A 72,089-nucleotide genomic window follows, 5' to 3' on the forward strand; every position below is an offset into this window, starting at 1 on the left:
CTTATATCATGATAGAATGATAGAATAAGATGTAATTATAAAGCATACTTGAATTAGTTGAGTGTAATGACTATATATATATATATATATATATATATATATATATATATATATATTAGAAAAGAGGATTTTTCTCAATTGATCAGTAAGAATTCGTCGTGCAGTAAAAAAAATATTATATGCTATCACCATCACCTAGTACTGCTTAATACTTATAAAATTGATGCATCTTGACGAGTGATCCTTCTTCCTATTTGCTTCTTTTACCGAGCATGATAATTCTTTCTTTAAGTAGATTTCATTCTTAGTGACCAAGGAGAAGGACCAGAGGGCTACCAACAGTCACTCACGGTCGATGATGTTAGGAGAAAGTTTCACGTTTACTTTTTTACAAGCATTAAAAAAGAATATATTAATCATTAAAATATCCCATATATATATATATATATATATATATATATATATATAGAGGAATAAATACCTTTAAAAGCAAAATCTTACCTATCTAATAGATACCGAGCCGTCCCATGATGACCACATAACATAGTTATGATAATAGTTTTCAGGTATTGAATATTTACAGCGTCTAACTTGGGTTACTCCAACGCAGAGTCATGAGCAACGCATTACGTCAACTTCGACATGTGTATTATAAGAAGCTTTACATAGTTTATTATTCCAATCGACCTGCTGTAACGTCCAAATCACCCAGCTTGCGAAGGTCCGTGCCCGTTGCCCGGTCTCGATCACGGTTGCCGTGTGAGGCCATAAAGAAACCCCCGACTGTGGTGCAAATGGTCAGATTTTGACGGTGGTGATGCGTGTACTGTGTTCTCCCAAGTCCACGAACTCTTATATGGCTGTGTCTCAACCGCAGGGAGGTCGGGAGAACGCATCATTTTGGTGAGAGATGGCCGACGTCATTATCAGCTAATTGAATCAAAGTCTCACTGATTAGTGCCGAGTATTGTACTACCTACCGCTGTTGTGCCAGCTGTTGCTTGATGTATGAGTGGAGAGAGAGAGGGGTTTTCGGCTCGGCCTTCGTAGCTGGCTACAAATTAGCATTTGCGTTTGACAGGGAAAAGAAATTATGTTCTTATGTGATTACCAAATTAGCTCTCAAGTTAATCGAATACTTTCAGAAGAAAAAAAATATTATTAATTAGTATCTACTAACATGATTAGTACACCGTTAAGCAATTGCCATGTAGTCCGCCCTAATCAATCAATCATATGTCATTTTACTTTCAGTTTTTTTTCCTATAAGAAGCTACTACTGAGGAATACTAAATCGATCAATATTTAGTCTTACGTTGAGAGAAGCAGGAGAATCGATAACTCATAAATTCATCGGATTATTCTAAAAAACGTAAATACCTACCGTCTTAGATGAATAATTCCTTATAAATCCATCCGATCAATGATGATAAAATATAATTCATCATCTTTCCATAGCACTTGGATCAAAGAATCCAATTTCATATTAAGCTTTTAATGTTTTATCTTGTGATTTGAAAGCTATTTCATCATGCTATTAATTTACACTTAGAAGATAGAGTAAAGATATTATTTTGAAGATAGTCTATTTTTTTCTTTTTCCACGTCAATGTAAGTGGAAAATGAAATAAAATGGGCACAATTTAGCAACTAAAGTTCCTTCGATAAAAGACAACGGTGTCGGCTGGCGCCGCTCCTCTACGAGCCGCCGCTCCATCCCCTCGCTGGTTTTAACTGTCGGCGGGCGCTGGAGAGAGAGAAAGCTCACTGTATAAATACATTCAAACTCGATTCAGAGCGAGCAAAACTAGAAGAAGAAGAAGAAGAAGATTAACAGTAGTCGTAACAATCCAGGGATCTTTTTCCTCTCCGCTCGATCGGAAGTGGAGGAGGAACAACAACGCTCCGATTCTGGAAATCAAGCCCTCTTTCTGCAGAATCCCTGTAAAGGTTTGTCTTGGCTTTTCTTTTCGCGGAATTTGTGACGTGTGTTTATCGTCAGCGAGTTTCAATTCTGGATCTTTAAAGAATTTGTGCCCAAGAGGCGACAATCTGGTCCCGTTTGAGGAATCGGACATGGATGTGATTATTTGCTGCCTCGATTTCATCGAAAATCGCAATCTTGGAGCCTTTGGTTCCGGAGATGGATTCATTTTTCCGTCGTTTCTTTGGGAGGTGGTAGGAATTAGCTGACGAGCTTGTGATTCGAATGCGCTCGATGGATTTGTAGATTTCTGGCATGGGTTGGTGTTCTTGTTCGAGACCATTTTGGGAGCAGCGAGAAATCCTCAGATCTGAAAAAGGCGAATGCAGATTTGGTTTAAATGAGGATCTTTGTCCCTCCCTATTACGCATTAAAGAATCATAATGTGTCTCTTTGTCGAGTCTTTATTGATTAGATTTACTACTGATTGCTATTCGTCAGCATAGAATTCGTCCTAATTTGGTCGCATAGCTAGTTACTGTACTTTTATGAATGTGGATCTTGATTATCTCTTTTTGGTTGTTCTGCTTCTCCTGAATAAATATTGGGATAGGTTGTTGCAAAGTGGACATCTAGATCTACTTAGCAAAGAGATCACTCAGTTGCAGTAAAGATGGCGACAACACTTGCTTGGAGGTACACAAGCAGCAATGGTAGCAGCTATGGAGCATCAGATCTGGTAGTTAGTCTTTTGACTGTTTCTTTCCCGTTTCTGTAAATAAAATTGATTGCCTTTTCTTGGTGCCATTTGTAGAAATCCTCCTCCTCTGTAATGTCATAGAGAAAAGCAGATGCTTGAAGCTACTATTCTTTTACAGCTGATCTTTGCTAGTCATTGTTTTCTTAACAGTCTTGTTGGGAATTATAATGCTTTGTTGATATGATTATGGCTCAATGCAAACTATTTTTTTTAATATGGTTCTAGGTTAATATTGGGCAAGTTATCTCATTATCCTCAAAACAGAAAAAGAAATATAAAACTGTAAGTAGAGGGCACGATGATAAAACCATGTCAACCCCTAATTGCAGTACCAAGTGAATGGGCTGCTTGCAGAAAAGAATTCCTAATTCTTATCAAGTATATACAAACGTGATGCTAACTTTTGTTTCTTAGTATTTTTTTTGTGATTGACGATAGATTGATCTGTATATACTTTCTAAATGTGGTTGGCATCAACTGAAAATAGGCTTCACAAGGTAATAATTTTCTTCTTCAAGGTTTTTTTTATTTTTATTTTTGAGAATGAGACTTGTTGGTAACTAGAGTGTCTTTTAACATTTTGATCCATGTTAGCTCCTCCTTTTATATTGATCCTCTTTATTTGCTTTGGACATTTTTTGGCAATTGAATGTTAAATTAGCATCTTTGCAGGTTAGAGGGATATTACATAGAAACAAGGATCGTAATTTCGTACTGTATCAGAGTTTCGAGCATAGCTCAGTACGGTACGGTACAAAGTACCGAGCGGTACACTAGGGTGTACCACTCGATATATATATATATATATATATATATATATATATATATATATATATATATAAGTTAAAAAAAAAGACGACTTCCCTCTTTTTTCTGCCCGCTATGCAAAAAAGGGCGACGAGGTGACGTCGCCGCCTTGTTTCTTCTGCTCGCATGGGGAGAAGAAATGTCACCGCGACAAAGCAACATTTCTTCTCCTCGTGATATCACCGAGGCTTCTTCTCCCCACATGGATGAGGAGAAGTCGCCGACAACGCCGAGGCCACATCACCTCAAATGATGAGGAGGCAACATCTCATCTGTGGCATCTGGCAAGGGAGGGCAGCAACGGATTGGGATCGTCGAGGGAGAGCAACGTCGGATCTCCAGGTTCTCCCTTCTCTTCTCCCTCTTCTTCTCCCTCTTCTTTCTTCTCCCTCGGCTCTCCCTTGGCTAGTATCACCCGATAGCGGGCAGCGACAGTTGAAATCGATTGTAACTGACCAATTTAGGGTAGTAACAGGGCGGAAGCAGTCCCAATCGATGGTACCACCCGGTAGCAGGCAGTCCGTATACCGGTCTACTAGCGGACCGGTATGTACCGCCCGATACGGGCGGTATTATTAGAAATTAAAATCCTTGCATAGAAATGCCACAATATTAGGCTTCAAACTTTTCCTTTATACGTGACATTAGATGCCACAAATTCTATGTAGTGTGAAGTTCTTAACGTGTTTGCTTGTTGTGTCCTCTTGATTTGTTAGAAATACAATAGACTATGTCTGAAAACTGATACCCCAAGAGGATTTGATCTTAAAAAGGAAGATTATGAGAGTGCTTATTGGAGATGCACTTCAATCTCAGTGTTGAGAAAAGGTAAATGTGAATACAATCACCAAATGCCTAGTTCCAAATAATGCAAGAACAATTGCCTTTCTAATCCGAAAACCTTAGATATACTATTCACTTTGTATATTTAACTGATATTCCAGTTTAATTTAATTTACATCCACTTGCAAGGATTTGAAAAATGATAATTCACTAAACCTTCTGTGAGAGTTCCAGTGAGGATGCAATTGTTGATGTGTAGTATCATAGTAAGAGCTTGTAACTGCCCTCAAATTGAAATTGTTTGTTGGCTGACCATCTTCTTGACCATCTTTTTATTACATCATATTTGATGAATATTGAAAATTTAAAAATAAAAAGACAGATCAATCATCAGAATTTCCTAATGCTACACTTGCTGAGTATGATTGATATACATCTCACATGGAATCACAGCACAAGCCGCAATATCCCACAATACTGTGCATGAAATACCATACTAAAATTCATTTGTTAGTTGCTGTTACAATACTTCAAAACTAAATCTGTGTCAATATTCTCTGAATTTGCCTCATTCAGCAAACCATGGATTCCATATTGTTTACATCCATTAAGCTTCTTCTTTATTGTGGCATGCAATGGCATGATTGGGCATCGTGAAGACTGCCAAAATCTCATTGGTTGATGATCAGATATTGTGAGGAACTGAGGAATGAGGAATAACTGATTTTACTGAACTTATGCCAGCAAAATTTAACTCTTTTTCCAACACATTTAAAATTATTATTATGGGGAGGACCAATTAGTGATTCATTCATAAAATAGATCATTTCTGTATCTAAATAATACATGAGCTATCTATCTCTTTATGAACTACCGATGTCCATGCAGACCTAAGAAGTTTGTTTAAATGGATGTTTTGTCTCATCTGATTCAGCATCTGATTTGCATTGTTTATATTGTCACAGGATAAAAAGTTGGATTCTAAGATTCAAGAATCGGAGCCACCAACTCCATATTCAGTCACAAAGATGGGCTTGAGGTGAGTGAAATATCTTGATTTTTTGCTTCTTAAACACTCATTGCCTAATGTCAGTAGTGGTACAAGGTGCATCAAATCCTTGCATGTGTAATGGCTCAGATCTGTAAACTAGTCATAATTTGATAAAAACATTAAACTTGCAATCTTTCTACCGAAAATTCATATGCAATGTATAAATGATAGAGACACTGTTTATCTTGGCAAAACTGTTGCCATATCTTGGAGCTAACATGTTTAATGGCTGTCAGCATTCATGGTACATATAAGGTAGAGAATCCGTATGCTTTTGTTGAATGGTCAACTAATTTAAAAGTTCTCCAAAAAACACAGTTCTTTTTTTTTTTTGAATTTTTGCATCTGAACTAACTGAAAATTCATTTGCATGTACATATTTTGAAAATATTAGCAATTTTAAATGGTTGAACAATGTGAAATCTTGTTTATTTCAAGCAAATAGGAAGAAGAGCTGACCTGTGTGACCATGACACATTTATGACATTTATTAACATTTTATTATGTAAAATATATAATTTTTTTGAGAATTGTTGTGTCATTTTCCTGAACTTTTGTTACTTGATCCACTTGATTATTCAAAAGAAGCTTGGGGGTGTTAATTCCTCCTTAATATCTTGAAAATTTTGGGAGTATCTGGGTACATTTCACCTTGGTCAAAAGGAGACATATCTTGGTTAGCTATAAGAAAATGTTCTTTTCTAATACCATGGATGTATAAACATTGCAACTACAAATTTCCAATATCTCCTTAATGATCCTGCATCTGTTGTACTTTAAAAAGAACATTTTTGTCTTTTACTGTGTACTTGTGAGTAAGATCACTGTTTACAATCTGCATAATGGGTTATGGCAGTATGATTGGTTAGCATATCTCAATACATCACATAGGACATATTAGCATGTACACCTTTCCTTCTTTACTTTGGAATATATGGAGCATAAAATGAAAAAGAAAAAAAAGTAGTTACTCAGCTAGTGACAAGTAAAAATTACATAGCATGGTAGACGATAAGTTCCATTATTCTAGAAGTCTGAAATATCCTTTTTCTCTTTGTTGACAACTTGAAACTGAAGTTGTTGCTTGCAACTGCTGCCCTGCCATCAGTGCCTTATTCATACTATGCTGCTAATATGGAAGCTTAAATTGGACAGATTTTACACTTTACAGTACATGTGAAAGTAAAACTTTGTAAGAAGTAAGAACAATACGATTATTAATAAAAACATGTACACACACACACACATATATATATAAATAAATAATAAGTTACTACAGTTAGTCCTTCTAGACATCTCTAGTGACATTAGCATGAACAAGTCCACCTTTTGGAGTGCTAATGCTTTTTGACATTGTGCGAGCCAAGGTGCTTGTGCTAGCCATGTTGGCAAGATAGATACATGATGCAAGTATAACAGATGGTAATGGCAGTATAAGAGAATAACAGATGACACGAATGGACCAAACCATGAACAGCTCTGCCATAACTATGTGCCAAAACTTGGGTCAGGCACAAAATTGGGACAGTTTATTATGTCCATTGAGCACTAAGTTCAGGTTGTCTAGAAATAAACTGTTAAGACAGAAAGAAATATAGTTAAACATCCAATTGCCCATGACTAAAATCAACATACAGTTGTCCTAGGTGTATATAATCTTTTACAATCTCATCTGCCATCTGCCTGGGTTTCAGAATGTTGATGTTGTTGGGCTTGTCATTTTGCAGCCCCTGACAGACTACCCCAGAGTTTGATTCTCTCTTAGTGAGCATTGAATTAGATGTATTAAAAAGCTTGATCTTACCATGTCTGACATAGCTCAGAATTGTCATCTTAATTTTGTAGTTGTATCAATTTTAACTTACTTTAAGCTCATTATCTGCTTCCAGAGATCGTGGCAATGTGGGAGATCCAGATGGAACAATTTCAAGTGTTGCCCAGTGCATTGAACATTTGCGTCAGGTTTCTTCAACAGATCAAGAAAAAGAGAACTCTTTGAAAGAGTTACTAGATCTTGTCGTAACTCGTGATAGTGCTTTTGGGGCTGTTGGCTCTCACACACAAGCAGTTCCAGTACTTGTTGCTCTTCTCAGATCAGGATCACTGGGAGTCAAAATGCTATCTGCCTCTGTATTAGGATCTCTTTGCAAGGAGGAAGAAGTAAGAGTAAAAGTACTACTTGGTGGATGCATTCCTCCTTTGCTTGCTCTCCTTAAGTCTAGCTCAGCCGAGGGCCAAACTGCAGCTGCCAAATCTATTTATGCTGTTTCACAAGGTGGGGCAAGGGACCATGTTGGATCAAAGATTTTCTCAACTGAAGGAGTTGTTCCTGCCTTATGGGACCAACTGAGGAACAGTGCTAGAAATGGAAGCATGGTTGATGGGTTGCTTATTTCTGCATTAAAAAACTTATCCAAGAATGCAGAGGGATTTTGGTCGGCAACTATAGAATATGGTGGGGTAGATATACTCATAAAGCTGATTGTTTCTGGGCAAATAAGTACCTTGGCAAATACTTGCTGTCTTCTTGGATGTGTAATGATGGAAGATGCATCAATTTGTTCTCGAGTCTTAGCTGCAGAAGCCACCAAACAACTCCTCAAATTGCTTGGGCCTGGAAATGAAGCCTCTGTCAGAGCTGAGGCTGCAGGCACACTTAAAGCTCTTTCTGCACAGTGTAAGGAAGCCAGACGTGAGATTGCTACTTTAGGTGGGATCCCTGCTTTAATCAATGCAACTATAGCTCCATCAAAAGAATTTATGCAAGGGGAATCTGCTCAAGCATTGCAGGAAAATGCAATGTGTGCATTGGCAAATATATCTGGTGGGTTGTCGTTTGTCATTTCCAGCCTTGGTGAGAGCCTTGAATCATGTTCTTCACCTTCACAGGTTGCTGACACATTGGGTGCTTTAGCTTCAGCCTTAATGATATATGATATAAATGCTGACTCTATCAGGCCATCAGATCCTTTGGTTATTGAGAAGATACTAGTAAAGCAATTCAAACCAAAGATGGCGTTTCTTGTGCAGGAGCGTACTATTGAAGCCTTAGCCAGCTTGTATGGGAACAACATACTCTCAAGGACGCTTGAAAATCCTGATGCAAAGCGCTTGCTTGTTTGTTTAATAACTATAACAATGAACGAGGCGCAAGAGGATCTTGTTAAATCTCTGGTTATACTGTGCAACAAAGAATGCAGCCTATGGCATGCATTGCGAGGTCGTGATGGTGTTCAGTTGTTGATATCTCTTCTTGGTCTCTCTTCAGAGCAACAGCAGGAATATGCAGTTGCTTTGCTTTGCCTTCTGTCCAATGAGAATGATGAAAGCAAATGGGCCATAACCGCTGCTGGAGGCATACCACCTCTTGTTCAAATCTTGGAAACAGGATCTTCCAAAGCAAAAGAAGATTCTGCAATGATCCTTGGCAACCTCTGTAACCACAGTGAAGATATAAGAGCATGTGTTGAAAGCGCTGATGCAGTACCTGCTTTACTGTGGCTGCTAAAGAATGGAAGTGATAATGGGAAGGAAATTGCATCAAGAACTATAAACTATTTAATCCAAAAGTCAGACACTGGAACTATCAGTCAGCTGTCAGCTCTGCTAACTAGCAGTGAGCCTGAGTCTAAAGTTCATATATTGGATGCACTAAGAAGTTTGCTCTCAGTGGCACCCCTGAATGACATCTTGCGTGAAGGAAGTGCTGCAAATGATGCCATTGAGACCATGATAAAAATCCTTAGCTCTGCAAGAGAAGAGACTCAAGCTAAATCAGCATCAGCTCTTGCAGCACTCTTTCACTGCCGCAAAGACTTAAGAGAAACTCATTTTGCTTTGAAGACTCTTGTGTCTATCATGAATCTACTTAATGTTGAGTCTGAAAAATTTCTGGCAGAGGCTTCGCGCTGCCTTGCTGCTATTTTTCTTTCCATTATGCAGAACAAGGAGGTTGCTGCAGTTGCTAGAGATGCTTTGGCTCCATTAGTTATTCTTGCCAGTTCCCCAATTCTTGAAGTGGCTGAGCAGGCAACGCATGCTTTAGCTAATCTTCTTCTGGATTATGAAATTTCCACACAAGCATCTCCTGAGGAGATTATTCTCCCTATTACACATGTTATGCAAGATGGCACTATGGAAGGGAAAACTCATGCTGCAGCAGCAATCTCTCATTTTCTTCAGTGTCACTTTGTTGATCAGACATTGGCTGATATTGTAAACCGTGCTGGGACAGTTCTCACACTCATTGACACTCTAGAATCTGCAAGTATTCAAGACGCAGCTACTTCAGAAGTTCTTGATGCACTTGTGATGTTATCGAGGTCCAAAAATTCAATAGACCTTGTAAATCCTCCATGGTCAATCCTTGCTGAAAATCCCCACAAGATAGCCCCTTTAGTTTCCTGTATAGCTGAAGGAACATCCTTGTTGCAAGATAAAGCTATAGAAGTACTGTCAAGACTCTGTTATGATCAACACTCTATACTCGGTGTTCTAGTATCTGGAGCCTCTGTGTGTATGCCATCCATTGCAAGACGAGTAGTTGAGTCCAACAGTTTCAAAATTAAAGTCGGAGGAAGTGCTCTCCTTATTTGTGCTGCAGAAGCCCAGAGCCAGAAGCTGGTAGATGCCTTGCATGAAACAAGCTTATGCATGCCACTTATTCATTCCCTTGTGAAGATGCTACACTCCACAAGTTCTTCATTTGACCACAGAAATGATGAATGGCCAACTGGTATTATAATCAACAGGCATCCCAAAAGGCATCCCATTACTGGTGAAGTGGAACTCAGCACAGCTTTGATCTCCGGTAACATGATTGTCCTATGGCTACTTTCTAAACTTGCTATTCATGATAATCATACCAAAGCAATTATAATGGAGGCTGGGGCAGTTGAGATCCTCGCTGACAAAATCTCTTGTCATGGACTCCTGTCTATACAGGTAAGTCAGCAACTTGTTCTGCTGTTGCATTCCATAGTAAAGCAACTTTAAATATTTTTCTATATCTGTTAGCTGAAAATTTTTATGCTTATGATGGCTTTCAAAATTCATTATGTTTGTCCATAAAATCTATAGCCCTAGTCACTTCATAGCTTATTTGCATTTTGGAACATGAAACTGGCAGGGCGATTCTAGAGAAGATAACGGTATGTGGGTTTCTGCTTTACTCGTAGCATTGCTATTTCAAGACAGGGATATTATACGTTCAAATGCAACAATGCGCTCTATTCCAGTGCTTGCAAGTTTGTTGAGATCAGAGCAGTCTGTGAACAGATACTTTGCCGCACAGGCTTTGGCAAGTCTAGTTTCTGGTGGTAGTAGAGGAACTTTGCTTTCTGTTGCTAATTCTGGGGCAGCTAGTGGGCTTATATCTTTGCTTGGTTGTGCTGACAATAATATAGCTGATCTTCTAGAATTGGCAGAGGAGTTCTCTTTGGTGCCAAATCCACAACAAGTTGCACTGGAGAGGTTGTTCAGAGTTGATGAAATTAGGATTGGCACAACTTCACGGAAAGCAATACCTGCACTTGTTGATCTACTCAAGCCAATTCCAGATCGACCAGGTGCACCTTTTCTTGCATTAGGCCTCTTAGCACAGCTAGCAGTAGATTGCCCATCAAACAAGCTGGTAATGGTTGATTCTGGGGCCCTGGAGGCACTTAATAAGTACCTGTCGCTTGGCCCACAAGATACAACAGAAGAAGCCGCAACAGATCTACTGGGCATTCTGTTCAGCACCGCTGAAGTAAGGCATCATGAATCAGCACATAGTTCTGTTAATCAACTTATTGCAGTCTTACGTTTGGGAGGAAGAAATTCCAGGTATAGTGCAGCTAAAGCACTTGAGAGTTTGTTTTCATCAGATCATATCAGGCATGGAGAGTCAGCTCGGCAAGCTATTCAACCTCTTGTAGAGATTTTGAGTACTGGCTCTGCAAGGGAGCAACATGCTGCTATCGCTGCACTTGTTAGGCTGCTTCATGATAACCCATCAAGAGCCTTTAACATTGTGGATGTAGAACTGAGCGCTGTGGATGTTCTCCTCCGGATTCTTTCTTCAAATAGTTCACTAGAACTGAAGGGAGATGCTGCTGAGTTATGTGCTGTTCTTTTTGGAAATACAAGAATCCGATCTACTACAGTTGCTGCACGTTGTGTGGATCCTATGGTGTCTCTACTAGTAGGTGAGTTTAGTTCTGCTCAACACTCAGCAGTTCGAGCATTGGATAAGCTTTTAGATGAAGATCAGTTGGCGGAAGTAATTGCTGCACATGGAGCTGTTGTCCCACTGGTTGATCTGCTATCTGGTAAAAATTATAGCCTTCATGAGGCAGTTGCTAGTGCATTCATAAAATTAGGCAAAAACAGGCCAGATTGTAAGTTGGAATTGGTAAAGTGCGGAGTAATCGAAAGAATACTTGATATTCTTCACAAAGCTCCAGATTTTCTTTGTGTTGCATTTGCAGAACTTCTTCGAATATTGACTAACAATGCTAGCATAGTTAAGGGTCCATCAGCAGCCAAAGTTGTGGATCCACTTTTTCTTTTACTTACAAGATCTGAATTTGGTGCTGATGGACAGCATAGTACATTAAAGGTTCTTGTTAATATTTTGGAGCAATCCCAGTGTCGAGCTAATTATAATCTGACACCTCAACAGGCTATTGAACCAGTCATTGCACTACTGGATTCACCCAGTCAAGTGGTAAAACAGTTAGCTGCAGAACTTCTATCAATTCTTCTTTTGGAGGAACACCTGCAGAAGGATCCAGTCACACAGCAAGCAATTATTCCTCTCATTGAACTTCTTGGATCAGGTATATGCATCTTACAGCAGAAAGCAATAAAAGCTCTTGTTAAAATTGTCATGATCTGGTCAAACACAATTGCAAAACAAGGTGGTGTCCATGAAATATCTAAGGTCATACTGCAATCTGACACTCCCTTGCCTCATGCTATATGGGAATCTGCTGCTTCGATTCTGTCCATTATCTTGCAGTATAGCTCTGAATATTTTCTGGAGGTGCCTGTGGCTGTTCTAGTGCAACTGCTTCACTCTGGAACAGAAACTACAGTTATTGGTGCACTGAATGCCCTCCTTGTCTTGGAAAGTGATGATTCAACTAGCGCAGAAGCAATGGCTGAAAGTGGCGCAGTGGAGGCTCTGCTAGAACTTGTCAGGAGTCATCAGTGTGAGGAATCTGCAGCCAGATTATTGGAATCATTATTGAACAATGTGAAGATTAGAGACTCAAAAGCTGCTAAATCTGCCATATTACCATTATCAATGTACCTTCTAGATCCTCAAACACAGTCTCAGCAGGGGAAGTTGCTTGCAGCTCTTGCATTAGGTGATCTATTCCAGAATGAAGGTCTTGCTCGAACTACAGATGCTGTTTCAGCATGCCGGGCTCTGATAAATCTCCTTGAAGATCAACCAACTGAAGAAATGAAAGTTGTAGCCTTATGTGCCCTGCAAAACCTAGTAACTTACAGCCGGTCTAATAAGAGAGCTGTTGCAGAAGCTGGTGGTGTCCAAGTTGTGCTTGAGCTGATCAATTCCAGCAATCCAGATACTTCAGCCCAGGCAGCGATGTTTGTTAAACTTCTGTTTTCTACTCAAACTATCCAAGAATATGCTTCCAGTGAGACTGTAACAACAATTACTGGTATTGTCTTAAACCCCTTATCATTTTTTGGAAGCTTAAATCTCATGAAAAAATGGGAAGGTTCAGTAATGTCTAACTTAGCTGTTTAGTTTATTTTCATGAAGCATATAGCTGCCAAATTGTGCCCTGGTAGATCTGTGATTTTACTCAGCATGGTACATAGTTCATTCAGTATCTTGTTCTACTATCATTTTCTACTAAATCCTCGAGTTATTCTCATGGAATTTGCTGCTATATTAAGTTTGCATCTATACTCAACTAATTTTAAGAATATTCTAGATCTTGCTTGTTCATTGGTATTCGCCAGATATAAAATATTTGATTCAATAATTTTCCGAATATTCTGTTATAAAATAATCTAAGAGGTACAACTAGTTGTCGGCACCTTCTGTTGTCAGCTTTACACCTATCTGAATAACCACTAAACAGGAACTTCAATTGTACACTTATCTATCAGTTTTTCATATACATGGGCATCTTATAGTGCCTGATTCAGCAAGGAGACCAGGATGAGATGTGAGGATACATAGGAGACAAACTTATACTATGTTGTAAATGACACCTTTGCAATGATACAAAATATTGTAAGATGACTCTGCTACAATCCTAAAAAATCTAAACAATTGTTTCTCATTTTGTTGTAGTAGATTTTACTGGTTAAATATCTACAATAACATACAGATCCATACCCAAAACTCATCTCGCTCTTCAACACAACTCATGAGGGTGGACACAAGAGTCCAAGTAAACCTGGCTTATATTTGATAGCTTTCATTTGTCTTTCTGAGATGAAATTTGGGAGATCTCTGTCCATCATATATTAAGAAGCGCCATCTGTAATCGATAATCATGGCTAATATCATTCGTATATATCTATTCAAGTAGTTATTACCTGTGCTAATTCTATTCTGTTTTTCTTCTCACATATTTGAGCTCTTAAAACATTGTATTTCTTTTTTCGAATCTCTTAGACTGTTTGGTAAATGTGCAGCTGCAATCGAAAAGGATTTATTGGCCTCTGGAAGTGTGAATGAGGAGTATTTAAAAGCACTAAATGCACTACTAAGTAACTTTCCTCGCTTGAGAGCCACTGAACCTGTTACACTGAGTATTCCCCTTCTGGTAAAGTGCCTCAAAACCGGATCAGAGGTGTCTCAGGAAGCAGCATTAGATTCACTGTTCCTTCTCAGGCAGGCATGGTCTGTGTGCCCGGCTGAAGTTTTCAAAGCTCAGACTGTTGCTGCTTCGGAGGCTATTCCTTTACTGCAATACTTGATCCAATGTGGCCCACCCCGATTTCAGGAGAAAGCTGAACTTCTGCTGCAGAGTTTACCAGGGACACTAACTGTTATAATAAAACGTGGAAACAATTTGAGACAATCAGTGGGAAACCCAAGTGTCTACTGCAAACTTAGGCTTGGCAGCAACCCACCTATACACACCAAGGTAAAACAGTGATCTTCACTTACATTTGTGCATTAATCCTTGAAGAAATAATTATTTAAGTAGTTTAAGCTTTTGGTAAGGAAAGAGAGTCACAGTATATGATTTAGATGGATATCTCTAATTGCCTGAAGATAATTTTCAGGAATACTCGTTATTTTTCAATATTAAGAAGCTGAACTTGTCATCCGAGGAAGCAATAAAAATCCATTGTCTGTTTGTGGTTGCCTTGGCATATTTGTGAACCAGAACATCTTAGTTTTATAACTTTGCTACTCTTTTCTCCTAATAGTACTTGTGGTTCCCCAGATTGTGTCAACTGGTCCTACACCTGAATGGGATGAAAGTTTCACGTGGGCATTTGATAGTCCTCCTAAAGGCCAAAAGCTCCACATATCTTGCAAGAACAAGAGTAAATTCGGAAAGGTACTTCTCCAACAAACGCAAGATAGAAACACTGCAGCTTGTGGTTTCTAACAAGCTGTCGATAACGATTTAGAATACTGGACTTTTCGGTCCTTTCAAACTTGACCCGATTATTTGATTTGACTGCAGAAATCGTTTGGAAAGGTGACGATCCAAGTTGATCAGGTGGTTGTGCTAGGATCGGCTGCCGGAGAGTATATTCTACTTCCCGAAAGCAAAAGCGGCCCTCCTCGGCACTTGGAAATAGAATTCCAGTGGTCAAACAAATAACATCCTCATTCGAGGTATGTCGTCCTTGTAAATCGATGTCAAAGAATTAAAACTGCTCCTCTTTCTGCACTTGATCATGCTTTATTGTGGTATTGTATCCATCAGATAGGGTCTGCATAGGAATTATTCTTATTGAGTTTGCTTCACTAGAAAAAGGTTATCTTGTGTGCAGTATATTGCTCTTTGTTTTGTGTTCCGACACATTTCAATGACAAAAGATGGAGAAAAATGTATCTCTAATCTTTGAGTTTTTTCCCACTTTCTTTGTAAGAGATGTGCTCAAATATTACAAGCGAGTACTGACTAGCCCCAATAATAATGTCTGTCAATTCAAGCTGCTAGATTATAGTCAGCTTATTGTTATCATGCGGGATTTTCCTCGTGTTTTAATCATTCATAATCTTGCATATAGCATTCCCATTTGCTTGATTGTTTGCAGCTGTAGATGAACTAAAACAAGCTCTGTTGACTCCAAGCAAGTCATAACCTGCTCTGCTACCATGATAAAAAAAATTTTGAATTAGATGACTATTAACTCCAAAAGCTTAATCTAATCTAACATGGGAGAAGAGTGTTGTTGGGTGGATGAGGTGAGGGTGGAGAGCAGAGCATCAACTCCAGGACTGGGTCGGGAGGCGGGAAATGGCTCTCATCCCATACCACGAGACAAGCAAATGGACTCTACTGGTATGACACATCGTCATTAATAAGTACTCCAAATATTAATCCATGTAACATCAATTTACTACCATGAAAGCGAGACTCTTGTGGGTCCCATCTTGTTTCGTGGGTCCCGCAGCCTGGTTGCGTCCGCCCACGTCGCTGCTACCGTCGGTTGACGACTGGAGTGCGAACTTTGACGCGCCCGCGTGGTGTCATCATAACGCAGGACCACCTGCCGTATATAACGACAAGAGTTCTCCGAGGAGATGCACATCATCGTGGAAGTGGCGTCAATTCCTGTCCCAATCTGCGTCTCTGTAACGAAGCTCATCTGAGTTCAAATATTATAAGGCTTTTACATTATAAACATTAACATCCTCAGCAATTTATATTCATAAAAAGAATTAAAATACTTACGACTAACATTACTTAGTTTGAGTCAGAAAATAGTGATATGCTTAAAATATTCCTAATATTTTTAAGATCATAATCACTTTGAAAAATATGTTAGTGTCTGTTTACTTAGTCCAATCCTCTAATTTAATCCATCAATAATTATTTTTTATATGAATTTTGATAATAATACATTCATCAAATCCTTATAAATCAATCTCAGTATCACTAATTTTTTTATATAAAATTAATCGAGATGTTATAATTTATATACACGATTAACTATAGAAGGTTAGTCGAAAAACTAACTTGAATTTAGAGGATACATAAGAAAAAATAATTTGTTTTACAGGCATAATAATATGCAGTTATAATAAATATTTTGATAATCATATAATTTCATAATGGTAAAGCCAATAGTTGCCTCCTAATCGCTAGATGAACTCCAACAGCTACTCTCTCTCTCTCTCTCCTTTGTTTGTTAGTAGATTGTCCATATTCAGATGAGGGGGACAACCAAATTGCACCACTCTCCTGATAAACGAGGGAACAAGAAAGCAGATTCGCAAACCTTATCATGTTGGAGGAGATTACTATGACGACAATATCCTTAAAACTAGCTTCCTATGCAAGTAATAGACTAACGAAGATTTCTCGTATTGGTTCTTGCAAATGATATTGCAATCAGTCGATCCTTGTTTGGTTGTATTCTGCCTTTTAAATACATATCAAGAAAAACTAGCAAAGTCTTCTAAAACACCATTGTTATGCTCATGCATGCCGTGCAAAACGACCATCAGAAACATGAATGGAAAATGTTACAAGTGCAGCTAGAAACACTCTTACTTGTGAATGAGAACATGGTGATAGTCTTTGAGAGTGCGTAAATGGAGAGACGTGATTATTCTTTTTATATGCAAATAATGATCATTGGTCACTTACTTGCGATCTATATACTTAAAGAGCGTGCAGTGGAAGGGATAAAGAAAGAAACATGGTACAGTAGTAATGTGTCAGAAGACTCAAAACTGTGCAGTCTTCAGTTGCCGAATCTTTCCCTCTGTTTACAGCATTAACTGTACTGAGCTTTAACTGAATCATTACCATCTCTGTTTGCGCTTCCATTTCTTTCTCCCTCCTTTACCATATGGTTTTGACCGCTGTTTTATCCTAACAACTCACCTTTTGCTGTCATGATTCCACCCCCCTTATGCAAAACCCCATCCATCTGATTCTGATCAGATGGTCCAGGTTTGAGGAGTCACTGCTACAGTTCATGGTGAACTGGTGTTTAACCCATGTCCCATAAGTGGGTTTAGGAGATGCCACTGTTTCCTGCTGCCGTTCTTGTTGGTTTGATCATTAAGAAAGCATGTCTCCTTTACACTGCTCTCCAGAGAACTATGTAAGAGAGAGAGAGAGAGAGAGAGCATTATATGTAGCTCATCTTATCGAGTTACCAAAGAAACACTGCAATCTTGTAAGAGGTAAAACCACAAAGATCATAAATATCTCTCTCTCTCTCTCTCTCTCTTTAGTAGCTCCGTCTGCCAAACTTAAAAGTGCAGCAGGAACACCATAACTTTTCTCTCTTTAAGTACCACTCTTGCCTCATTCTCTTCCCCTTTGTAGACCCTTGTTGTCTCGCTCTCTACAGCGCGCGCGCGCACACACCCACACAAATGAAGGCCAATGGCTTCCTATGCCGGTCGCATGTTGATGCAGTTTGCATTCCCGGGGATCCACGGTCGATGATCATGCCACGGCGGCCGGACAGGACGCTGGCGGAGCACTCGAGGCTCGTCGACTTGAAGTACTCGCGCCTCGTCGACTCCCGGAGATTCAACTCCGGCGAACGAAGCCGCGCAGTCACCCTTCCAATGGTCACAAAGAAGCAAAGAGAACCAAGGCCTGCTAAGACCACCACTGCCACCGGTACTGTCCCCTCCCGTCCTCCTTCCAATGACCATGTCTTCCAGGTAAAACCTTCCTGCTCGTTAGCCTTCTACCTTTCGTGCCATGTAAGCAGCTTATTCTATGTTCTTCTTCAAACTCAGATGCAATCTAAGGGAAGAGAGAAAAAAGTTAGATTTAGAATAGGAGGATCAGTATGAGCTACAGAGAGTACAAATACCAACACTGATATAATGATACTATATTCTTTCTTGCGGAGGAGACACAGGCAGTAGTGGACCACTTGTGTGTCCCCCTTCTCTATGGATAATTTTCACAGTTACATTCATCCATAAACACCAAACTATTGTTTTGTCTTGATCCGCTACAAATATTCTTCTTTTGTTTTTCTCTTCTGATCCTTCGTTTCTATTTGACAGGTGGTGGTCATGAGAGTTTCGATCCACTGCCAAGGTTGTGCAGGAAAAGTAAGGAAGCACATCTCTAAAATGGAAGGTATGTATGTGTGTATGCACATATATGTGCACTCCGAAAGAAAAAGGATTTTGTCTATTGTTCTGCGTTAATATTCCCATCTACTGAACTTTTTCTGACAACTAAATCTGACAGGTGTGACATCCTTCAGCATAGATCTGGAATCCAAGAGGGTAATAGTGATGGGACATGTGTCCCCGGTGGGGGTCCTGGAGAGCATATCAAAGGTGAAGAAGGCCGAGTTGTGGCCTTGCTGAATTGCGCTTGGAGTCTCTCTTTTCCGTGATAAGATGGATCATGCCTTTTCTTTCTTTAGCTATGTTTGGTTGTCCGTGTTGTGGCTTTAGCATGGAAGAAAATGTGCCCCGATTGGTGATGCATAGTGAGTGTTCCAAGTTCCATGATTTCCTTAGACCTCATGTTACTGTACCGTTGTACATTACTTGATTGAACCATGTTTTACCCTAATATGTGGCCATCGATCTAGTATTATTGATCAACACCAAAATATAAAGTTTAATTGCTGTCCTTCTGAGGACCACTGTCTGTCGTTTCAGGACCACCTGATCATGATGAACATATATATATATATATATATATATATATATATATATATATATATATATATACATATGTGTATATATATTACTGCTGTGTGATTTCACCTTTCAGTAGTATTTAGGGTTGGTAGTTGCAGGGGAGTGCTTTGGGCACCAAAAACTCTGTGGCAAGTGAGGTGGTCCGGCGACTTTTTGATTGTGGTGGGGTTGATGGCATGGTGGCGTGGAGTGAGAACAGTGTACGTCAGCTTGGGAAATGGCAATGATCCTCCACTCATGGCAGTGGCAACTGACCACCAACCTTTTGGGCACCACTTCAGTGGGTGGCCAGTCCTTTGATTTAGCTACCAACAGTGTGGAATGGGCTGTTTCTGCTTTCATATCATATTGTTGTGAAGCAATATTTTCAGCTGAGTTTTAGTGTTTTCTTGGTGTAGATTCTTTCTCTTTTGTTTCTTCTCGTCTTCTTCTGATTCCCTCAGAGAAGTAATAATGTTTTCAGTTGGTGTCTGTATTCTCGCTATAGTTTCTTTCTTTACTGTTTCTCTTACCTCCCTTTCAACTTCTTCTGATATATATATATATATATATATATATATATATATATATATATATATATATATATACACACACACACATATTGTATTTCTGAAAAGGAGCAATGTTTTTGAGTTTGACTTCTCTTTGTTTTTGTTGTACTTTCTTTCTTTACTTGTTTCTCCGACTTCTTCAACTTCTGGTATGTGTGTATACATAAATGCTTCTGAGAAATCTTCTCTTTTCCCTCATGTTTTCGGTTTAGTTTCTCCATATTATTGCTGTAGTTTTTTCCTCTGTTGTTTCTCTTACTTTCCCAACTTCTGATATGTGTAGATACATTCAAGTCTTCCCTTTTCCTCAAAGAAGAGGCAAAGTTTTCGGTTTGGTTTCTCTATCTTCTTCTTGTAGTTTCTTTCTTTACTGCTTCTCTTTCTTCTCAACTTCTTCTGATGCTTTTGAGGATGAGACAGAAGGTGAGAAATAAAGTGGGCATAGATCGACAGTAAAAGCTTGTTGACAGTATGGTGATATGCATTTGAGCAAGCAAGAAGAGAAAAAGTTCAAACTGTGCATGAAACGTGCATGGTAACACCACTGCTCGGTTAGATGGTGATTTGAAAGCAATGTACACTTTTCTCTCTTAGGATGAGAATTTAGTGCCCCATGCAAAGCTGGCCATTGAAAGTTCATACTGTACACTTTCGGGAAAACAATTCATAATATTCTGATGCCAACTATATATATATATATATATATATATATATATATATATATATAAGTATGACAATATTGGGAATTAAGACAGATATTCTAAGAATTTTTTATTGTTAAGAAAACAATACAAAGTGTTGCCATTGGCTAAGCTTTATCCTTTCCTAATTATCGACATAAGATTGCATAAATTGATACTCTCTAAATTTTATATTAAAAGCACACTCAATTAACAAGTATTAATGTAATCTTGTAAATGTGAAATATATGAATGAGATTTTATTTCGTTACTGTAGATTTTAAGATGTTCTGTTTTAGTCAACTATTTGGTCTAACTCATTGGACGAATGATGAATAAAAAGAGATGAAGTTCGACGCGAATCTTAAAGTTTGATGCACGTAGATGCAGTCATAGAAATGGATCCGCAGGCTCGCTTTTGATCGAACGGTCAAGTAAGATTTCTCCAATCTTGAATGCTCACAACGCCCACAAAGGTACCTCTTCGTCGCATCTCAGTTCTCGAAGTCATATCGAACGGATTCACTTGTCCCTTTCGAATCCCAAACCCTCGATGTTTTCTTTAGCTCCCTGAATCCTCTCTCACCCAAATCCAAAACGAACGAATGGCTCTCGCCCTCTTTCGCCTCTTCCTCACCCCGTTCCGGCGGACCAATACCAAGTCCCGCCGCCCAAATCTCCTAAACCCTAAACTCCCTAAGCTCTTCTCCTCGCCCAAATCCCTAATCACCCATTCCAAAACCCTGGTTTCTTCGCTCTCCACCACAGGTTTTCCGCTTCTCCTTAGCTCTCCCTCTTCCTCCGCCTGCAAATCTAACCTTTTTCCCGTTTTCTTTGTTCTAGGCAAAACCCTAATTCTCACCGAAGACGAGCGCTTTGGGTCCGAGGACGCGGGCAGGAATGAGGCGTCCCCAGGTTGGGGGACGATCGCAGCGATTGTTACCTCCATGGGCGGTGGTTCGGCAGCCGTCGGCATCGTCCGGCTGTCTGGTCCGACGGCGGTGGACGTCGCAGCAAAGGTGTTCCGGCCTGCGACGACGTCCAAGGAAGGGTCTCGTGTGGTTTCCTGGAGGCCTAGAAGCCACTTTGTGGAGTATGGTTTCGTCTTGGACCGGAAGGGAAATGTCATTGACGAGGTACTTGCCATTGTATTAGTTGGTTTTTAATGCTATTTAGAATGAGACAATTGTTGGCTTCTGTTGCAACCATCGCATTTTTCAGTTGAGCTTTGATTGTTACTAAGTTATGTTCATTCATTTTGTTTTCAGTGTTTACAATGCGCCCATATCATTTCGCACTTATGTGATCCCTATGTTTATTGCTTGTGATCCTTGGGCATGTAACCGACAACTCATAGTCGTTATTGTGAGAAACACAAAAAATTCTATTGTCATCCTGCAGATGCATTCAGAAATCTCAGCCGTGAAAATGATTGTTAATTTTTAGCTGCAGAAACCCTACTGTATTCTTCTGCTACAATAGGGGAAAATTGGATAAAGAAGTTACTATTTGTGTTCTTTCAAGCTAATTTCATTTTTCGCTGTTAATGGATGTTAAACAATTGATTATTTTTCTCTGGACATCATTTTTTAAAATTGATTATGCAATAGTTTTTATACGATCGTTTTATTGTGATAAAATTAAAAAAAAATCAAATCTAGAATCGACATGGGTTTTATTTTTATAATAATCAGTTGCTTGAGTAATAACAGTTACATGTCTTCGTGCAGCATATATTGACCACATTTATTTCTTCTTCCAATAGTTAATTGTTTCTAAGTGCACCTTTTTGTACCATTCTGCATTTAATTTACAATGACTTCTGTTAGGTCCTTGCAATTCCTATGTTGGCACCAAGATCTTATACCAGAGAAGATGTGGTTGAGCTCCAGTGTCATGGAACTGATGTATGCTTGAACCGAGTATTAAGAGCCTGCCTAGAGGCTGGGGCAAGGCTTGCGGAACCTGGTTGGTTTCTTACTTTATGTAGCTTTTTTTTTATTTGTCCAGAGTTCATAGGCTTATAGTACATGGCAAGTTAGTCTAGCATTTGGCTGTAAAGGAAGAAATTTGTTAAAATTATCTCCTTTAGATTTTCATAATTTTCTTGTCAGGTCAATTTTCATATCAAACTTGCTCTGTTGGACTCAACCAAGAAGTTCCTTTCACCTTACTCTGGTCTTTGGAAGCATATCTTCTTGTTTAAAATCACAACTGTAGCAAATTGCTTGGCCTGTGTCTGTATCTAAAATCCTAGTTCCATTGATAGGCAGAGTTGAAATTCCTCGAGTGGCTATACCTGTGATTATTCTCCTTAAATTGAGTTGAACAGTTGCTGCAACTTTTTCCTGAAAGACAGAAATATTAAATCCTGTGCTTCTTGTGTAGAGAGGAAGCTGTATGTTTGGAAGTTTTATCCTAATTTATGTTTCCTTTTTTCCCAATTGGTAATTAATTTATTGGTCTTTATATGATTTTGCTGATCGAAGTGTATTGTGTTTTACTTAGGGGAGTTCACCCTTCGTGCTTTTCTTAATGGACGCTTGGACCTATCTCAGGCCGAAAATGTTGGAAAATTGATAGCAGCAAAGTCTGTGGCTGCAGCAGAGTCTGCATTGGCTGGTATACAGGTATATATTTAGTTACATTAGTTCATAATATAAATTGTATAAAGCAGAGAGATGTTTGTTTGATTTTGTGTTGCAAAACTGCAATTTCCTGATGGTATAATAAAGCATCTAGTCATTAGCTATGAAATAATGATTGAAATATATTCTTTTGCAGGGAGGCTTCTCGTACCTGGTCAAATCACTGAGAAAGAAGTGTATCGAGCTGCTTACAGAAATTGAGGCACGCTTAGACTTTGATGATGAATTGCCACCTCTAGACCCTAAAGTTCTGGTAAATCAGATTGATGATATGTGGAATACTCTCCAACAAGCGATGGATACAGCTAACTATGACAAACTTTTGCAGTCTGGTCTCCAGGTATTTCATTTTTGGTCAATTTGCTAAATGTTTATCTTGTTGTCTATTTTAAGAAACACAATCTCTCTACTTGCTGTCTTCTTTTGACTTTCATTCAAGATTTTGCATTAAGCTTAAAACTTAAAAAAAAAATTGATGTTGTGATTTCGTTTTTAGTAGATATACATGTATATGGTTTTGCATTGGGTCTTACTCTGATCACATATGAGTAGGATATATCTTAGATAAAGTTGGATATATTATTTGGACCTGCAATGTAGCAGTACATATCTATTTCTAGAGATCCTTCGTATGCTTGTCATTGTATTAGAAGTTATCTACCACCTTGCTGTGAGGGGCATTTCGTTATCTGTCCTGTCCGTATGAGCTCTGCATGAGTGTATATTTTAACTTTGTTTCTTTTATTTTACTTTGTCTTGTTCCAAGACTGTTACATGGTGATTTGCAGATAGCAATCATTGGCCGGCCAAATGTTGGGAAGTCAAGCTTGCTCAATGCTTGGAGCAAAGTAAGTTATACCATCTTTGTCAGTTGAGTGCAGAGAATAATGCATGTTTCTTGCTGCTGTATTTTATGTAGTATTATGTTGCTCATATTAGTCATCTTTTTGTCATAAAGTTGCCCATAGTCTCAAGTTACATTATGAAATTTGCTAAACCTGAATTCCATTTAAAGTGCTGAAAGCCTCAGAGCTAGATCTTTTTGCATAAATATGCTTTCATGACTAACTTTGATTGTTTACATATACAACTAAAAATTACTTATATTTTAGGACTTTGTTCAAGTGTAAATGTGCAATTCTAAACTTCTGCAAGAGAGTGTTTCCAAAGTCCCTAATGGAGCTGGATTCACTAAGTTAGCATATTGAAGAAAAATAACTTATGAATAAAAAACTAAGTACCAAAGACAAAAATGGTGGAAATATAAGAAAAAAATTAGGAAACCCATGAAACCTAGCGTTAGACCACTACAAAGTCAAGGTAAAAGTAAGGGTTTTGTTGTCACATTTTGTTGTATTAAACAACTAGTATTTCTATGGTAGTCACAACTTTGACACATGTATAAATGCAGGAGCTAAAACATTTTGATTAATTACAGATGAAAGTCTGTAGAAGGAAAACCAGAAGGAGATATTAACCACTAAACTTAAGGCCTGAAGAAAAAAAAGAACAATTTGTAATGGGGAAGTTGCCTATAAAATCTTTCTGCTTGCTTCTACCATATATGGATGGATGAAGTGGGGAGCTTGGATGAAGATGGGAGATCAGACTTATCAGAGGGTATGAGAATTAGGAAGTTGAAAGGGGTCATTGATGTACTCTCTCTCAAAATGTGAAAATCCTGAATCAGATTGGCTGGATTGCTCAATTGGTCTAGTTTCTGCTTGGATTTGAAAATTTCTTAATCTAGATCGGTGTATTCTGGTTGATTACTGCCAATCTGCTGCTGGAACTGGCAGTTTAGGTACTTCCATCTTGAGAAACTTCTATGTGGTACTCATTTATTGTCGTCTTGGTGAGTTGTGATGATAATATCATAGTATTGCTTGCAGCGATTTTATGGATCATAATAGCCACAAGTATTCTCTATGATGTGTTAGAATGTTGCATTGGCATATTAGACTTAGAAAGTAACTTTTTGCCCTGGATCAATTTTCTCTCTCTGCAATCTTAAACTTTACTCTGTTGTTTGTGATCTCTATGCCTGAATTTTCATTACACATTTGTTATGTTTTACACAGTATCAACGATGCTTTCTAGAATCCATATGATCTCAGGAATTCTCTGGTATGTTCTTAGCATTTTGGGAGGGATAAAGATCTCAAACCAAAGGGACAGGAATTAAACTTAATTCTCTGTGAGTATTGGAAGTTAAAATTTTGACCAATATGGGCATCCTTAAAGTGAGATTCTGTAAACATCTACATTGTGTATACAACTACATAGTAAGACCAATAAAAGAAAACATTGGAACAAACAAATGAAAGCACTGCCAATGTGCTTAATGTGTTATCATTAATCATAAAGCTTAAGTGTTCTTAAGTGGTTAGTTATGATGACTCATGCATACCTGTGACGCTCCTCATCTAAAACCTGAATTTTTCTTGGGTTTACTAGATATGGAATAGGAAAATTTTAATCATTATATGTTGTAAGCGGGTACTAAAAGAAGTAAAAGCTGATTATATCACTATAGTTGATGACTGGATTGAGATCTTGACAAGAACTGATGTTTCTACCTTGTTACCAATTTTTGGATTCATCTGGCTTGTGTTTATTATGATTAAAATATTCTCATGATCAAATTTTTTGTGTCACATCAGGAGTTAGACACTTGATGGTTCCTAGAACTATTCATTCATTCGTTTATTTCTCTTTCTTGTGTCTCTTTGTGTATGCAAATCTGTGTTTTCTGTCTGTTGTAATTTGTCTTATTAAATTCTTAATGTTCTGTAATAGCATGCAGAGTGACAGAGCTATAGTTACTGATATTGCTGGAACGACGAGAGATGTTATAGAAGCCAGTATTACTGTTAAGGGTATTCCTGTTACTCTTCTTGATACCGCTGGCATCAGAGAAACCGATGATCTTGTAGAAAAAATTGGTAAGTGTATCATCTTTGTTTTCTCACAGAAAAATGCAAATTAGCTTCGTACACTTCTGCAAATTTTTTATACTGAAGAGGAAAGAGGCTAAAAGGGGTTACCCTTATTTTTTTCATGCATGAAGGTGTAAAGAGATCAGAATCTGCTGCCCTGGCTGCAGATGTGATAATTATGGTGACAAGTGCGGTTGATGGGTGGACTGAGGATGATAGGACACTTATTGAACACATTCGAAAGAATCAGGTTTTCATATGCCACATTTTATATTATTGTTGGAAGATCAAATGATTGGCGACATGTAGGACTAGTATGGAAAAAATAAGTGATGAAAACTTTGCAAGCCAGTGCTTTCTGATGGATTTGCGTTTTTCTTCATATATGAACAGCGATGGAATTAAAATTAGATAATAAAACAAGTTGCTAAAGTAATCATTTTATGTGTTGTTTACAAATTTATCATTTTTTAGTTGTGACAATATGTTATTACAATTTTGACCCTTGTCTTTGATATTTTGTGCTGCCAATGCTGCTATGCTATTTTAAATTTTTTTAAATTGTTGAAGTTTTGGAGAAATGCAGCTTATAGGTGGTGTAGTGCTTGCTAGATTATGAAATCTGATTCATTTAAGGTAAATAATCTTATGTCGCTGATGCCAAGGAAAATAACTTTTAATGATTTTGGTTATTGTGTGTGTTCTAATGCTCAAATTAATGTGTAGATGTTGTCAGGAACAGTAAATTGAGTTTCAAATGAACTTTGAAAGCATTGTCTCATTAATGCTGAGCAAAATTCAGAATGTAAAAGGTTGGTAAACATGTATCAGTTGATATTGAGGAAATTGAAATTAGTTGTTTTAAAAATTAGTTAATCAGTGTATTATCGTAATGTTGAAAATATATAGTTGAGTCACCAACATCATTGCTGATGTTAGTGAGTCTACTGAATTGGATATATATGCAAAATTCAAATTCATCATTTAAGAAATAATTTGATCAAATCACTAGTGTGTTTCTACATATACTTGATGTAATCAAGCATGAGACAGTGATGTCATTCACTTGTCATATGCTTCAGTACATGTTTTTGTTTCCAAATAGTGGTGTAGAGGTGGTCATCCTCTTGCTATGTTTAATTAGATATCTGGAATTCATCACATTGATCACATGTTCCACTTTATGTTACATTTCTAGGTGTCTCTGTTCTATGGTATTAGCTTTAATTTATACTGGATTTTCCACTTTTTATGCACCCTTCTATTATTGTTTCCTTTGTTGAGTTCTGTCACTTAGCTGATGCAAAAAACAAATAAGCTGACTATTTTCTTCTTTTGATAATAGAACTCAGCAGGTTCTGCTGTGCCCATGATACTTGTTATTAATAAGATAGATTGTGCCCCATGTGTTTCAATGCAACAATTTAAGATGGGTACAACCTCCTTCGTGAAGCATATTCAAACATGTGCTGTCAATGGTAAAGGCATTTCGGAACTGGAGAGGGCTGTGCTAGAGGTCAGAGGTTTTGACACAATTCAATTAGGAGGGTCCAGATGGGCAGTTAATCAGGTTAGTATCTAAACAATTTGCTGTTTTTCATTCTTTTCTTTTACATATATACTGTTTTGTTAACAAATTTTGGTCGACTTTGTTTGTTATTGAACATTTATTCTATAAAACTAGAGAAAGCTTTATACCTGCATACATTTTGTAATTTGAAGAAAAAATGTTTTGAATAATCATGTGTTTTAAAGAACTGTTAATTTCTCTTTGGAGGAGTCAATTTGGAAATCAATTTCTTAATGATTTACCAATGTTGGATAAGTAAGAAATTGCATGATTGTAAATTTCTTCTGTTAGAATTTTTAGCTTTAGGTATAATTTTTCTCAATCCAAATTGGCCATCCATAGGCTTGCAATGATAATTATAAAATTTGCAACCTAGAAAAGTACCAGGTCTTTTACAGTCCTAAGTGATCAAGGTTTTAGTTGCAAAAACAGTCTCTCTCTAGAGCCCGCATTGATTGGATTTTTTGCACTAGGTCTCTCGTTTTAATTATGTATTAGAAAGGTTGTCTGATTGGAACTGATTTATGTGTTATTTAAGATTATATAAGATTTATAGCAGCTATATATTATCTGACTGTGAGTTATTTTTTATGACTTAAACAGAGGCAATTTGAGCAGCTGCTCAGAGCCCAAGAGTCTCTATCCAGATTGAAATTATCAATAAGTGAGGAATTGCCCATGGATTTTTGGACGATAGACTTGAGGGAAGCGGCATTGGCCCTTGGGGAAATAAGTGGGGAGAACATATCTGAAGAAGTGTTATCAAACATATTTGGCAAGTTTTGCATTGGCAAGTGATCCACTGGTGAGGTTGTATTTGTTGCATTTTTTCGGTATATGACTATCTACAATTTTGCCTTTCACACAGTTCAGCAAATTTTAAGACACTGTTATGAAATTTGTGTGTGACTCTAAATTTTGGGCCGAATAACTTTGACATGTCTTGTCAAGACATCCAAATTAGTTTGCCTAAAGAACATTACTGAGATTGGAGATCGGGATGCATCCGTGTGAATTTATGATAAGAGGATGGCACATGTCATCCCTGTGAGAATGTGGTGGCAACATAGGAGAGGTTCTGAGCATCAGCTGGATTTGAAATATGGTGGAAGTCAATCATTTTTCCCAACATATGCAATACCGGTGTTGGAAGCGATGTATGTCAGTCGGATAACTAGTCCACTGTAAACATTTTCTTTTACATAAGTATTTCTATTATTTAGTGGGAGGCTGCTAAAGTCCAGTGTATAAATGTTATTTAGCAGTTGCAATTTTTTATGTAAAAATGAAACAAAGGAAATGATACATTATTCTGTTGTTGTTCTTTTGCTCCCAGTCATGTTATAAACTTTGCAGCTAAAATTTATTACATGCTGTAGATGTTGGGCAGATAGTTCATTTTGAGTGGAGGTACAAATTTGTTTTCTTGTACAGGTGCACATCTAAAAATTAGGCTGGCTCATGCTTATATACAGGTGCCCAAGGAAAAGAAAGAAGCATGTTGGATACCTAATCCCTCAGCTGTCAAGAGAGTACATTGACCAAGCAGTGCACAACTTTGTACAGTATTTGTATGGATGAGAGCAATAGTAGAGAACAGGACAACAATGAAGTGGATGGATAGCTACTTATGAATGTTTGGTTAAGACCAGCTGAAGTTGAACCATGGAACAATATTACATCACAAGTATCCAGCCCCAGATGATGCTAAGGTGAGATTTTCAATACATGAAAAGGCCAGATGATGCTAAGGTGAGATTTCCTTCCAATAGTAACCCTGTGCTGTACTGTAATCTCTTGCTCCAAAGCATGTGCAAATCAAAATTTAATCCAGGCTAATAATTGGACTAATAACAAGTTGCGGTGGTAGATTTTGTCCTGGTGATATCATTATCGAAAATTTTGGCTCAATAATTATAGTTGTGGATAAGATTAATCAGGAACATAGCAGTGCATGATAAGGGAAATCAAATAGTTTCCAGTCTCAGATGAAAGGCCATGAAAAGGCCATGGCTAGCATCCATTTTCAATACATGAAAGAAATCAAATAGTTTCCAGCCCCAGATGATGCTAAGGTGAGATTTCCTTCCAATAGTAACCCTGTGCTGTACTGTAATAGCAGAATCTCTTGCTCCAAAGCATGTGCAAATCAAAATTTAATCCAGGCTAATAATTGGACTAATAACAAGTTGCGGTGGTAGATTTTGTCCTGGTGATATCATTATCGAAAACTTTGGCTCAATAATTGTAGTTGTGGATAAGATTAATCAGGAACATAGCAGTGCATGATAAGGGAAATCAAATAGTTTCCAGTCCCAGATGAAAGGCCATGAAAAGGCCATGGCTAGCATCCATTTTCAATACATGAAAGAAATCAAATAGTTTCCAGCCCCAGATGATGCTAAGGTGAGATTTCCTTCCAATAGTAACCCTGTGCTGTACTGTAATAGCAGAATCTCTTGCTCCAAAGCATGTGCAAATCAAAATTTAATCCAGGCTAACAATTGGACTAATAACAAGTTGCGGTGGTAGATTTTGTCCTGGTGATATCATTATCGAAAACTTTGGCTCAATAATTGTAGTTGTGGATAAGATTAATCAGGAACATAGCAGTGCATGATAAGGGAAATCAAATAGTTTCCAGTCCCAGATGAAAGGCCATGAAAAGGCCATGGCTAGCATCCATTTTCAATACATGAAAGAAATCAAATAGTTTCCAGCCCCAGATGATGCTAAGGTGAGATTTCCTTCCAATAGTAACCCTGTGCTGTACTGTAATAGCAGAATCTCTTGCTCCAAAGCATGTGCAAATCAAAATTTAATCCAGGCTAACAATTGGACTAATAACAAGTTGCGGTGGTAGATTTTGTCCTGGTGATATCATTATCGAAAACTTTGGCTCAATAATTGTAGTTGTGGATAAGATTAATCAGGAACATAGCAGTGCATGATAAGGGAAGATGTTCTTGAGACTAGAGCAGTTCAGATTTCACACCGTGGCTGTCAACGAGGGCTGACCTCAGTGATATTTCCAGCGGAGAAGAATCCATGCACATCTTGCCAGCAGTCAGCTTCTTGTCTTGAGGTCCTTTGTTTTGATACACATGAAGCTTTAAGTTGATAGGAATCATTGTCTCTTCATCAGATAGAAGGGGCAGTGTGTTCGGTTGTTAACTTGGTCACCAACCTATTGCTGCCCAAATGAAATTGCATTATCATCGAAAGGCAGATAATTGTCATTTGGTCTCTTCTAAAGCTCATCCTTGCAACATTCTTACAGAACTCGAGTCAAAGATACAGTCTGTAGCCCGAGACTAAACAATCCACAGTTACAACCTTAAATTAGATGAAGTTGTCAAGGAAGAAGAGAGAGAGAGAGAGAGAGAGAGAGAGAGAAAGAGAGGGCAATTTCCGGTCATGAAACATCTTTAGTACCAAGCCTTCATTAGTGAAACATACTCATCAATTTTCTTTGTAGATATAAAAGACTCAGAGAAAAGCTACATGAATCTAAATCTATGCCTCCCAAGTTCAACCACTCGCTGCATAAAGCCACTAACCATGTGCTCTTGTGTAGAACTTGTTCCTTGAGCAGAGGCTAAAAGGGCTTGTCGTCCTATTCCTTATCCAACCAGCCTAATTAAATCAGGAGTGCATGTCAAGGGTCTCATATAAATGTTTTCTAGATGTTATGATGATTCGTTCGCCAACCATAAATCCAATTCTATATCTCCACTTGCTCAGGTAACTTTGGAGTCATTTGCCTTTAATGAATGCTAGATAGATGATTCTTTTGATTTGGCTGGTGGTGACATTATTTTTTAAGTTGGACCAGTGGAAGAACCCAGCAAATAAATTCATATTAAAGGAGGCACTCAGTCCCCTAACCCTCAACACAAGCAATCTCATGGCCAGACCCAAGTTGAGAAAACTAGATTCATTAGGTTATCAAGAAAACTGGCGTGGCCTCCTCATCCAAGGCAAGTTTTGATGTGAAAAGGGAGACAGTGATCACTGTGGCTGACCTGAAAAAAATGTCTGATGACAAAACCCCTATCATCATTTTATGGCTAGGCTTTACCAACTTGAATAGAGATTGCAATATCTTATGTCATGTAACAAATATTGTAATGCAGTCTAAAGATGACACAGATATGAGATTGCTGCAAGCCACTCTTTTTTCAAATGGGATTGATTATATATAATATCCAGGTGATCGATCAGACCAAAGGAAAAGAAATATGATGCTTTTGGAAGCACTCAGTTGTTCCATTACCTGCATTGTTTCTAGATCTTCACCACTTAATCCAACAAGGCCCCTATGAAGAAATTGATTTTTGTACCTGAAATTTGTGCTATGCTATCACACACAACATTTAGGAGGAATTTTTACAAAAGTAGATTCACTTTGGAGTCCAATCACTATGAACACAAGTAAACAGGATGACACATTCGACAGGAGTGGCTAAACAGTAAGCAAGACATTTCAGAGCACAGTTTGGAATCTCTAATGTTGAAGTTCAATGATGAAGAGTTTTTATGTTTTTAATTGAAGATCAAGGTTAAAAAAATATCACAGAGTTTTCTTTTTCTTTTTCTCTTGTCAAGAGAGGAGCAAGTGCTTTTTGAAATGAGACATACTCTGGTTGAATTCATCAAGTGACTCACATGAAATGCACAAGCAGACAAGGATATATATATATATATATATATTCTGGGACAAACTAATGTTACTGTTACATTACCTCTAAAAGTAAATATATTTTTTGTTTGCTTCAACTGTACCAGAAATTTATGAGAAATAATAGAGAAGAGTTAAGAGAATTTTACTACAGACAATAGAAATAGATTTGATAGCTCCTAATTTAACTAGATATATTATCCTAAAATTGCCGCTTCTTTATGTCTGACATTGATTCCACATAGAGCTGCTCAAAGTTAGAGCTTCTTAACTACACGATAATAATTTTTTTTTATGCTGAAGATTTGGACTACACAGCTTTCAGATGATTCACCGATGCTGGTAATGGTCAAATTATTCGATAAATTTGGAGCTGTAGAAACATGTTGTGATGACACGCATGCTGAGAATGATGCTGGCATTTTTATTTCAGCCAATGTAAGCAGCTACGCCGGAGAGCTGGAAACGTACTGATTTCAGAGATCTTCATATACTCTCTCTCTCTCTCTCTCTCTCTCTCTCTCTCTCTCTCTCACACACACACACACACACACACACACACACGCACACACACATACACACACAGTCACACGTCAAGATGCGTCCCACACCGCACAAACTGACGCTGATCCCACCACGAGATTCCTATTCTCCACCACTCTACTGATAATTTAGTAGGAGCTTTGATGAGTCTTTCTCATGAGGATGATCGCCGGAGATTATTCCATGGCTCACAAGTCATAATGTCATCTTCACATGAGAGCATAGACTTTATATATCTTTTTATTATGATACCCCTCTCTGATTGCTGACGGCCACACAGTTTAGAAGGTAAATGGTGTGCGGCAGATGAACATTAACTATATTTTCTACTTCATCAGTTAGATCTGCACATCAGTTGATGCACAGTTATTTGGTAGATCTGCACATCAGTTGTTTGGTAATTTTTATAGATTAAATAAAATAATATTCCTCGATGGTTGTGTGATTGCCATCAGGGAATTAAACAGGAATACCAATTATATGATCATGTATGTTCTTATGAACATTCTACTAAGTCTCCATGTCAACATCAGGATGAAATGTAATAGAATCACCACAAATCCTTGTTGAAGTCAGCAAAAGAAATGTTTTTCCTCCATCTTCATTCAAACACTTGACTCAATCAAACTGAAAACGTCAGATTGAACCACCAGAAGGAGGAGAATCACTTGACTCATATGATTCTGACCGATCAAACAAAATCACATTCCATTACAAAAAGAGAGTACCATTTTACAGAAGAACAAAGGAATCTAAAAGACAGTGTAGGGTCCTTCTGATGTTACTCGTCATAAGCACCAAGATAGATCGGCTACATATGTTTACTTGTACTAATTTTGTTGATGCTGCAAGAACTATGAAACCCCACAACAACTATTTGGTTGCATCATAACATCTGTAGTTATCTTCATAGGCAAAGACGATGAAACGTTAAGCGGCAGCGACTGTTCCACCACCGTCGGATGGCTTGGAGCCACTAGCAGCAGAGGGCATCTCCTTCGTGGAAGTGACGGAGCATTTCTCTCTCTGCTCATCGAGGTTCATCTGCTGCTGACGGCATTCGAGGCTACAGAATGCGATGTCACCTCTGCAACATGAAAGACGAACATGTGCATGCAAAGCTTGTAAGAGCAAGAGTTCAAACATTTACTGATAATTCCATGAAATTTGAATTACAAAAAAAGAATTAAAGCCTTCACTCATGGAGGAGATATGAAAGACCAATCGGTCATTTTGTTGAACTACAAAGACATGAAACTCATAACACTATCGAATAGATAATATGCATGCGCACAAGATGTTTAATTCATAACACTGCTGCATAGACGCATATAAGACTGCTTTTGAATGGAAGCTTCAGAGATTATAATTTTATGGATTCCATAAGAGTAATTTACATAAAACAGGGCAATAAGGCTTATGCTTAAGCCAACATGGAGTTGATAACAACACCATATGGTATCTAAACGTGGAAACTCAGTAACTACTTATAAAGTAAAAGACAACTAATTGGATTCAACTAAATCTTTCCATACAAACAAATCAAGACGATGGTAATATTATTCTATCCACACGTATGCAACAACATTAGTTACGATGTTGGAGCACCGCACACAGATCTCTTCGGATCTAATCAGTAATTTCCTCTCAGAACTATCATCGTGACAAGCACAATCTGGGATCGAAGCTAAAGATCTAACTGCGGTTTTCCCCAAATTATCAACAATATTAGATCTTCTAGACACAATATGTTAACGAACTACAAGGAAACTCCAAATCCTCGTCTCGAAAACAATAGAAAGAATTGAAGTGAAACCTATAAGCAGAGAATCGAGATCTTTTATGGTGAGAAAAGATTCGATCTTTAAACAGGAAATTGTCGACAAAACCCAAAAAGACGGGATTTATAGCGCAAAAGGTTCGTGACGGAGTGAAAGTACCTATACATGTAAGCATCGCGGCCGGGTCCGAGGCCGCGGTTGCAGAGGCCGCAGGCCCTCAAGAAAGGCGCCGCGAAGTCCCCGGAGCTCCTCCTGTGCACGCCGCCTCGGGGCGACAGCATGGACCCCGTGTACCACGTCGTTCGCCAGTCCGCGCCCCACCGCGACTCAAGGTGACGAACGCCGATCGCCACCTGATCGAACGGCTGCGGTGCCTCCACGTCGAAGAGGACGCTGGATGCGAACTCCGTCGAGCTCGTGGTCCGCCTCATCGGCGGCCTCGGCCGCTTCTCCAGCAACATCACCGTCCACTCTTCTTTTCCTTCGGAGCAGTGCAAGCGAGGTGAGGAGGCGGTTACAAGACCGGAGATCACCGAGCGTGCGGAAACGGAGGGAGGGTGGTAGGGGAGATAAATAAGAAGAGAATAGATCTGGACCGTCCAATCTTGATCTGTCCTTTTTTAGGTTTTAGCCTATACTTTTCCTATATATATATATATATATATAAATAAATAAATAAATAAATAAAATAAAAATATATATATATATATATAAAGGAGGTTCATCAAAATAAAAAATTATAACAACTACCAGTCAACTAAGTGAGTCAGTACAAAATTATCATAGGATAAAATTTGAAGTTCTCAATTTTTAATAAATCGTTACCGTACACAACTTACGTGTCAATATTTTAAGTACATACAAAATCTCAACAAATCATAATGTCTCAGTTATTTGTAATCACTTTAACTAAGATAAAAAAAATTCTTAATTAAATTAATAATATTTAATTTTTTACTATTAGTTTTCAGTAATTTATTTAGGTCTTCTTTGCTTCTCATTGAACCACTAATTCAAATTATATCATCTCATTTAATTGTAGCATTTATCTATTAACTCCCCTTATTACATCTTCATATTATCTTAAATGAAAGTATATCGAGGAACCAGAACCTTATAAGCACATCGAGAGGACAAAATCGAATAAGTGTCGATGATGATAACGATAGCTTCTCAACTCCTAATGTCAAACATCTACTCATATATATATATATATATATATATATATATATATATATATATATATATATATATATATTTATTACAAAAATTTAAGTGGTGAATATAAGATTTGTTCCTAAAAGTAAGTTCTTCAAACTCTTTAACATTTAATAAGTGGATCTACTATACTGTCGTTTTGATAGTTAAAATATTTTTATTTCCTTCGTTTTATTTAACAAAAGTTATCACAATAAAAGGCTTATAAAAACTCGTCATCTACGACTTAATAATAATAATAAAAAAAAGAGATCACATACAAACCCAAGAAATTAAAGAGATTAGACGACTAATACTGTGGAGTCGGTGTGAGTTCGCAATGATATAAAGTTGACATCAAATTATTGAGGTACGTTTCTTATTCCTAATTATTATAAGATAGATTCTTGTGTAGATTTGGTCGTACCATTGACATCTCGAAATTTATAGGTTACGTGACAAGCATTCCATTGGTTGGTGTGCAATGATACATGAGACTATGGAAGAATCGATGTGGTAGATGTGTTTATTTAAGAATGCGGCCATTAATGGTGTCAAGAAGAAGTGGTCCTAATTTATACCTCATTTTCTCTAATTTTGTTCGCTTGTGCCTCATTTATTCTTTTCATAAGCTCATGCTCAAGTCTATGTTCATCATATGCAATTACATAAAATATATCAGAGATGCCTAACCGTTTAAGATGGATTCATTTGTGCATAAGAGGTTGATGTGGAGTCCAATAACTCAGTTGAATTGATTTGTACATATCGTGTAGAAAAAGGTCTCAATCCAAATCCAACACATTGCAAAAGATTAAGTGGTATTGTTAAACAATTACATGTAGTCTATTTGTTTGCATGAATAAATAATCATATGTAGTATAATAATAATTGATGTTCAAAGCATAAATTGTGTTAAGAGTGTCTCATCACATGCATAAAAATATCGATTTTGTTAAGAATTCAAACCTATATGTGACCAATTTAGTAATTTCATCACTGATCCATATATATTTCAGGTTAAATCATATCAAATATCATAAAATTAATTCATTTTAAACAAAAAGTATATGACTTGTATGATCAAATCTCCTTGCATTATAACCAAATTAATTGTGGATCACCACATACCCAATTTCATTAATTTCATGTCACATCTCATTCATTCCTATCCTCTATCATTATGACTAGGTGGAAACTATTAAGGCATGAGTTGATTTTTTTTTCAAGACAAGTTAAATTATTTATATTTTCAGCATGCATATAATATCCAACACCATCAATATTGGTTCTTCCAAGCTAAGATGAAAGAGATAGAAAGATTATATCAAGTTACTAATAATCAATATAAGAATACACTTGTAGTATCTCCAAAGTGCAAAGAATGAGCAAATCATATAAAGTATACGCTGGAGTCCAAGCACCATCATAACAAATGAAGTAGGCCTTGAATTGTCCACTTGTTTGGGGCACTGAGATGAAACTAAGATGTGGTCTTAGTTTGTAAAGCTGACGAAGCTTGTTTATGTGTCAGCTATAGACAGATGAATTGCCTTCCATCTCCATGCCTCTGCCATCATCTTACTTGCATTAGAAACTTGAGGAGATTGTAATGGTCACAAATTTGTCTAAAATAATTAAGATTTTAGGTCTTCGTAGATTTGCAGTGTTTATGGATCTGTCTATAATCTATAGTGGTTTGTGGTGTATCATTTTCCATTCGAGCAGCCTCTTATAATGTCTATATTGGGTCGGATGTCATTTATTATGATCGGAATGATACTTCATATATTTAATTATCAAGTCTGAATGAACGATCTAAAATACTTAAGCTAAGCTAATGATAGTAGACTTATCTAACCCTTATAAATTTATTCAGATTATCTTTCACTTAGAATAGTACTCCTCTCATGGTTTGTTTAATGATAGTATGAATCTTGATGACTCTCTCAGCTTCATTGTCCAAGCAATCCTGATCATTGTAAGGAACCTCTGGCCTTCACAAAGCATTGGCTTGGCATCAGCCTCCACTTTGTTGTTCAACATGAACTAACTGTTCATAACAATGAACCCAAAAGACAACCATGCCCAAGAATATGTAGTTCCCACGGAGGTGCTAATGCTGACGCTTCCTTCTTCAAGGACGCATGGGAAGAATCACAGCTCAGAGAGTTCATCTTCCACTAGCTTTTGTTTTATGTGCGTATCTTTCCCGTGCAGGGAAGCATAACAAGCAGGAATGATTCAGGTTTTGGCCCTACCAAAAGGAAAAGTAAGGCATATGACATGCTGCCCACCCACTTGAGCTAGACTTTGGTTGCTGATATCATGAGTGAGATCAAAAGCTTTCCAAAAGCATAAAGATCTTTCACCTTTGTGCCTGTTTTGCATCATATAGCGTGATATGACCACAACGTAATGGAACACTGCACTGCACATAGGAGCCATGGAGAACAAGCTTATGCTTGGAATGACACACCGAAATCTTCTGATGACTACCGACGAACCGATAAAATCCAAATATTGGACCACAATCACAATTGTCAATAATTATTTTCTCAAGAAAGCATGCCTTGATGCTGACACAATTGCGCATTTGTGATCTGAGAGACTACAGAACGAGTCACGAGGATAACCTCTTTGCTTGCAGGAGTAAAAACTGCACTCATTTCATTGATCCTTCTCGGATCTTTTCCCTAATAGCATTTCTCCAGAAAGGCATCATCCTAAAGTACATGGAAAGAAAATAACGTAGTAAAATCAAGATAGTTCAGAATACAAATAGCACAAGTGACAGAAAGCGACATGAAAGATCCATATTTCAGTGAGAAAACATTTACTAGTGTAGGACAGTATAGATTGTGAGTCTAATTTGAAGCTTAGCCTGAGTTAGAACATAATCATGCCAGCTTCAATTGTTTTTTCTTTTTTTCGGTATATTTAGGTGGATTTTGTTATCACATACACTCTTATTATAATGTTGTGGAGTCCTATGTAAATTCCATTTTGGCTTAAAGTTCTTAAGCGATTAGGATTTAGGATTAGCAAGTTAATGATGCATAGAATTTCATGTAATCCCTTTTTGTTTACAAAACAGAAGAACAGCTTCGATCAGTAAATCTTTTGATTCAGGAGTCCTAATTGGAGCACAGTATGGTCTTCAATTTCTGAAAATAAATCACCATAGAGCAGGTTTTCTAGTCCTGATATAATGAACGATAATGAAGTTTCATGCATCAGTAACTTTGGAGTGTCCTTTTACTCACTCTTTCTCTATTCTCCCCTCATTCTTTGCCTACCATGTACTTAGTCTGCCATTATTATGCAGGTCCTGTGGCACATCAGATACTTGAGACTTTCCACTGTCAAAGGTCATCATCAGATACATGACCTCTATAGCTGTAGCAGTAGACATCACTTTCTACTCAATATTGCTTATTTGGTGGTTGTGATCAATCAGTATCATCAGATGCAGGATTGCTATGGCAACAAATTCCTTGGAATCTCAATTTGCTGATACCAACACACCCATCATATGATCATCTTTACTTGTTGCAGCACCACTATTTCTTTTTTCACTTGCTAAACTGGGTGATATTTTCATCTTGATTAGTGTTGGTAGTCATTCTCAGCAACTTCTGCTGCATGATACATTGATGATCTGGACTTTTTACATCAATCCTTGAAGCTTGAGTAAATTTTTTGAATCAATGCTACGACCACACTAAAAAGGTACCGAGATTTTCTGATCAGATTTGCGGAACATAAAAGTTGAATGGAATTTGTTCCCACAAGAGGGGGTGCATGCCACGTTCTTAGTCAAAACAACACGATCTCTCCTAGATAGACAATGGTACAATCACCAAATCAAAAGGGACCAATCATGTCCATTTCATATATCAGATGCTTGCAACCCAGGAAAACATTCATCTAGTATATTTGATTCATTCTCTCTCCAGTCAAAGCATCAATTAGGTTTGAAAAACCATGGCATTTAAGTTTGGGTCATTCACTACGTATCTTGATGATTGCGTACGTCAAACATGAAATAACTCACTGATAGACCAATACTTGTGTCTCGATTTCATCTGTTCTTGGCCCATTAATCTAACACAATCCTATCTACAGGGATACGGCATAGATTTGTCGCAGATGCCTATTCGAACATGTAGTTGAAAGTAAAAGGGATTGCAATCGGTACTTAAGACTGAGATATGATATAATCTTCATAATTTCTAATGGCATGGAAATATGGTAGGGCAAAAAGATATTTTATTTTCTATCTTTTCCCTTTGATCATCGACCGACGTATTTTGGATCAATGATTTAAACTCAATAAAGTTAGTAATATAATTATCCAACGTGGTAACAAATGTGTAGATATAATTTATTTCAGCATATTTGTATCTAATGGTTTTTCTCTTGGCATAAGTATTATTGGTCAGGATGTGATCAGATAATTCATATATTAATTAGTTTTGCTTTATGTTCTACTTATATGCTAGCCATGCAGGTGCAATACATGGATAGGATTGGGGGATGAAGACTGAGTCTTCTCTTTCTGTAGGTTAGGTTTCTAAAGAAGGTGACACAAGCGTTTCTTTTCTACAAACAATAGCTAAAAACAAGCTAAAGCCAATAACTGCAGACACAGAAATAGAACCTCTCTTCAACCACTGTCTCCCTCTTTGTTCCTATCATTTACCTGCCATCCAGAGCTTTCTTCCTTTAGCCAACACAGTTCAGCTCGTTTCTGCCATAAAAATCTCCCTGGTGGAAGTAGGACATCCGACGGCTCAGCATACAAACCAAAGGCACTCCTGAATTGGAAGCCATTCAACGGGCTCTCTGACGACATGACGAAATCCAGAACAGCTGATGAATCTGTAAAGGACGACAAAAGCAAAAAGGTATGTGTCTGCTGCTGCTGCTGCTGCTGCTTTGAGTTCTTGCCAGAAGCTGAACATGTTCTTGATTGGCTAGCTTTCTCGTCTCACTAATATATACGGTGTTGCAGTCCATATTGCCAAGAATTTTCAGGAGAAAGGGAAAGAACAAGAGAGGCCCGGATGGAGATATAATCGCAGAAAAAGAGATCCTTTTTGGTACTAGATCTTTTATCTCATATTTATGTCTTATTCCACAATTTTGCTCATCTAAAGCGTTTGAGATTTTCTTCTTCTTTCGAAAAAGATCTGGAGAGCAGGTACATGTCCAAGAGAGGTCTTGCGGAGGCATATCCGGTAATAAAGAAAAGCTTTTCAGGTGGTTCGTGGATCCATTGCACAAACGAACGTGATACCCGTGTTAAATGGCAAGATGATTTAAATCTAGCATTTGATATGTCGTCTAAAACTTCTTTCTCTTCAGGCAGAAACAGGAGTTCACGAGTTGGACGTCTGAACCTGTCTGTTCTGGAGAGACCCAGAATAAAAGGTTTTGATCGAGGCCAGGAGTATCGGTAAGATTACATGCAATCTATATATTCATGTTGGATTAATATTGGCTAAACGTTGTGTTTATATGTTAAGTTCCAAGTCTACATGCATTGCAGGATATTTGTTGGAACATGGAATGTTGCAGGAAAGTCTCCAAACATTGGCCTCGACCTTCAAGATTTCCTACAAGTAGGAGGATACTCTGATATCTATGTATTAGGGTAAGAAGCTCTACGGCCATGCATTGCCTTTCTTCTTTTTTCCTGCATGATGACAGCTGATCCAAAGGATGTACGGCACCAAAACCTATAGCTAGAGAGGTTGAAAGTTGCTGACAAATGATCATGAGCCATGGCATCGATCAATTCAATTGTCATTATGGATTGTTACAAACATTCTAGACTTATGTAATCAAGACAATTGTCATTATGACACGGTCGCTAATGATTTGGATTCCTTCCTTGTCTATCTCCTTCACAGGTTTCAGGAAATAGTTCCGTTAAATGCAGGGAATGTGTTGGTGATGGAGGACAACGAGCCTGCTGCCAAATGGCTTGCTCTCATCAGTCAAGCCCTCAACGAGCCCCGCGACGAGGTCGACGACTCAAATGTCTCAATATACTATAAGGAATCCAGGTCGACGACCGGCCACTTGTCCCAAAAGTCTTCTTTCAAAGTCCTCAGCAAGAACTACGGTGTCGACAATCCCCTTGTCAAGACATGCAACTGTGAAGTTGAGGCCTGCGGCGTCCGACGAAGGACAAGGAAGCCCAGGGAGTTCGTCGACAGCGGCTGCTCAGGCTCGTCGGAGGAGTGCTACTCCATGTCACGTCACGCGAGCTATGAAGTCCGAAACAACGGGAAATACTGCCTCATCGCGAGCAAGCAAATGGTGGGCATCTTCCTCGCCGTATGGGTCCGAAGCGAGCTCGTGCAACACATCGGTCATCTAAGGATGGCCTCTGTCGGGAGAGGAATCATGGGCTGCCTGGGTAACAAGGTTGATGGAGTTACATAACTTTCAGCTTCAATGACACAGATAAAAGCTCTGGTGGTTGCTGACAGGAAGTGTGATCTTGCTAGGGTTGCATTGCGATGAGCATGTCGTTGCACCGGACGAGCTTTTGCTTCGTCTGCAGCCACCTGACTTCGGGCGAGAAGGAAGGTGACGAGCTGAAGAGGAACGCGGATGTTGCTGAGATCCTTAAGAGCACACAATTCCCGACGATTTGCAAGACACCAGATAGTCAAATCCCTGAAAAGATCCTTGACCATGAGTATCTATTCTCTCTCTCTCTCTCTCCCTCTCTCTCTCTCTCTCTTTCATGCAAACTCTAGAAATGTAAACGTTGTTTTTTGACATGCTAATCTAGTGCATTTCAATCTGCTGTAGTCGCGTGATATGGCTCGGTGATTTGAACTACCGGATTTCACTGAGCTATCATGACGCACGAACATTACTGGAGGTTAATGATTGGGATGCTCTTCTAGACAAAGACCAGGTACGGAATTATCTACTCATCAGTATCAAGTAATCAAATGCACTCAAGTACGTGCAGCATTACTTGATATGTACTGTTTCAGTTTGAGCTACAAATCTTTAGCTTCTCCTATGGAATGCTTCATATGAATAGATATCCATCAGAAGACTGATGCTTAATTTTACATCCTTTTTGTTGTTGAACTGCTGATTACAGTTGATGACAGAGCGCGAAGCGGGAAGGGTGTTCGATGGGTGGAAAGAAGGGAAGATCTACTTCGCTCCTACATACAAGTACTGGCACAACTCCGATGCATATGCCGGGGAGATGACTAAATCCAAAAGGAAGCGCAGAACACCGGCATGGTAATAACCATCTTTCGATGCGAGAACAAAACCAGTTATTAGCAGCTACAGGAAATCTAACATAATTAATCTTTGTGACATAGGTGTGATAGGATATTATGGTATGGCAATGGCATAGAACAGCTTCAGTACATAAGAGGAGAGTCGAGATTCTCTGATCACAGACCTGTCTGTGCTGTGTTCAAGGCTCGGGTGGACAACAGCAATAATGGTAGACACAGAAAGCGCTGCTCCAGTGTGGGTGCGGGGATCCCCTTGGATGAGGTCATGCCTCAAAGGCACAGCTTCTTTGAGTACTAACTAAAAGGCATTTGTGCTATGCAACTCGACATAGTTGTCGAATATGATGTGGTGGATGGCTTATAGCTCTTGCTGATGATACCATGCTAACATGGATATCAAGAAGCCTAATCATAGAGTCTTGCTTATTGTTCTTATTACTAATGCACTACTAAGTTTAATATACTTAAAGCATTTTGATTATCTCATAGAATTAACCCAGTGCTCATGCAATATAAGAAACTAGGCTTCATCATCTAGTTCAAAAAAGAAGATGATGGTGGACAATTTTGTGACAACCGCATCAATATTATTCTAAAAGTATGGTGAAAGGCCATAGTAATCTTCACTAAGATATGTAGTTATTTTGTGTTGGGTTCAGCCGTGGGCGTGGACCGAACAATTGAGCTTTATAGCCCAAATCAATAATTAAAAGGAGCCTAAATCAATAATTAAAAGAAAAAAAGGCGTACAGTTTAGGGCGGTAAAAAGGAAAGGGATTTGTGCAGTGACGTGCGTTTGTGCAGTTAGAGATCAACGGTTCAACTTTATCAATTTTGGCTCAAAAAGAGAATTCTTACATCAACTTCTACTATTCTAACGGTATTGATACTTAGTTTACCCTGAGGTACTTTTCTATGATATTCATTTTGTGAGATCTAAAATTCTATTATGATGAGACGAAGATATGTTATTTTTGAGTGAAGATATATGATCTTATTGATCCTCTTATTATTTTAAAAAAGACTTATTATATACCTATTATCATTGCTATTGAAAGTAAAAGTTTAAGGTGGATTATGGTCCTATAATTTTTTCCGTATTAGGTTTTTCACGTTAAAAATTTGGTCTAACTGTGTGAATAATTTATTGCTTTACTGTTTATCTTGTTTCTGGTTGATATTAGCATTTTGATATCAAGTTTGTATTTTTATGAGAAACCTATTTGGATGCACAAAAAGAGAAAAGAATTATTCCGTTTTATAGGTTTTTCCTAACAACTGTTATTAGAGCCAAGTTATTTGGTACTAGTTTTTCTTATTTGATTGAAAGAGAGTAATCAGATGGTATGATTAAATTGAACTCATCAAATTATTCCACTTGGAAGCGTATAATGGAAGATTTGCTCTATTGCAAAGATTTATATAAGCCTAATAAGGTTAAAGATAAACATTCTAGTATGGACAATAAAGGATGAGAAGTTCAACATAGAAAAGCTAATGCCTATATTAAAAGATAGATGAATATAAATTTGTATAAGCATATTTCTGATGAAACTAGAGCTGATGTTGTTTGGCAAAAATTAGAAAACATCACTATGTGAATGATTTATTGCTTTACTGTTTATCTTGTTTCGGGTTTATATTAGCATTTTGATATCAAGTTCGTATTTTGATAAGGAAACTATTTTGATGCACAAAGAGGGAAAAGAATTATTCTGCTTTAATAAGGTTTTCCCAACAACTGTTATTAGAGCCAAGTTATTTGGTACTAGTTTTTCTTATGTGATTGAAAGAGAGTAATCAGATGGTATGATTAAATTGAACTTATCAAATTATTCCACTTGGAAGCGTATAATGGAAGATTTGCTCTATTATAAAGATTTATATAAGCCTAACAAGGTTAAAGATAAACATTCTAGTATGGACAATAAAGGATGAGAAGTTTAACATAGAAAAGCTAATACCTATATTAAAAGATGGATGAATATAAATTTATATAAGCATATTTCTGATGAAATTAGAGCTGATGTTGTTTGGCAAAAATTAGAAAACATCATTGTGTAAATGATTTATTGCTTTAATGTTTATCTTGTTTCAGGTTGATATTAGCATTTTGATATCAAGTTCGTATTTTGATGAGGAATACATTTTGATGCACAAAGAGGGAAAAAAATTATTCCGCTTTAATAAGTGTTTCCAACAACTTTTATTAGAGCCAAGTTATTTGATACTAGTTTTTCTTATGTGATTGAAAGAGAGTAATCATATGGTATGATTAAATTGAACTCATCAAATTATTCCACTTAGAAACGTATAATGGAAGATTTGCTTGATTGCAAAGATTTATATAAGCATAACAAGGTTAAAGATAAACATTCTAGTATGGAAAATAAAGGATGAGAAGTTCAACATAGAAAAGCTAATGCCTATATTAAAAGATGGATGAATATAAATTTGTATAAGCATATTTCTTATGAAACTGATGTTGTTTGGCAAAAATTAGAAATATCACTGTGTGAATGATTTATTGCTTTACTGTTTATCTTGTTTCTAGTTGATATTAGAATTTTAATATCAAATTCGTATTTTGATGAGGAACCTATTTTGATGCACAAAAAGAGAAAAGAATTATTCTGCTTTAATAGGTTTTTCCCAACAATTATTAGAGCCAAGTTATTTGGTACTAGTTTTTCTTATGTGATTGAAAGAGAGTAATCAGATAGTATGATTAAATTGAACTCATCAAATTATTCCACTTGGAAGTGTATAATGGAAGATTTGCTCTATTGCAAAGATTTATATAAGCTTAACAAGATTAAAGATAAGAATTCTAGTATGGACAATAAAGGATGAGAAGTTCAACATAGAAAAGCTAATGCCTATATTAAAAGATGGATGAATATAAATTTGTATAAACATATTTTTGATAAAACTAGAGCTGATGTTGTTTGGTAAAAATTAGAAAACTTGTATATATATATATATATATATATATATATGTATAAATAAATAAATAAATATATATATACATATATATATATATATATACATATATATATATATATATATATATATATAGATATATGTATATATAGATATATGTATATATAGATATATGTATATATACATATATGTATATATACATATATGTATATATAGATATATGTATATATACATATATGTATATATACATATATGTATATATACATATATGTATATATACATATATGTATATATACATATATATGTATACATATATATATATGTATATATAAATAAATAAATAAATAAATATATATATATATATATATATATGTATATATAAATATAAATAAATAAATAAATATATATATATATACAAGCATAGAAAGTTTAAAAGTTAGAAAACGCTGTAGTAATCACTTGAGAAAAACTCTCATTTAGTTCTAACTTTAGAATTCTGTTTAGGGAGTTGTGTTGCTTGTAAAGGTTATGTCCTAAACCTGTGAAAAGGAGAAAAGGGTCATTGGTTTTCGCCCATTGAAGCAAGACCATTAGTGGATATTGATTGTATTGACGGAAGAGGAATCGAGAGTGGATGTGGGTCACAATAATAATCGAACCATTATAAACTTGGTTTACATTTCTTTTGAGCAATTTACTTTAATTGCAAACTTCCTTACTTGCTATACTCTTTCATATGCTTTAAATTTAAGTATCTTTATGAAACAGGTTTAATTGCAATGAGATTTTGATCTGATATAATTTTATCTGCTATAATTTTATCTGCTGCATTAATTCACTGCCCCCCCCCCCCTCTTAGTACCAACTCTTTCCTAACACAAGATTTTTAAAATAATTATTTTACTATTTATAATTTTTTCTCAATATATTAGACTCTTATCAACTTCACAAGTACTTTAAGATCATCAATCAACAGATGATACTCCAAGGTGAAGTAAAAAGATACTGAAAACATCTCCATCATTTGCACAATTCATCTTATAAGTCTACTTCATCATGACTCTTCAAGGTCCTCATTGTACTCTTGCTTGGGAAGGGAAATATAAGTATAAGGATTACAAAAACAAATGCTACTAAAAGTTAAAAAGAAAATCCAAAATTTTATGAAACAGAAAATATTTATCCTATTGGTCTTCTTTATATATCACCGTTGAAGACAAATTCAAATATAGATGTTTGTGGAATTAGCTTAAACTCAACTTAACCAACAATATAAGATGAAAATTAATATTATATATTTTCATATTAAAATAACTTAAATATGTTGAATCTCAAATTTTGATGATAAAACTAATTGATTGTGTTTAGATGTTTAACTGCATTTTGAGTAATGCAGCTCTACTCGATCAGGATTATACAGTTAACACAAGAGGAATTGACGTTGCGCTGGAGGAGATCACGTCAAGATATTGGACGGTAGAAGGCTTCGGACGTCGGGCATCGGGCCAAGGAGAGCGGAATTGCACCAAGGATATCGGGGTTGCGGACGTCAATCGCTGATTGGGCAACAAGCCGCAAGAGAGGACGATAAGCTGAAGAATCGGACGAAGCACCAACCAATGACGTGCTGGGCAACGGAATGTCGATTCGCGTTGTAATAATTGTCTAGATCGGAGTAGAGTTTTAGTTTGTGTGTGTAGGAATAACTATGATAATGAGAAAGACATAAAGTAAAACAAAGTGCGGAGCCAAGCGTGAAGGATTCATTAGGAGTTCGAGAGTTCGACGGAAGTCCGAAGGTTCGTCGGGAATGCTGCCGGAACTAGCCGAGAATGAGTAGGGAGCTTGCCGAAGGGTTTTTTGGAAGCTCGCCGGAAGGTTCGTTGGAAGTTCGCGGAGCTCACCGAGAAAGATCGGAGCTTACCGAAGAAGCTCGTTGGAACTCGCCAAGATCAAATTGTGAAGTCTAGGAGCTTGCCGGGAGTCCGCAGAATGGTTTCCGAGAGTTTATCGGAAGACCGTTGGAAGTTCGCCGGAAGCTCGTCGGAAGAAGTCTTGACTTATGGACTTTGTAATAGCTTAAAAAATGTCTTTAAATTCGTAGTTAGCATGCTAATTAGGGTTATGATTAGGTATTAATCGTATAACCCAAGTAGGGGCCAATTGGGCCCGAATTCGGACTAGTTAGGGCCAAGATTGAAGCCCAACTAGTGGGCTGAAAACACTGTAGGCAGTGGCACCGCCCAGTGCCCGAGAGCTGGGCGGTAGCACCGCCTGGGCTGGGCAGTGGCACTGCCCAGCACTGTCAGGGACAGAAACTGACAGGCAGTGGCACCGCCACTGACAAGCGGTGGCACCGCCAACATTGGGAACCCAACGAGAATTCAAATTTGGAGCCCAAATTTGAATCCTCTTGAGGCCTATAAATACCCCTCAAATCTCAGCTGAGATAACAACTTTTGAGCAGCAATTGGTTGAGAGAAAGGTCTTAGAAAAGTCTTAGAAAGTCTTGTTTTCAATTTGCTAGTGTTCACCTCATTCCTTCTCGAAAATCTGTAAGAGAGTGAACCGCTTGTAAAGAGTTGTAAGAGGGGTATTTACCCTTCCATTTCAAGAGATTTGCTAGTGGAAGGTGGGAGCCTCAACTAAGAGGGGCCTCGCAAGTGGATGTAGGTCATTTGACCGAACCACTGTAAAATCGGCGTAATCTCTAGTTTGCATTTACTTATTGTCATTTATATTACTGCAAACCATTTGCACTTTAATGCTATACTGCTTTGTCTCTGTCTTACTTATCTCTTCAAGTTAAAACGCAATCGAAATGGTTTTAAACGAAAACATTGCTTTTATCGAACGAAGTTTCCGAAAAGTGTTTAAATCGTGAAAAGTTTATCGCACTTCACCGCTACACTAATTCACCCCCCCCTCTTAGTGCCGCTCCGATCCTAACAATTGGTATCAGAGCACGGTATTTCTCATTTTGGATTTACACCCGAGAGAAATGGCTCTTCATGGCTTTCAAGAGGGCTTATCGGTTTTTCGTCCACCGTTGTTTAACGGATTGGACTATACTTATTGGAAAACTCGAATGAGAGTTTTCTTGATTTCTATGAATTTGGATTTATAGAATATTGTTGAAAACGGTTTTCAACTTCCCTCTAAACCAATGAACGAATGGTCGGATTTGGAGAAGAAGTATTTTTCTTTAAATGCAAAGGCTATGAATGCCTTATTTTGCGCTTTAGACAAAAATGAGTTCAATCGGATTTCTATGTGCGAAATGGCTTTTGATATTTGGTGAACACTTTAAATCACACACGAGGGAACTAGTAGAGTTAAAGACTCGAAAGTTAACATTTTAATGCATGATTTCGAGCTTTTTCAAATGAAGCCGAGCGAAACCATTGTTGACATGTACACCCATTTTGCGGATGTCATCAATGGTTTACAAACTCTTGGCAAATGTTTCTTAAATTTTGAACTTGTTAGTAAAGTTTTACGATCACTTTCTAAAGTTTGGGAATCAAAAGTTACGACAATATAAGAAACAAAAGATTTAAATATTTTTCCACTTGAAGAACTTATTGACTCATTGATGACATATGAAATGGTGCACAAGGCACATGATGAACACAATGAACACTTGAACCACCTTCCAAAAAATAGGAAGGATTTGGAACTCCGAACAAATGAATACCACTTGAGTGATAACTAAGTGATGAGGACAATGATGAACTTGAACTTCGAATACTAACTCTTAATAAGTTCATTAAACAAAAATCTAAAATGAACAATGAACTTGAATGGAGGAAGAGGCCAAAGAAAAGGAAGGCACCCAAGGATGAATCAAGAACTTCCAAAGGTGAAACGACGAATTGGGTTTTGACGGGCTTCGACTACAAGGTAAGTAACTCAACTCTCTTGAATTATTTTGAAATTACTTGAAGTTTTTCATGAGTTCTTAATTTAGATAGTTGGAATAGGAAATAAAAAAAATTATTTTTTAAAAATTATATCATGTTTTTCTTTTTTAGCATCTTTGAAAAAATTAAAAATTTGATCAATGAAAAGTATATTGCTAAGGTTTCATGCATGTTATGTTTTGAAATGTTGAATGATGTATGCAACATTATGGATTATAGTTATATGATATGTGATAATGCTTAGGATTAATCCATGCATGTGTATTTTGATGATTTTATGTCATGCATGAGTTTTTGAAGTAAATGTTGATTTGATACTCTCATTTTGGATTAACATGTTTTTGGTTTAATCATTTTTATGACGAATTAAGATGACATTCTCATGACATATTAATATGACATAGTGTATGTACATCTATGTATGAATTTCTTGATAGTGCATGTACATCTATATATGAATTTCTTGATAGTCTTTTGATGATAGATGTGATATCATGATGTTTTATTTTTGATGTGTTTGGTCTTGACGGCTTTATGATGAAACTTATGTTTTGACTTTAAATGATGATACAATGTTTTCACAAAAAGACTTGAACACTTTCACATGAAATCAATTGTATGAAATGGAAATGAATTTTCTATTCTATTGAGATTAATTAATTTATTTTACCAATCTTATGAATCTCATGAAAATAAACATGATGAATATTTTATAAATGAGTTGTCTTATAAGATTTTGCCTTTACATCTTGAACTTTAATGCTTATATTGATTTGACATATAAAGACTAAGGCATGCTCATAAGAAGCAAATCACATGAATAGAAATTTATAAAAATGAAATGTAATCCTCTATCTTATTGATTTCTACCTAAGAGACCAATAAAACTATCTAATGCCATTTTGAATCTCTTGAAAGAAATGTTGAGATTTTGATGATTTGGATGATTTGAATTTGAATGAGTTTTATTCAAAATCATGATCTTGATTCCATGATATTTACAAATTAAGATTTATTATGAATCAAGATTTTTTCATTAATTGATCTCCTAAGATTTTCTTTTGATTATTTATGAGTAGGTTTTTCAAAAAGAAATAATGTCTTTTGGTATTCATATGTTCTAATCTTTCATGATATGATTTTTATACAATTCCTTGTATTCATAAAATGTTTATCGCATCACCCAATTACTTTCTTCTTGATATTCCATATGTGGTGATTAAAATTATACATGAAATACTCTTGATATTATTTTGATGTATACAAATGAAAAGTTATAATCATGAATGATCGGATGAAATTTGACAAGTTAATATCTTTATGATTTGAAATGTTTATAATTTGAAATTATGCATGCAATTGCTTTGTATTGTGATGATATATGCATCATGAATATTTTATTATCATACATGAAAATAGTGATAAATATTTTGAAAATAAATGTTTGTATCATGTTAGATGATTTTACATTTTGTACATGATAAGTTATAGTGATGATTGAAACAATGATTGAAATACTTTAAATGATGAATGTTTGGTATCATGATCAACATGTTGATAAATTCTTGAAAATTTTAATGTTTGAGTATCATGTATGATATGCTTATTAATGATGATTGATTTATTTTTTGGTATTGTGCATGAAAAATAAGGTTATTGAAATTGTGTATGTTTTAATTTGAATATATAATGATGCACAAATAAGAATGATACTTACCTTTGTCATAATATGAAAATTGATATAAGGGTATTCCCTTCTTTTTGACAATGACAAAGGGGGAGCAAGAATTTCTAGCGTGAACATCATGAAAAGAGGCAAACTAACTAGCTTGCACAATTCAAGATGAAAGCAAAAATTACACTTCTCAAAAGAGAAGATGCAAATGTAACATTTGCCAAATTGTTTGCTTACCTCATGTAAAACATTATCTCTTGCTAGTTTGGCATTTTTGCTAGCTTTATGTTGCAAAACTTGATCACTTTTTCAAACATTTTGCTAGCTTATACACTTTGCAAAGAAAGCAAAAATTGGCACTTCTAGAAGAAAGAGCTTGTTATTTTGAACATCACAAGCTTGCCTATCTTAAGAAACAAAAATTGCAAAAGTGCTATCTTGCCTATCTCAAGAAGCAAAACTTGCAACTTGCACATTGCAATAGGAAGCAAGAATTATGAGCTTACACAAGAAAGCTATCTTGCATTTGCTTTCGAAAGTTTTGCTAGCTTGTATATTGTAAAACTTACATATCGTAAAAATTGCTAGCTTGTAGTCTATAGAGAAGCAAAGAATTTCTATCTTGAAAGAAGTAAAAAATGCAATACTTAGAAAACTTGCAACAAAATTGCTCTTGCCATGCTTTGTATCAAAAATATGTTGATATCCTTAAAAGCATCGCAATGAATTTTTTAGTGTGTCGTAATGTATCACATGTATCACAAATTAATTTTAGACTATTATCATATCATGATGTATCGCATAATGATATCATGATTTGTGATTGTTTCATGTAATCCTTAGTGAATTTTCACATTGGTATCCTTCGTGAAATGATTTCATTGCATTATTGTCTTGTATGCATCATGTGATGATTGAAATATTGATTGATGCAAAGTTGGTGTAAAAGTCTAAATCATTGGTTCCTCTCCTTCTTTTTGACATTGACAAAGGGGGAGAAAGTTATTGCTAGCTTGCACACTTGAACGAAGAACTTGCTAGCTCGATCATTGTAATGAAGAAATTTGCTATATCAAACATCATAAATCTAGCTTCAAGTTGCAAAAACTTGCATATCTTTTAAAATAGCTAGAGCTACTTCTCCTTTTCGTTGATGACATAGGGGAGAAGTATATTGATGACTTCATGCATTGAATTGAATATTTTATATTTGCATGATGGTTTAAATGTTTTTCATAACATGTGATGTGATGAATGTAACTTGGATATGGGATAATCCAAAGTGTTCTATCAATGGCATATTGATAGGGGGAGTTTGGTTAAACTCCGGGGAGTTAGGGTTAACTCCGTTAGTCATCAATTAATTGTCATCATCAAAAAGGGGGAGATTGTTGAATCTCGAATTTTGATGATGAAACTAATTGATTGTGTTTAGATGTTTAACTGCATTTTGAGTAATGCAGCTCTACTCGATCAGGATTAGATAGTTAACACAGGAGGAATTGATGTTGCGCCGGAGGAGATCACGTCAAGATATTGGATGGCAGAAGGCTTCGGACGTTGGGCATCGGGCCAAGGAGAGCGGAATTGCACCAAGGATATCGGGGTTGCAGAGGTCAACCGCCGATTGGGCAACAAGCCGCAAGAGAGGATGATGTGCTAAAGAATCGGACGGAGCGCCAACCAATGACGTGCTAGGCAACGGAATGTCGATTCGCGTTGTAATAATTGTCTAGATCGGAGTAGAGTTTTAGTTTGTGTGTGCAGGAATAACTATGATAATGAGAAAGATATAAAGCGAAACAAAGTGTAGAGCCAAGCACGAAGGATTCATTGGGAGTTCGAGAGTTCGACGGAAGTCCGAAGGTTCGTCGGGAATACTGCCGGAACTAGCCGAGAATGAGTAGGGAGCTTGCCGAAGGGTTTTTTGGAAGATCGCTGGAAGGTTCGTTGGAAGTTCGCAGAGCTCACCGAGAAAGATCGGAGCTTACCGAAGAAGCTCGTTGGAACTCGCCAAGATCAAATCGTGAAGTCTAGGAGCTTGCCGGGAGTCCGCAGAATGGTTTTCGAGAGTTTATCGGAAGACCGTCGGAAGTTCGCCAGAAGCTCGCCGGAAGAAGTCTTGACTTACGAACTTTGTAATAGCTTAGAAAATGTCTTTAAATTCATAGTTAGCATGCTAATTAGGGTTAGGATTAGGTATTAATCCTATAACCCAAGTAGGGGCCAATTGGGCCCGAGTTCGGACTAGTTAGGGCCAAGATTGAAGCCCAACTAGTGGGCTGAAAACATTGTAGGTGGTGGCACCGCCCAGGGCCCGAGAGCTGGGCGGTAGCACTGCCTGGGCTGGGCGGTGGCACCGCCTAGCACTGTCAGGGTCAGAAACTGACAAGCGGTGGCACCGCCAGCATCGGGAACCCAACGAGAATTCAAATTTGGAGCCCAAATTTGAATTCTCTTGAGGCCTATAAATACCCCTCAAATCTCAGCTAAGATAACAACTTTTGAGCAGCAAGCAATTGGTTGAGAGAAAGGTCTTAGAAAAGTCTTAGAAAGTCTTGTTTTCAATTTGCTAGTGTTCACCTCATTCCTTCTCAAAAATCTGTAAGAGAGTGAACCGCTTGTAAAGAGTTGTAAGAGGGGTATTTACCCTTCCATTTCAAGAGATTTGCTAGTGGAAGGTGGGAGCCTCAACTAAGAGTGGCCTCGCAAGTGGATATAGGTCATTTGACCGAACCACTGTAAAATCGGCGTAATCTTTGGTTTGCATTTACTTATTGTCATTTATATTACTGCAAACCATTTGCACTTTAATGCTATACTGCTTTGTCTCCGTCTTATTTATCTCTTCAAGTGAAAACGCAATCGAAACGGTTTTAAACGAAAACGTTGCTTTTATCGAACGAAGTTTCCGAAAAGTGTTTAAATCGTGAAAAGTTTATCGCACTTCACCGCTGCACTAATTCACCCCCCCCTCTTAGTGCCGCTCCGATCCTAACAAAATATTCAAACAAATAATTTTACTATAGTTTGATGTAGTTTAATCGATATTTACAAATCAAATTACTAATAGGGATATTGACATCTTAAAACCAACCAATTTGATATGGTTTGACACACAACAGATCAAAATTGTCAAACTTGTTTTCCTCATAAAAAGATCAAATGATTGGATCATAGAATCATTGGATTATATAATTTAAATAGAATCAATTAAAATATATATGTATGTCTATATAAATATATTATAATTATTTTGTTAATATTTAATAACTCATGTATCTTATAAAGTTAATAATCATACTAATTTAACTCATGTATTATCTTTCTCATGGAGGATGATGATGTTGTATGAGAGAGAACAAACCAAATTACAAGTTCAACTAGTATAAAAAATAATCAATAATGATGAAGTACATGCTACATGAGAAGCTCTTAGTTGCATACATGATTGATTGTATTTGGTGTGCAAACTTTTTTACTCTTATTAGATCCTTGTTCATCATTTGTTTGATAAGAACAATTCTTGTAGGGTATCGTTTTGGAAATATCAGCTCTGTTGATGTCTCATTTGTGTTGTCAATTTGTTTTGGAAACTATATGGCTTTCATCTGCTAAGTACACAACATTATTTCACTATATTATTACTCAATCAATAAATAAAAATATTAAAGTTATATAATTGGAAAGAAAGAAATAGAAACCATCCTAATCTGTTTATTTTCATAACAAATAACAAATACTAATAGCTAATTATGACAAGAAAGTTAAGGTATGTTGAACAATGCATATACAACTTTGAAGGAAATATATTCGATAAAGTTAATATTATACAAGCCATCAATACGACTAATTATAAGTATAACATATAAGGCTAAATTTTATGAAAATAAAAAAATCAGACAAATGTCTTTTCACAACAAATAGTTTGCATGCATGTTAGAACATTAATTAAAATTCATAACAAGCTAAAACATTAAATTTTATGCTAATTTTTGTATACGTCACTATTTTGTGAAAAAAATATATGAATAAAATTTTGAAAAGACAAAGATGATCTCAGATTAAAAGATTGAGCTTATAAGTGATGAGATTTCTATTGTAATAATTTAGAATTATGTATTCTACTTATATTTATCACTTGAAGCAAAGAAATTTATGTTGAATCTCGTATTTTGATGATGAAACCATTTGATATATGTTTATAATTTAAACTACATTTTGAGTGATACAGGTCTACTCGATCAGGATTAGACAGTTAATTGAGGAGGAATTGACGTTGCATCGGAGGACATCATGTCAGGATATTGGACGGCAAAAGGCTTCAAACGTCGGGCATCGGGCCAAGGAGAGCGGAATTGCGCCAAGGATATCGGGGTTGCGGTGGTCAATCGTCGATTGGGCAACAAGCCGCAAGAGAGGATGATGCACTGAAGAATCGGATAAAGTGCTAACCAATAACGTGCCGGGCAACATAATGTCAAATCGCGTTGTAATAATTGTCTAGATCGGAGTAGAGTTTTGGCTTATGTGTGCAGGATTAACTACGATAATGATGAAGACATAAAGCGAAACAAAGTGTCGGAGTCAAACGCAAAGGATTTATTACGAGTTCGAGAGTTCGACGGAAGTCCGAAGGTTCGTCGGGAATGCTGCTGGAACTAGCCGAGAATGAGTATGGAGCTTGCCGAAGGGTTTTTCGGAAGCTCGCCAAAAGGTTCGTTGGAAGTTCGCGGAGCTCATCGAGAAAGATCGGAGCTTGCCGAAGGAGCTCGTTGGAACTCGCCAAGATCAAATCGTGAAGTCTAGGAGCTTGCCGGGAGTCCGCAAAATGGTTTCCGAGAGTTTATCGGAAGACCGTCGGAAGTTCGTCGGAAGCTCGCCGGAAGAAGTCTTGACTTATGAACTTTGTAATAGCTTAGAAAATGTCTTTAAATTCATATTTAGCACATTAATTAGGGTTAGAATTAGGTGTAAATCTTATAACCCAAGTAGGGGCCAATTATGCCCGAGTTCGGACTAGTTTGGGTCAAGTTTGAAGCCCAACCAGTGAGCTGAATTGGCTTAGGCAGTGGCACCACCTAGACTGGGTGGTGGCACCGCCAGCCACTGTTAGTGTCAGAAACTGACAGGCTGTGGCACCGCCAGCATCGGGAACCCAAAGAGAATTCAAATTTTGGAGCCCAAATTTGAATCCTCTTGAGGCCTATAAAGACCCCTCAAATCTCAGCTGAGATCAGTACTTTTAGAGAAGCAATTGATTGAGAGAAAAGTCTTAGAAGAGTCCTTGCTAGTCTTGTTTTAAATTTGCTAGTGTTCACCTCCTTCTTTCTTGCTGAAAATCTGTAAGAGAGTGAACCACTTGTAAAAGTTGTAAGAGGGGTATTTACCCTTCCCTTTCAAGAGATTTGCTAGTGGAAGGTGGGAGCCTCATCGAAGAGGGGCCTCGCAAGTGGATGTAGGTCATTTGACCAAACCACTATAAAATCGGCGTGATTTCTGGTTTACATTTACTTATTGTCATTTATATTACTGCAAACCCTTTGCACTTTAATGCTATACTACTTTGTCTCCATCTTACTTATCTCTTCAAGTTAAAACGCAATCGAAACGGTTTTAAACGAAAACGTTACTTTTATCGTACGAAGTTTTCGAAAAGTGTTTAAATCGTGAAAAGTTTATCGCACTTCACCGCTGCACTAATTCACCCCCACCTCTTAGTGCCGCTCCGATCCTAACAATTGGTATCAGAGCCCAGTATTTCTCATTTCGGATTTACACTCGAAAGAAATGGCTCTTCATGGCTTTCAAGAGGGCTTATCGGTTGTTTGTCCACCGTTGTTTAACGGATTGGACTACACTTATTGGAAAACTCGAATGAGGGTTTTCTTGATTTCTATGAATTTGGATTTATGGAATATCGTTGAAAATGGTTTTCAACTTTCCTCTAAACCGATGAACGAATGGTCGGATTTAGGGAAGAAGTATTTTTCTTTAAACGCAAAGGCTATGAATGCCTTATTTTGTGCTTTGGACAAAAATGAGTTCAATCGGATTTCTAAGTGCGAAACGGCTTTTGATATTTGGCGAATACTTGAAATCACATACGAGGGAACTAGTAGAGTCAAAGACTCGAAAGTTAACATTTTGTTGCACGATTTTGAGCTTTTTCAAATGCAACCAAGCGAGACTATAGGCGACATGTACACCCGTTTTACGGATGTCGTCAATAATCTAAGAGTTCTTGGTAAATATTTTTCGAGTTTTGATCTCGTAAGCAAGATCTTAAGATCCCTTCCATAAAGGTGGGATCCTAAAGTTACGGCAATACAAGAAACAAAAGATTTAAATATTTTTCCACTTGAAGAACTTATCGGCTCATTGATGACATATGAAATGGTGCGCAATGCACATAATGAACACAATGAACACTTGAACCACCTTCCAAAGAATAGGAAGGATTTGGAACTCCGGACAAATGAATACCACTTGAGCGATGACTCAAGTGATGAGGACAATGATGAACTTGAACTTCGAACACTAACTCTTAATAAGTTCATTAAACAAAAATCTAAAATGAACAATGAACTTGAACGGAGGAAGAGGCCAAAGAAAAGGAAGGCACCCAAGGATGAATCAAGAACTTCCAAAGGTGAAACGTCGAATTGAGCTTTGACAGGCTTCGACTACAAGGTAAGTAACTCAACTCTCTTAAATTATTTTGAAATTATTTGAAGTTTTTCATGAGTGCTTAATTTAGATAGTAGGAATAGAAAATAAAAAATTATTTTTCAAAAATTATATCATGTTTTTCTTTTTAGCATCTTTGAAAAATTAAAAAAATTGATAATGAAAAGTATATTGCTAAGGTTCTTGTATGTTATGTTTTGAAATGTTGAATGATGTATGCAACATTAGGGATGATAATTATATGATATGTGATAATGCTTAGGATTAATCTATGCATGTGTATCTTGATGATTTTATGTCATGCATGAGTTTTTGAAGTAAATGTGATTTGAAACTCTCATTTTGGATTAACATGTTTTTGGTTGAATTATTTTTATGACATATTAAGATTACATAGTGCATGTATATCTATGTATGAATTTCTTGATAGTCTTATGATGATAGATGTGACGTCATGATGTTTTATTTTTGATGTGTTTGGTCTTGATGGCTTTATGACGAAACTTATATTTTGATTTTAAATGATGATACATGTTTTCACAAAAAGACTTGAACACCCTCACATGAAATCAATTGTATAAAATGAAAATAAATTTTATATCCTATTGAGATTAATGAATTTATTTTATCATTCTTGTGAATCTCATAAAAATAAACATGATGAATATTTTGAAAATAAATGAGTGTATCATGCATTTGGTCTTAATGATTTCTCTAGAACATATTTTTTGAAATCATACTTGATAATGAATATCAAGATATTAAAAGGATATTATCATGAAATAATGCTTGATAATTTATTTTATGAAATTTACCTTTCTATTTTGAATGTTGATATTTTTTTTTTTTAAAAAAGCAAAGGCATGCTCATAAGAAGCAAATCACATGAATAGAAATTTATAAAAATGAATTGTAATCCTCTATCTTATTGATTTTTCAATAAATCTATGCTTATCATATATGAATTTATTGAATGTAATTTTGAGGATGATTTCAGATTTGACAAATGCTTAATTCGTATTTTCGACATAAGATACATTTTAAATATGAATCATGCTTCAATCATGTTAAATGCTTCAATCATTTTCCATCTCTAGAGTTCTCGATTTTGATGAAATACAAGTGATAAATTCATTTATGATATCTTGTAAATCGCTTGAATTATGAATGAGTTTTTTTTTATGATGTGTTAAAAGAATCACTTAAAAAGAAAATGCTTTTCCCGTCTTATCGAGATTAATGATTTCATGATATTGTGTGAATTTCGAAATTGATTTTGATGAAATAGTAATAACGTTATTCATATTATGAATCTCAAAAATGATAATTTGATTATGATTTTTTATCAATTAACTTGAATGAAATTTTGTTTTAACCGAATCATGAACTTTCTCTTGACTTCTTGACTTAAGAATTTTGAAGAAACATGATGATTACTTGATATTTGATACTTGAAATTTCTTGTAAAATGTGATCTTGATAAGAATGTTTCAATTTGCTCTTTGTGCTATATCTTTTCAAATGAATCATGAGTCTTGATATCATATATTTCATAATATAGAAATAACAAGATTTCTTTGCCTTGTATGTCTTGTGTGATGATTGTACATCAATTTGCTTTATTATGAATTATATGAATCTTGATCGTGAACTTGTTAAGAAGAATTTTAATGAACCATGAATCATATCTTTGGTATTCACAAATTGATCCTTATTGATATCTTTCATTGATATGATAAATTGTCATCTCATGATATATCGTATAATTATATCATGCTTTGCGATTGTATCATATGATCTTTGCTGAATTTTCATATTGATATTCTTCATGACATGATTTCTTGGCATCGTTGTCTTGTATGCTTCATGTGATAATATGAATACATTAAACACTTATGATATAATTTTTATATAATTCCGTGTATTCATAAAATATTTATCTCATCACCCAATAACTCTTCTTGATATTCCTTATGAGATGAAATGAAATAATGCATGAAATGCAAATGAGAAATTAATGATCATGATGTAATGAATTTTGACATTTTGATACCATCATTTAAATAGCTACGATCATGTTGCCAAAATGATATATCATGAATGTTTGAATATCATGTTTGATATGCTCATAATGATGATTGATTTTTCGGTATCATGCATAAAAAAAAAAAAAATTGAAATGTAGTGTTAATGAATTTGTGCATTGAAACTATAATGATGCACAAATAAGAATGATTACTTACCTTTGTCATGATTTAGAAATTGATGTAAAGGGTTTTTCCTTTCTTTTTGACAATGACAAAGGGGGAGATAGATTGCTAGCACAATTCAAGAAAAAGGAAAAAATTGCACTTCTCAAAAGAGAAGACATTGCTATCTTGAACATCACCGAGAATTGTTAGCTTGAAACATCAAGAAAATACAAAAATGTGCTATCATGCTTATCTCAAGAAAAGCAAATATGCCAACTTGCATATATTTGAATTTGCTAGCTTATAAAACTTGCATATTTCAAAAAGCAAGAGTTGCTTTCTTGAACATCTCTAAATTCCTAGCTTGCAAGTTCTAAAATGTTGTAAAATTACTAGATTACATGATGATAAAAATTTAACATTATGTTTTTCATGCAATGAGTTGAACCCATATAACAAACACTTGATTGTGGTACTTCTCCTTTTTGTTGATGACAAAGGGGGAGAAGTATGTTGATGACATGACATGTGATGCATAAGTTTTATGCATATGTTCATGATGATGTGTTGCAAGTATTCATGATGAATATTGCAATGACTTGAATTCTGTTTGAATTCAAGGTTCTATCAATATGGCATATTGATAGGGAGAGTTTGTTTAAATTCCAAGAGTTAAGGTTAACTCCGTCATCAAGTGGTTATCATCATAAAAAAGGGGGAGATTGTTGAATCTCATATTTTGATGATGAAACCACTTGATATGTGTTTATAATTTAAACTGCATTTTGAATGATGCATGTCTACTCAATCAGGATTAGACAGTTAACGCAAGAGGAATTGACGTTGAGCCGGAGGAGATCACGTTAGGATATTGGACGGTAGAAGGCTTCGGATGTTGGGCATCGAACTAAGGAGAGCGGAATTGCGCCAAGGATATCGGGGTTACGGAGGTCAACCGTCGATTGGGCAACAAGCCGCAAGAGAGGACGATGCGCTGAAGAATCGGACAAAGCGCTAACCAATAACGTGCCAGGCAACAGAATGTCAATTCGCATTATAATAATTGTCTAGATCGGAGTAGAGTTTTGGCTTATGTGTGTAGGATTAACTACGATAATGATGAAGACATAAAGCAAAACAAAGTGTCGGAGTCAAGCAAAAAGGATTTGTTGCGAGTTTGAGAGTTCGACGGAAGTCCGAAGGTTCGTCAGGAATGCTGTCGGAACTAGCTGAGAATGAGTAGGGAGCTTGCCGAAGGGTTTTTCGGAAGCTCGCCAGAAGGTTCGTTGGAAGTTTACGGAGCTCGCCGAGAAAGATCGGAGCTTGCCGAAGGAGCTCGTTGGAACTCGCCAAGATCAAATCGTGAAGTCTAGGAGCTTGCCGGGAGTCCGCAGAATGGTTTCCGAGAGTTTATCGGAAGACCGTCGGAAGTTCGTCGGAAGCTCGCCGGAAGAAGTCTTGACTTACGAACTTTGTAATAGCTTAGAAGATGTCTTTAAATTCGTAGTTAGCACGTTAATTAGGGTTAGGATTATGTGTTAATCCTATAACCCAAGTAGGGGCCAATATTCAAATTTTAGAGCCCAAATTTGAATCCTCTTGAGGCCTATAAATACCCCTCAAATCTCAACTGAGATCAGTACTTTTAGAGAAGCAATTGATTGAGAGAAAAGTCTTCGAAGAGTCTTTGCTAGTCTTGTTTTCAATTTGCTAGTATTCACCTCCTTCTTTCTTGCTGAAAATCTGTAAGAGAGTGAACCGCTTGTAAAAGTTGTAAGAGGGGTATTTACCCTTCCCTTTCAAGAGATTTGCTAGTGGAAGGTGGGAGCCTCATCGAAGAGGGGCCTCGCAAGTGGATGTAAGTCATTTGACCGAACCACTGTAAAATCGACGTGATTTCTGGTTTGCATTACTTATTGTCATTTATATTATTGCAAACCATTTGCACTTTAATGCCATACTTCTTTGTCTCCGTCTTACTTATCTCTTCAAGTTAAAACGCAATCGAAACAGTTTTAAACGAAAACGTTACTTTTATCGTACGAAGTTTCCGAAAAGTGTTTAAATCGTGAAAAGTTTATCGTACTTCACCGCTGCACTAATTCACCCCCCCGCTCTTAGTGTTGCTCCGATCCTAATAATTTAGAATTTAAATTTAGATATTTTATTAACCCAAGTAGATAAATTCTATTTTTTTTTTGCTTCCATAATCCTCAGATTTAATATAAAATTTAAACTAAAATTAATAGAAGACATAAATTTTAGATTGGGATAGATCGGTATTTTAGCTACCTCGTTCTCCGCTCAATAAAATTAGGATCATTGAAGGCCCCACTTGAGAGGAAGTGATAGTAAGATAATTTAACAATCAACTCCTTATCAGTAAATTTTTCTAGACATATTAGACACTTATGAACTTTACAAGAGCTCTAAGCATCATCAATAAATGGGTGATAATTTAAGACCGAGTAAGAAGATACTAAAAGTAACTCCTATATTTTATATTTCTAGTTTGTACTCCTTTAGGAATAAAGTATAATGACTACTATAACAAATGCTACAAAGGGAATGAATTGGAAAAAAAAACATCTCTTAATAAAATAAAAAAAATTATTTTATTAAAATTTATAAATTAAAATGAAAGTGGAAATTTGATATTATTATTACTAGATTGATCCAAAAATAAATTTTTTTTTAAGGGTCTACAAGCAAATGTTGTAAAGTACAAATATCTTTCTGAAAATGTTGTAAAATAAAAAAAATTTGCCTATTGATCTTCTTTAATTATAATTATTGATTAAATAAATTCAAATCCAAATATTTATTGTATTGACTTAAACTCAATTTTACAGTGCAAGTTAGAAATTAATGTTATATATTTTTATCTTAAAATAACCTAAATATTCAAACAAATAATTTTTATATAATTTGATATAGTTCAATTGATATTTACAAAATAAATTACCAATAAAAATTATCGATCACTTAAAATCAAAAAAATTTTCACAACATTAACAGTCCAATATGTGAATAAATGATGCTTTTCGTCCCTCTCCCATTGATAATCCACCTGGAGATCCATAATATATGTATGTGGCAGTGAAAAACATTCCATTTCATGCATCTACAACATTACAAAAAGACAATCATTAATTACATGCCATCCAGCTTCCACTGCATTGAAGTAATTTTTGGGGGCATCTTTTACCATTGGAAAGGAGGATGCCGCATGAGCTTGGTTCATCGAAACACCTGAGTGCTGGAAAACATCAAGTGAAGCGCCTATGCCATAAAAACTTTGGTCTGTCGCTGGCTTGAATTTCTACAGTAACACCGTAATACATAAATACATACATACATATATACATATAACTTGGTGACAGACACATTAGTCTAGCTCGTAGAGAAAAGTAACATGATCATAACTAATATCTAAGAAAATAAGGAAAAGTTTTGGACCTCTAGAAAATAATCCAATCAGTCCACTTAGGAGAATGTCAATTTTATTTCTCTTCTTCTCATCTCTTTTTTTTCTTTTATCTTCTGCTCATTCAAGAGTACCGTAAGATTGAGTAGAAAGAATCACGTCTTGATTTGAACGAATCGAGAGATTTTAGTAGCATAAGGTGTGCCATAGCTATTTCTGTCATGTACACATGCAAGCATACACTATACAATAAAACTATTGCTACTTTTAGGATTATATAACCATCCATATAATTAGAGAAGGAAATCAATGTAAAGTTCGATTAGCAAATTTTACTAGGCTCGATAGAATTAAGGAGTGGCCAATTGATCTTAATATTTTGAAGGTAATATAATTTTTCTTTCTCTTTGGTATATATGTATAAGAATAAACTATATTACAAATTAAACTGCTATTGAAAGCAATCGTGATGAAATACATCTTACATGATTTCTGTATATGGTAGGTATCAAAGATTCATGGTTGAACTGGTTGCATACGTGATTGTATAAGTTGTGCATATTTCTTTGCTCTTACAAAATTTTCCTTAGTTGTCTTGTTTATGTTGACGTTGCCTTTTTGAAACTATCACCCATACCATGACAACATTAGCGTACTATATTATTTAAGAAGAAAGAGGGTATAGAATAGACATTCGGAATTAAAAAAAGGAAACATAATCTATTTATAATCATAAATGGAGCCAATACAATTAGTAATTAATTTACTTGATGAAATGGAGATATTCTCATCAAGCTAAGTGACCATGCAATTTGTTTCTTTGAGCATTATTAACCATTGCAAAAAGAAAGTTAAGGTATAACAAGTAATGCATGTACAACAAAAGGAAATGCATTAGATAAAGTTAATGTCTTTAGTAGTATAAGCCTTATCATACATATCAATACCAGCTACTAATACGACTAATTATAAACTTAATATATAAGACTAAATTTTGGGAAAAAAAAAAACCTCTATGGTACTAAGAAGGCTAATGTCTTTGTAAAGAAAGCATAAATTGTCTACTGACCTTAATTAAAAATAAAAAAAAGGTTAATGAATGATATTTATGCTAATTTCTACTCTATAATAGATGATAAGTGTCTCTTGTAAAGTTGACAAGTGTTCTATATATATTTCAAGGTAAGTGAAGATGATTTATGATGATGTACAATAAATGTAGTGAAATATAGGAAACAAACAAACAAAATGAAGAACAGAGTAAAGAAAAATATTAAAAAGATAAGGTGGGAGAATGTTGGAAAGATTGGAATGAAGAGATGATTGGCGTTTCTCCATAATCATGTTTTGCTTTGATGTAGATAAAATACTAGAATGGAAAAAAAAAAAAAGGGTCTCAACCATCTTATGTTGACAGGCTAAACTTATAAACATATAGGCTACTCATTAATCAATCTAGTTGAACAAACTTCAAGTTTAAGAGTAATAAAAAGGTTGCAAGTTTAAGAGTAAGACGTAGTTAGTTTGATAAAACTTGAAGAACTAGATTGACCTAATTAGGATCAATCTAGTTGAAATGATGATCTATACCATCTCGGATTACTCCTAGACCATGCTTGAATTTCGGCTTAGGCACAATTGGGTTCGTTGTTTTGCAGGGGCTTGGACTCATATGAGTTGACTGTTTAACTTGATCTTAGGCACAATTGGATTTGAGTTTCTTTGCATGAGGCCTAAATCTTGATTATGTGTAGCTTAACCTGATCTACCCTAGTTGGGTCAACCGACCTGACCTAAAGTGGACTCAATTTGAGTCTCTCATCAAACAAAAAGGTTGGGGTTATCTCAACTCTACAATTCTCATCAAAGATTGATATGCACCCAATCCATATTTGGCGCACTCTTGAAATCACACATGAAGGCACAAGTAGTGTAAAAGATTCTGAAGTAAATTTTTTGATGCATGATTTCAAGCTTTTTCGAATGAAGCCGAGCGAAACCATTGTTGACATATATACTCGTTTCATGGATATCGTCAATGGTTTAAAAGCTCTTGGCAAATGTTTCTCAAATTTTGAATTTGTTAGCAAAGTTTTACGATTACTTTCTAAAGCTTGGGAATCAAAAGTAATGGCAATACAAGAAACAAAAGATTTAAATATTTTTCCACTTGAAGAACTTATCGGTTCATTGATGACATATGAAATGGTACACAATACATATGATGAACATGATGAACAAAACAACCTTCCAAAGAACAGGAAGGATTTGGGACATAGAACATTTGAAGACCACTCGAGCATAAGCTCAAGTGATAATGTACTTAAACTACAAATGAAACAAAAATTAAAAAGTAAAAAGAATGAAACTACTTGCTTTGAATGTAAGAAGAAGAACAAAAATTGGGATAAATCAAGCTTCTCTGAAGAGGAGAAGAAAATCAAGAAAGGCGAGGTGGCAAACTACACCTTAACGGTATTCAATGATGAAGTAATCAAAACCCCCTTAATTTATTTTGAAATTACTTGATTTTTTCCATGATATATTTTTTTTAGAATAATTATTTTTCTTAAAAATTACATATTTAAAAAATTAAAAATGCAAGAATATGATCATGCTCATAATTTTGAAAATAATTATGAAAAATACATATTTTATGATAAACAAACAAAATGATTTTGATTTAAAATATGAAATCATTCTATATGTGGTTAAGAAGTAATAATGTTTCTTGATTTTGATTAAATAAAATCTGTTTGAAGAAATGCATAATGATGTAATATTAAACATTTTGACACCATGATTAATAATTTTATGTATGAGATTTTAAGTTATACATGATGATAAGCATTTGTTATTTTCATGGGTGTATTTGAAAAACATATGACAAAACCATGTCCGAATGCATGAAAGTGTTAAATTTTATTTTCGGATTTTCTTGATCTTAATAATTCATTTTTGAGAATCTATTGATCTAGATGATTTTTTGACAAAATTCATTTTTCGATCCTAAACGTTGATGCATGTTTTTATTTAACATAAATGAAAAAGTATGCTAACATGAAATCAATCACTTAAAATGAAATACTTAAAAAAAGAGAAAATATATTATCAATGAAATCATGAATCTACTTATGTTATGAATTTTGTGAACCATAAAAGTGATTTTGATGGTTTGAATTTGAAATGAGTTTTATCAAAATCATGATATTGATTTCTTGGAATAACATGAGATTACCTTTGATGATCATTTTGATTATTTTGATTCATGGAATTTTGGATTCATGACTTAGTCTTACATTTGTTTATGAGATGGTTGAAATCTTTGTACATTTGAATTATTCTCTTCTCCTTTCAAATTTTGAATTTATGCATGTTATATATCAAACATTTGAAACCATGTTTTGGTATCATGCATATCTAAGAAATATTGATTTGATAAATTGAATGAGTTGAAAATGAATGATGATTTTTCTCTTGAATATAACTTGTGATATTTTTTTATATAAATTATCATTTTGATTTCTCGACATTCAATACATGAGATTTTATTATGAATCAAAATTTCTCATTAATCGATCTTCTACGATTTTACTTGATATTTTCTAAATGAATCATGATTTTTCCTTGTGAGTTCTTGGAGTTATTACTTGATTTTCTTTTAAAATAAGATATCTTCTTTATACTCCTATGATTTTTCTTGATATTTTATTTAAAGAAGATATTTACTATATGAATTATGTCTTTTGGTATTCAAATGATTTTATCCTCCATGACATGATTTCTTTGTATTTATGGCTTGCATGGCTTGAAATATTTTGGAATGATGTATGCAATACTATAATTTTTTTCTTAGATAAAAATGCATGCAATACTTTGATTTTTTTTTGAAATAATGTGAAAATCAATAATTATCATTTTCTGATAGAATGATGATTTAGAATCATGCATGTAATGATAATTTTATATTTTATATATATGATGATTTGGCATTATGTATGCAATACTTTAACTTATGATAATAATGCATGCAATGATGAAATATTCATGATAAATTAATTATTTTAACATTCATGACTTGAATTTTCATCAATGCTATTTACCTTTGTCATGATTTAGATATTGATGTAAAGGGTCTTCCCTTATTTTTGCTAATGACAAAGGGGGAGAAAGAGTTGCTAATGTGCACATCTCAAAATAAAATATGCTAGCTTGCTCAATACAAGAAGAAAGCAAAAATTGTTAACTTGTGCATTGCAAAGAAAGCAAAAACCGCACTTCTCAAAAGAGAAGAAAGAACTTGCTATATTGAACATCACCAAAATTGCTATCTGCCTATCTCAAGAAGCAAAATATGCCAAACTTGCACACCTAGTAAAATGTATAAACTTACAAATTTCAAGAAGCAAGAGTTGCATTCTTGAACATCTCTAATTTGCTAGCTTGCATGATGTAGAAGTTGCTATATCAAAAAAAGCACAAGTGCTATCTTGTATGTTGTAAAACTTGCATATCTAAAACTTTATAGCTTGAATGTTCTAAGCATGATGTAACACTAGCTAAATTTTCTAGCTTCAAAACTGCATGATGATAAAACTTGATATTATGTTTTTTATGCAATGAGTTAAACTTATATTCCAAACACAAGAATAGTTGGATTTCTTTCTATTGATGACAAAGGAGGAGAAGTATGATGTTATGCATAAGTTTATGCATAAGTTCATGATGACGTGTTGTAAGTATTCATGATGAATATTTCAATCACTTGAATTCAGTTTGAATTCAAGGTTCTATCAATGTGGCATATTGATGGGGGGAGTTTGTTTAAACTCTAGGAATTAAGTTTAACTCCGTCATCAATTGGTTGTCATCATCAAAAAGGGGGAGATTGTTGAATCTCGTATTTTGATGATGAAATCAATTGATAATTATGTTTATGCTTTAATCTGCATTTTGAGTGACATAGGATGCTTTGATCAAGATGAGATAATTAAAGTAGGAAAAATCATGTTGGGCCAAAGGAACATGTCAGAATATTGGATGTCGGGCCGGTGGATCGGTCGACGTATCGACAGAAGGCTTCAGGTCGTGGACTCGGGCATCGGGCCAAGAAGAGCGGGTATTATGCCAAGGATATCGGAGTTGCAGTGTCAACTGGCCGATTAGGCAATAGGCTATAGAAGAGGACGATATGTCGAAGAATCAGACGAAGCTTCGAGGGACCAATGACATGCCGGACAACTTGGTTAATTGCTTAGGATTAATTATCTTGATAAAAGTTTTGTTTTACATGTGCAGGATTAACGATGATAGAAGTAAGACATACAGTAGGAGTTACTCCGAAGTCAAGACTATGATCACGTTGGGAGTTCGAGAGTTCGACGGAAGTCCGGACAATCATCAAAGGTTCTGCGGGAACAAATCCGAAAAGTCTAGGTGCTTGCCAAAGAAGCTTGTTGAAACTCACCAAGTGGATTGTCGCAAGTTTAGGAGTTTACCAGAAGTCCACCGAAGCATCACCAAAGGTTCGTCGAATGTTTATCGGAAGCTTGCCAGAAGAAGCGATTGATGCACTAGAGCAAGTTGCAGTAAATATCTTAAGAAATATCATAGTTAGCATGTAGATTAAGTTAGGAATGGAAGGTGATCCCATTAACTTAATCTAGGAGCAATTGGGCCCTTGAGAGACCCAAATTAGGCCCAATATATCAACTCATTCAGACCAGAATTCCTGCCAAGCAGTGACACCGCCAGGGTCGATGGTGGCACCGCCCAGGAGATGGTCTCCCAAGAAAACGAGACTAGGTGGTTGCACCGTATGGGCTCAGTCTCCGAGCGAGACTGGGCAGTGGTACCGCCCCTGTCAGGCGGTGGTACTGCTTGGGCTCAATCTCCGAGCGAGACTGGGCGGTGGAACCACCCTAGTTAAGCGGTGGCATCGCCAGAGCTCGGTCTCCTAGCTTTGTCAGGCGGTCATACCACCCAGTCTAGCGGTAGTACCTCCAGGACCCCGAAAATCCGGAAGGTGATATTTTTTAGCTCCAAATTCAAACTAGTTTGGGGCCTATATATACCCCACCCTTTCTTGCATGAAAGGGCATCGAAAGCTTGATCTTACTCTATGATTTTAGAGCTCAAAAGTATTGTAAAGGCTAGAAGTTCTCCTCCCTCTTTTCTTCCAAGTTTTGATCTTTTAAGAGAGGAGAGAAAATTTTGTAAGGGTTGTCTCCTAAGCCCGTCAAAAGGAGTGAAACTATAAAAAAGTAGTTGGCCTTCGCCTATTAAAGAAAGGCCTATAGTGTGTTGAATCTCGAATTTTGATGATGAAACTAATTGATTGTGTTTAGATGTTTAACTATATTTTGAGTGATGTAGGTCTACTCGATCAGGATTAGACAGTTGACGCAGGAGGAATTGACGTTACGCCGGAGGATATTGGACGGCAGAAGGCTTCGGACATCGGGCATCGGGCATCGGGCCAAGGAAAGCGGAATTGCACCAAGGATATCGGGGTTGTGGAGGTCAACTACCGATTGGGCAACAAGCCGCAAGAGAGGACGATGCATTGAAGAATCGGACAAAGCACCAACAAATGACGTGCCGGGCAACAGAATGTCAATTCGCATTGTAATAATTGTCTAGATCGGAGTAGAGTTTTAGTTTGTATGTGTAGGAATAACTACGATAATGACAAAGACACAAAGCGAAACAAAGTGTCGGAGTCAGGCGCGAAGGATTCGTTGGGAGTTCGAGAGTTCGACGAAAGTCCGAAGGTTCATCGGGAATGCTGCCGGAACTAGCCGAGAATGAGTAGGGAGCTTGTTGAAGGGTTTTTCGGAAGCTTGCCAGAAGGTTCGTTGGAAGTTCGTGGAGCTCACCGAGAAAGATCGAAGCTTGCCAAAGAAGCTCGTTGGAACTCGCCAAGATCAAATCGTGAAGTCTAGGAGCTTGCCGGGAGTCCATAGAATGGTTTTCGAGAGTTTATCGGAAGACCGCCGAAAGTTCACCAGAAGCTCGCTGGAAGAAGTCTTGACTTGCGAATTTTGTAATAGCTTAGGAAATGTTTTTAGATTCGTAGTTAGTACATTAATTAGGGTTAGGATTAGGTGTTAATCCTATAACTCAAGTAGGGGTCAACTGGGCCCAAAAGTGACCTAGTTTGGATCGGACGTGAAGCCCAACCAGAAATCTGTAAGGACAGGCGGTGGAACCGCCGAACTAGGCGGTGGCACCGCCCAGAACCCGAAGTGTCAGGCGGTGGCACCGCCAGCCTCGGAAACCCAATAGAATTTAAAATTTGGAGCCCAAATTTGAATCCTCTTGGGGCCTATAAATACCCCTCAATTCTTAGCTGAGATTAAAACCTTTGAGAAGCAAGAGAGTGAGTTAAAAGTCTTAACAAAGTCTTTAGCAAGTTTTTATTTTTCAAATTGCTTGAGTGTTCACCTCCTCCCATCTTGTTGAAAAGAATTGTAAGAGTGTGAACCACTTATAAAGGAAGTAAGAGGGGTATTAGTTCTTCCCTTATAAAGAGATTTGCTAGTGGAAGTTAGGAGCCTCTTCGAAGAAGGCTTCGCAAGTGGCTATAAGTCATTTTGACCGAACCACTTTAAAACTACTGTGTTATCTGGTTTGCATCCTACTCTTACCATTTATATACTGTAAACTTCTTTACTTAGTCACTACGCTTCCATACGCTTCTAAGTTATCAAGCTTCCAAAATCGGTTTTCATCAATATTGGTTTTTATCGTACGAAAGTTTTAAAACCAACGTTAGTTTACCGTTGCACTAATTCACCCCTCCCTCTTAGTGCCGCTCCAATCCTAACAATTGGTATCAGAGCCTAGTATTTCTCATTTCAGATTTACACTCGAGAGAAATGACTCTTCATGGCTTTCAAGAGGGTTTATCGGTTGTTCGTCCACCGTTATTTAACGGATTGGACTACACTTTTTGGAAAACTCGAATGAGAGTTTTCTTGATTTCTATGAATTTAGATTTATGGAATATTATTGAAAATGGTTTTCAACTTCCCTCTAAACCGATGAACGAATGGTCGGATTTGGAGAAGAAGTATTTTTCTTTAAACGCAAAGGCTATGAATGCCTTATTTTGTGCTTTGGACAAAAATGAGTTCAATCAGATTTTTATGTGCAAAATGACTTTTGATATTTGGCGAACA

At 36.3% G+C, this 72,089-nt stretch overlaps 5 protein-coding genes across 6 annotated transcripts; 4 read left to right on the forward strand and 1 right to left on the reverse strand.

Annotated features, from left to right (window-relative positions):
- The first annotated feature begins 1,749 nt into the window (after window positions 1–1,749).
- Window positions 1,750–15,503, forward strand: LOC103992099 (protein CELLULOSE SYNTHASE INTERACTIVE 1). Its single transcript, XM_009411690.3, has 8 exons — window positions 1,750–1,950; window positions 2,538–2,663; window positions 5,240–5,313; window positions 7,215–10,269; window positions 10,454–12,998; window positions 13,990–14,444; window positions 14,751–14,867; window positions 14,997–15,503. Exons 2-8 carry the CDS (start codon window positions 2,598–2,600, stop codon window positions 15,135–15,137), a joined length of 6,453 nt encoding a protein of 2,150 aa, XP_009409965.2. The 5' UTR covers window positions 1,750–1,950; window positions 2,538–2,597; the 3' UTR covers window positions 15,138–15,503.
- A 2,202-nt stretch (window positions 15,504–17,705) lies between these two features.
- LOC135616137 (protein SODIUM POTASSIUM ROOT DEFECTIVE 1-like) lies at window positions 17,706–19,116 on the forward strand. Its single transcript, XM_065115319.1, has 3 exons — window positions 17,706–18,172; window positions 18,527–18,602; window positions 18,717–19,116. Exons 1-3 carry the CDS (start codon window positions 17,876–17,878, stop codon window positions 18,836–18,838), a joined length of 495 nt encoding a protein of 164 aa, XP_064971391.1. The 5' UTR covers window positions 17,706–17,875; the 3' UTR covers window positions 18,839–19,116.
- Window positions 19,117–20,907: 1,791 nt separating this feature from the next.
- LOC103992101 (uncharacterized) lies at window positions 20,908–28,431 on the forward strand. Its single transcript, XM_009411692.3, has 10 exons — window positions 20,908–21,179; window positions 21,255–21,547; window positions 22,241–22,379; window positions 22,920–23,041; window positions 23,196–23,399; window positions 23,848–23,907; window positions 25,866–26,004; window positions 26,130–26,248; window positions 27,344–27,568; window positions 28,172–28,431. The coding sequence occupies exons 1-10, from the start codon at window positions 21,017–21,019 to the stop codon at window positions 28,364–28,366; spliced, it is 1,659 nt and encodes a 552-aa protein (XP_009409967.2). The 5' UTR covers window positions 20,908–21,016; the 3' UTR covers window positions 28,367–28,431.
- A 5,042-nt stretch (window positions 28,432–33,473) lies between these two features.
- On the reverse strand, window positions 33,474–35,121 carry LOC103992102 (FCS-Like Zinc finger 5). The gene is made up of 2 exons (XM_009411693.3): window positions 34,733–35,121; window positions 33,474–33,879 (listed from the first exon to the last, which is right to left on the reverse strand). The coding sequence occupies exons 1-2, from the start codon at window positions 35,032–35,034 to the stop codon at window positions 33,723–33,725; spliced, it is 459 nt and encodes a 152-aa protein (XP_009409968.2). The 5' UTR covers window positions 35,035–35,121; the 3' UTR covers window positions 33,474–33,722.
- A 5,350-nt stretch (window positions 35,122–40,471) lies between these two features.
- Window positions 40,472–43,489, forward strand: LOC135616170 (type I inositol polyphosphate 5-phosphatase 5-like). Of its 2 annotated transcripts, XM_065115356.1 has the most exons (10): window positions 40,472–40,680; window positions 40,788–40,875; window positions 40,964–41,035; window positions 41,141–41,231; window positions 41,325–41,429; window positions 41,689–42,208; window positions 42,292–42,485; window positions 42,602–42,710; window positions 42,906–43,054; window positions 43,138–43,489. In XM_065115356.1, exons 1-10 carry the CDS (start codon window positions 40,627–40,629, stop codon window positions 43,352–43,354), a joined length of 1,599 nt encoding a protein of 532 aa, XP_064971428.1. In that variant the 5' UTR covers window positions 40,472–40,626; the 3' UTR covers window positions 43,355–43,489. The 2 variants fall into 2 exon arrangements, with proteins under 2 accessions (XP_064971428.1, XP_064971426.1); XM_065115354.1 differs by having other exon boundaries at window positions 40,964–41,231.
- The last annotated feature ends 28,600 nt before the right edge of the window (window positions 43,490–72,089 follow it).

The sequence above is a fragment of the Musa acuminata genome, chromosome BXJ2-7, assembly GCF_036884655.1.
Source record: "Musa acuminata AAA Group cultivar baxijiao chromosome BXJ2-7, Cavendish_Baxijiao_AAA, whole genome shotgun sequence".
NCBI classification, from domain to species: Eukaryota; Viridiplantae; Streptophyta; class Magnoliopsida; order Zingiberales; family Musaceae; genus Musa; species Musa acuminata.

Coding starts and splice junctions, on each gene's coding strand:
- LOC103992099 (XM_009411690.3), top strand. CDS start 2,598: ATGGCGACAACACTTGCTTGGAGGTACACAAGCAGCAATGGTAGCAGC. Junction 10,270..10,453: donor ATGGACTCCTGTCTATACAG/GTAAGTCAGCAA, acceptor TGAAACTGGCAG/GGCGATTCTAGAGAAGATAA. Junction 14,868..14,996: donor ACAAGAGTAAATTCGGAAAG/GTACTTCTCCAA, acceptor ATTTGACTGCAG/AAATCGTTTGGAAAGGTGAC.
- LOC135616137 (XM_065115319.1), top strand. CDS start 17,876: ATGAAGGCCAATGGCTTCCTATGCCGGTCGCATGTTGATGCAGTTTGC. Junction 18,173..18,526: donor CCAATGACCATGTCTTCCAG/GTAAAACCTTCC, acceptor TCTATTTGACAG/GTGGTGGTCATGAGAGTTTC. Junction 18,603..18,716: donor GCACATCTCTAAAATGGAAG/GTATGTATGTGT, acceptor TAAATCTGACAG/GTGTGACATCCTTCAGCATA.
- LOC103992101 (XM_009411692.3), top strand. CDS start 21,017: ATGGCTCTCGCCCTCTTTCGCCTCTTCCTCACCCCGTTCCGGCGGACC. Junction 22,380..22,919: donor GGCAAGGCTTGCGGAACCTG/GTTGGTTTCTTA, acceptor TGTTTTACTTAG/GGGAGTTCACCCTTCGTGCT. Junction 23,400..23,847: donor TTTTGCAGTCTGGTCTCCAG/GTATTTCATTTT, acceptor GGTGATTTGCAG/ATAGCAATCATTGGCCGGCC.
- LOC103992102 (XM_009411693.3), bottom strand. CDS start 35,034: ATGTTGCTGGAGAAGCGGCCGAGGCCGCCGATGAGGCGGACCACGAGC. Junction 33,880..34,732: donor CGCGATGCTTACATGTATAG/GTACTTTCACTC, acceptor TTCATGTTGCAG/AGGTGACATCGCATTCTGTA.
- LOC135616170 (XM_065115354.1), top strand. CDS start 40,627: ATGACGAAATCCAGAACAGCTGATGAATCTGTAAAGGACGACAAAAGC. Junction 41,232..41,324: donor GATCGAGGCCAGGAGTATCG/GTAAGATTACAT, acceptor CATGCATTGCAG/GATATTTGTTGGAACATGGA. Junction 43,055..43,137: donor AAGCGCAGAACACCGGCATG/GTAATAACCATC, acceptor TTTGTGACATAG/GTGTGATAGGATATTATGGT.